This window comes from Cupressus sempervirens, chromosome 1 (assembly GCF_028749045.1).
Source record: "Cupressus sempervirens isolate cs-2001-9-10 chromosome 1, ASM2874904v1, whole genome shotgun sequence".
NCBI classification, from domain to species: Eukaryota; Viridiplantae; Streptophyta; class Pinopsida; order Cupressales; family Cupressaceae; genus Cupressus; species Cupressus sempervirens.
Window position 1 is genome coordinate 260941730 of NC_143118.1, and position 72089 is coordinate 261013818.

The 72089-nt window shown below is 34.1% G+C and overlaps 1 pseudogene; it reads right to left on the bottom strand.

Moving 5' to 3' along the window:
- Nucleotides 1–22185: 22185 nt before the first annotated feature.
- Nucleotides 22186–31925, bottom strand: LOC149577125 (alpha pinene synthase, chloroplastic-like; annotated as a pseudogene).
- Between the last annotated feature and the right edge of the window lie 40164 nt (nucleotides 31926–72089).

Here is a 72089-nt window from a genome sequence, read left to right on the forward strand (position 1 = left end):
GATGCGGTCGAGATTCTTGAAATGATTTAGGAAGGGGAAGTGGGTAGCAACATAAAGTTGGGTTGCAATTCTGTTGAAGTCAATTCCACAGAATGAGACCTTTAAGAAATGGGTACCCAATTTGTTCAAAATTGGGTACCCAAATTTAAAAATGTAGTTCAGGCACCTGATCTATACTCAACAAATTGGATACCCAATTTTTTTAATATGGATCAAGTGCCCAAACCATGTTTTTAAAATTGGGTACTCGATATTGAACAAATTGGGTATCTGATATTTTAAAAATCAGGTACTCGATTTTAAAAATTGGGTACCCAATTTCAAAAAACTTCAAAATCCAAATTTTGGGGTTTCTTTGTTCATTTTTACTATTTGCAAATTGTGAGCCCAATTTTAGCAAGATACAAGAGCCTGCTTTCAGAATTCTACTAACCCTCTATTGCTCTTTTTCAGTGTACCAAGTATTTTACTTTGTTTTCTACTATTTTATTTCGTTATTTTCAGTTTTATGCTTTATAATTCTGTGAATTTATTAATTTTTTTTCACTTTTAATATGTAAAATTGTAAATTTCTATTGTTGATAGTATTATCTTTAGATTATTATATCTATTCATTTAAATAGTTTCATATAATTTTAATTTTTTAAATTTGAAGATGTTCATTTAAAAATTATTATTTTATATGTTTCAATGTGTTTAATAAAAATTACAATGTTGAATGATTAGATAGATGTAAATTAGATTGTTTAAACATGTAATTACATTCAATATTTTATATATATTTTAGCTGAATATTAATTAATTATAAATTAGTTTGTAAACCATATAAAAAAGAAATTAAAAGTAACTATATTGTAAAGTCTAACCTCAACCTAACCATAAATGCACAATAATTTAATCTAAACCCTAAACATAAAAGTAAGTATTTAATGTGTAACAACCCGCCAAGGGATCCAAACACAAAACTAAGTATTTAATGGTTTTACTTATTGTATTGTATGCTTTTTCATGGATCAGAAAGGGATGATGTAATCTATTTTATAAATGTATATTCTTTCAGCCTTTCATACCCTATGACATGTACAATGGATGATTGTGCATTTCGAATTAATGCCAAGTGGCATTCAGAACAAATGTATATTATTTAAATGGATTGAACTTGTATTTATTCTTTCATCTAGATGTGTTATTTATTTTACTTCTAGTATAATTATTTAAAAATTAAATGTGAGTCAACGTCTTGGGATCCTTAAGGAATGTAATCTCTTATGTTTTCTTATGTATTATTGTATGTTATTGCTTGCTTAGTAAAACTTTAGCTTAGTTCTTTGGATCCTTTGGCTAGGCATTACATAATGTGCTCCCTTACCTTAAAACCATATCTTTTTTAATAAAACTATAGACTAACCATAAAAATAGTATTAATCTTGATGTAAAATCTCACTCTTGGCATAATTCTAAACCTAACCCTAACACTGATTAAAAATTTAACCAAATTATATAATTAAAATTGATAAACTTAATTCTAAGTCTAACCCTAATCATGTTAAACCCTAATTCTAATTGTAACTTCAAATCTTAAACCTAACACTTGATCCCTAGCAAGGTAACCATAATAGTAGGTGCATAATTGAAAGTAATCTTAATCTTAGGTGTGAAAACTTTATTTCATGATTTTAAATTGGGTTGAAGAAATATTGAAATCTTAAATGATAAACTATAAAATAATACTTCAAGAAAAACCTATTTTATACACTTATAATCTAATTATATTAATTTTTTAATATTTCTCTTGATAATGATATTTAAATATGATGTAAATATTCTTTTAATTTCTCCACACAATATGTAGGACTTAACTTTTCACCATAATTTATGTAGATAATACATTTCAATCAATATGGATTTTATCTTTAGATATGTGTTTGGTTATTTTAGCATGAGGTTTGTTCACATTGGACATAGCTAGAGTGTCATAAATTTGACAAAGAATCCAATCTTCCATATGAAAGAAAAACACATGGACACCCAATAATATCTTCCAACTAAGATCTTATTATCACCCTAACTATTACTATGACATTTACACAAAACATGATTGTGATCTAGTAATTAAACATGAAGTTGCCTATAAGTAAACACCATTTTTTGATACACATTCTTGGTATCGTCCAAAATTTTCTCCTTAGGAAATGCAATGATTGAAGCTCGATATAAATTTAAAATTCTTCTTATCTCCTCCTTGTTTGATTGAATATTTAAGCAAGCAAATTTCCCATCTTATCGTTGAACTATGACAACATATATGATATGACATCAAGTTAAACACAACTCCATCCTTTGTTAATATAAATTGTAATATAGTTAATATTGATATTTGGTACTTTGAGATTTCAACTATAATAATTAATAAAATTGGAAGGAAAATTATACTTTATAAATAATTATATAAATCTTTCAATTTGAAAATACAAAAAAAAAATCACAATTTTACATTTATAATTTAATTATAAGAGTGCCTACTCTATTTTAAAACTATACTCTACCAAACATTTGAAACCAAATTTGATCATTTAAAAATAAATTATTTATTTATTCTATGAATTCGTGTGAACATTCTATTAATTGGAAGTATAAGTACACCTATTGGACGAGAAAAATATTGGTAGATACATGATCATAGCCTTTTATTATTAAGTCCAAAATAATTCATAAATTATAAAAGGTCATTAAGTCACAAGATAAAAACCCACACAAACAATTGTTTTATGATTCAACAAATTTGTGAATATCACCTGAAGCAACAACATATCTGTGGAGACAAAGAATTCGAAAACACAAGGCTGTGGTGTTAAGATATGTGGAAGGACTTTCTCTACCACACCCAATACCATTGATATCATTCCTTGATACCTACTATTCAAACCACATTTCATTTTTATTATTCATTTCTAGCCTCCACACCTCCCCTTTTCTTGGATGGAGGATTTTATAAAATGTAGAAGTGTACCTATCAAATATGAGAGCATGAGCCATAAGTAAAACCTCTTTGACTAAGAGCTAATGACAAAGGGGTGTTCCCTTTGTCAAATTTGCATCAAGCATGATTCAAACCTCATCTCTTATGATGTTGACACATTGTACTCAAAATGACTTGATCCCTACTAACTTTGCCAAATGTCTTTGAACCCATTGACAACCTCTCTTTCCATCATTAGGAAGAGAGAGTACAAGAATAGAAAAATAAGAAAGGAGTGATGCTAAAAACACAAAATAAAATCCAAAAATATGCTCACATTTACTACTAAGTTGTGGAAATCTGACAATGTTAATATTTTATATTCAAACCTATTTATATATTCAATCCTAATTGTTTTAATATTGATCCGTAATCATACAAATTTTCTAAGGCATAATCATAAACATGTTTATATATGATATTTTTAGAATTAAAATTTAAGTTCATTTATTAATATAGTTTTTTGGAGTATTATTTTATGATTAGGCTTCATTTGGTATACTGTTCAATTAGCCTTAACATTAAAGTTTACTTAAATGTTTAACTTTATTTATTTAATTGATATGGTTTTAAAGATCTATGCATTTATATTTAATTGATACTTTAGATTTATTTTATTAAATAATAATTTTGTGATTTTTTTATGTTGTTTAAACATATATGCAAATTATATTTGATGGTCGACCCCCCCCACCACCTCACCCTCCCTCACCCCTACCTCTACCCCCTCCATCTCCACCTCCACCTCCACCCCCACCTCCATGAACATGTAGTCCTCTTGGATCACCCACCACAGAGGATTTTTAGGAGAGCATGAGGCATAATCTTAGTGAACTCATGCAAGATATTGAGACTATCAGGCACGAGGCCCACTACCCTCCTCACCTACTATGCCTTGTGGATAGCATGCAAGGTGTTGGTAACTTTATACAACATTTGGATTTTGATATTGATAGCTTTAGATTATGGAGGCAAAACATGCGTGCCTTTTATTCTGATGGCCTATTGTATAGAGAGGTACATAACCTCAAAATAGTTAAACAACATTTTAAAATATATTTTGTAAACCCTAAGATGGGTGAGGAGATTAAGGAGAAGAAGCATCACATTTCTATTATATGGTGCACACATCCACGTATATTTGCACACTTTTGGGAGTGGTGGTGGATGGTATTTGACCATCCACCACATAGTAATCATGAGGTGCCCATGTACTTCCTTACGAAACTATGGGCTAAGTTTGAATTGGGTTTGAAACCCAATTATTTGATATTAGATGATTTCAAGGGGTTGGTGGAGGGATGCCTTAGGATAGGCTTGGGGCAAAGCTAAGCGATAGAACAAGAAATCACATATGGCCTCAACCTCTTGTACCTCTTCCCACACTAGTTGTCCCAGTGTCACACCATCATCGAGCAATGTCATCTACTCTTACCTCATTGAGTGCCCTTTCAAGAAATTTAGTAGAGCAGTGGACATAGGCAAGAGATATTCATCCACTTGGACACATTTGTACTAGTTGTGGAGATATATGTAGAGGCCCCTAGAGCAATGTTGATGTGGGACATGATGACCATTATGATTTTGATGATGATGTATATGCTGCCCATGGTGATGGTGGTGATGATATTGATGTGTCATCATTTGTTGACCTCATGCAGGAAGAACCCGAAGATAGTCAGGAGCAATAGGTAAAATTTTAATTAAAATTTAAATATAAAGTACATAATTATTTACTTTCTACATACATGTGTAATTGTATTAACCATATTAATGTATATTGATTTTGAAATAATAGAGGATGGATGATGTACTATTCCTCCTAAGAGGCAGTATAGTCTTTTTCAAGACCTATAGATGTTGGCATCCCTCATATGATATGCACTTTGAATTACACTATAAAAATGTACATTTGAACTCGAATTTAACAACATGTTCTCATATGTTCTTTTTATCTGATTTTGTAGGGATTGTTGGCCACTACATAGTTTTATGTCAGTACAAGTCCTGATCCATTGAACACTGAGGCACAGCGTCAAATACCTACGGTATGAACTTTTTACTCAAGGAAAATAATTTGTACTATTTTTATGTATGTACATTGTTATTAACTTATAATCTGAACATCTGATTCATGTGTATAATTTTATGTGTTTTGATTTTACGAATAGAGATGGATCATACTTATTCATATAGGCCTTGGTATAGTTTATTTTCAACTCCATCTTTTGACCACGTGAGACATGCTGATGATGATCATGCTAGCATATCTTTAGATACATCTGTAACAGTGGCTACTACTCAGGTATGATACATATACATGTTTTTATAGTGTATAAAAAATGTAGTGTACAAATTATGTACTTTTTAGTTTATGTACTTTGTAATTCATGTATATATAATTTTGACTCAACATTTATGCATCCATAATTTTAGGACTATGTCGCCATGAGTGTTGCTGAGAGTATGGGACTAAGCGAGATGGAGGTACCTACATCATCCTTTGAGGTCAGTATTGTGATTTATGTACATACATAATTCATTGTCCTCTTTATCAAATTTTAAAAATGTATGTATTGTAAATTACAAGACCTCATGACTACTACATTTGGTAGCTTTCATAGTGCATCTCTTCCCATTACAGAGGGACACCCATCTCATGTGGTATTATTTTTATTATGTAGTGAATATTTAATTTATTTGCAAGTTAGATTTTGAAACCCATTTCAATTAAGCATGTACATGATGAGACACCTCATGTTACACAAGATGATCCATCTGCCTCATGGGGTATCCCACATGATGGGACAACTAATGTTACACAGGATGATCCATCTGAGTCCTCTTTGTGTGGACTAAAGAGAACTGTAGATAAGATAGATTAGGTCTTTTTGGCACCTTTAGATTGTGTTTTTATGACACATTGTTTATTTTGATACACTTTGTATTAGGATAGTTAACTATATTATATGTATTTTTTGACTTCATAGATCATGTTATGACATGTTAGACCATTTACTATTTTCTTACGACTTCTTATCATGCTAGTGTATATAGTATATATTATTATGTTAGATCATGTTGTAAGTATTCAAACCGTTTTCTTTATTGTGACATATTTTATTCATGTTATGACACATTTTGTAAGTATATGGTACATGAACAATAATTTTAACTATTTATATATACAAACATTAATTTAAATATTTTTGAATGTAAAAAAAAAAATTTTAAAATAGGAGGTCATTACTTGAATTGACAATTAATTTATAATATCAAATGCACAACTTTAACTTTCAAATAGAAGTAAACTCATATTTTTAAATGTTTACAACATGTTTCACATTATATGTAAGACAATGTCAATAACATATCTATAGGAGTGAACTCAAAATATAAAATTGGTTCAACACATTTCTTCAAATGAGGTCCTGTAAAATAAAATTGTAAGACAAAAACACATGTTAATAAAAGCATAAATTAATATGAGCTATCTGAACTATGTAAATATGTGTAATTTGTATGTAGTCACTATGTGTAATTACACAAGATGTTGATGTTTGATCCACCTTAACATTTAAATTTGCATAAATTGTAATTGAGATCTGAATAAGATGTATATAGCAGTTCTCTAATTTGCTATTGACAATGCATACATACATGTAATTAAATTATATAAGTACATATACAAAAAATAGCACAATAAAGAAAAAAAACTTACATGTGTTTGATTTAAATGTAGTCATCCCACTATACCATCTACATCCTCTCTCTTTTGCAATCCATCTATGATTGCCTCGTGCTTGTCCATTGAAATTGTCCCTAATACCTTATTAGCAGGTCTCGCTTTGTATCTTTCTAATTTGATATTCATTGCCACAACAAAATGATAATAGTGTAAAATCTTCTTTTTCAGATTGCTAGTCTTCAAATGTTGGTAAACCATTTCTTCTTTTTAGGTATCTACATAGCCAAGTGCCAGTTACAATGACAGACCCAATTGGATACTCAAAACCATCATCGTTTACTTGATGAAATATCATTTTTTTCTTAGGTTCCACACATCTAGCTAGCCAATACTCGGTCTGTTCATTGTTATCATTAGGTGAAATAACATCATAAACATGTCCTAAGTACATAAACACTTTAATCATATGTGTACATATATAAATAATATAGATTAAAGACATGTACACTTGAATTATATTAATGACATGTACATAAATAAATAATATAAATTGAAGCATGATCACAACAAAATCTAATTAAACTGTGCATACTAGGTTGTATGAGGTTTGAAATATGATCATAGTCTTCTAATCCAAAAGTAACATTCTGGCCTTCATTCAATATATCATCTTGAAAATGTGTGTCAGTAGGTGCTAATTATTTTTTTTGTCAATCTTCAACCCATTCTATATTCTCACATTCTTCCCATTCACTTGCAAGACAAAACTGACAAAAACAACCAAGCTCCCTAGTCCATATAGTCCAAGTGCTATAATCTGAACTCCTAAATGAATGCCATCTAGCTAACCCACTAATTATATCATAGACATATCTTGAAAGGATATTCTTCTCTTCAACTAGGTAAAAGAAACATTTGATTGTAGTGTTCTCACTTGATCCTGTGTATAAATATTTGTTACACCATTCAAAAATCTCATGTGCATTTTTGAATTTGATTTTTTCCTCAAATTTTAATTGCTCTATATTAAGGGCTCTCTTCACACATGCACCAGAACCATCATGTTCTCCTTTACCATGTCCAACCTCAAAGAAACTCTACACATGTTGTATATTAGTTTGTCTATGTGTCCTACTCAACCAATAGAACATTCTAGCATTATTGAATTGTCCTGTACAATTATTTGACCATATCCAATGTTGTGTCATTTGAATTTGTCTCTCTTTTAAATTATCATCAAAGACCTTGAAACAATATTGGACAAACTCAGATGAATGAAGTTTATTATCACTCAAATAAAAATAGTACTCTCTCAATAGTTTTTAATCCTCCTCTGTACTATCAGGTGCATGCCTAAAAACTATATAAACACAAATTGTTACTTGCATTGAATTGTAATATTATGGTTGTACCTCATCTTGCAGTGCAAGTGTGTAGTTCTTTGCAAAGTCAACAACTAAAATTATAGTACCAATTGAAAATGTATTCTTACATATGCAAAATTATTCATCAAGCCATCTAGTATATTGAGAGTGTTTAACATATTTTGATATGGTCACACTCTTAAACTCATTGAAAAATGCATGACAACTAACTTTATCTATAACTAGATCACACTTTCTTCCAATCTTCCCATCCTTCAATGGATACTCAATAGTTTTGAATCTTTTTACATCAACTAATTGTTGTCCAAAAGTAGTCAAAGCAAGTTCATGCAAACATTCATCTAAAAGAAAAGATTGCCACACATATTACATGTACCAGAAAGACATGCATTGAAAAGAAAGTATTGATCATTAGGTGGCTTATAAAACAAAATTGATATGAAATCCTTTATAGTTTGAGGTGGGATTTTTATACCACATTCCTGTAACAATTCTTTACTATGCATGGTACCATGTATAGATCAAAATACATCATAATGTTAATGAAATTGAATATGAGTTTTGCAGAAACATGTGATTCTTTCCTTGTTAATCCTTACATACCACGGTTTACACTTTTCAAAAGTCCTTTGACTAATGGTAATAGTTAACATCTTTCCATCTACAAATTTTCTAAACAATTCAGTTTGAGTAATGTCTAAAAGGTGTTTAGAATGTGGATCATGTATTTTTGACCCAACTCTCAATTTAAGAACATCTTTTCAATTTGGTGATACTCTTGTATTATCATGCCAAAAAATTTTAACCAAACTTTTGACTTCAATAGTAAGTTTCATATCACATCTCAGGAGTCTGCCACTAGAAATCAACAAAATATTTTCTGAATCACATTCAAAGTTAACCCTTCTCTTTACAACTCTTTCTAAAGTCTTACGATTCACATTAAGATATCCACTTATGTTGCTAATCAATCCTTTCTTAATTGGTGATTTGTTAACTAAAGTTTTTTTTATTGCTTGTCTTGTTGCATTCTTATCTTTAGAGAAACTTTTCTTTTTGATAACATTAAAGGCACTAGCAAAAGTGGACACAATTTGTTTTAAAGACTCATTTTTATTCTTAAGTTTTGCATACATTCCTAACCTTTTCATTACTCTTTGCATTTTAGACATTTTAATTAGTTGCAACATCAATTGACATTGAAACCCAAATTTATTATTATAAAGAAAAAGTCTATATAATCTATTAGCATGTGTCCTAATTTTCCAATCCTCCAAGATTATCTAGCACATCATTAGGAAAATGAAAATTATGTTCAGGCACTTTAGCATCATTCTGACTTGTTTGTTTAGTAATTGGTGTTTCTATGTCTACATTCATACAATTTTTATTTTCAATTGGCATTTCATTTTCACTATTATTTGGGATTTAAATTTCATTTTCAATTTTTCTTGGTATTTCTTTTAAGGCATGCATTTCCATTGGAATTTGTTGTGCATGATCCTTTGAAAATCTATTATCATGAAGAAAATCTAAATCATAACCTGCTTCTAAAAAATCACCAATTTCATCATGAGAAATCTTTTTAGTGTTTGTAGACACACTTGTATTGAATGTTTCATTAGAATGTGCACCTGAATCTCCTTGTAATGGGTTCTCTTCTTTAGCCTTTTCATCTATTGTTGTATCCTCAATGTCTTTCTCCTTTGAAACATTACTCAATTCTCTAATTCTTTGTCTTCTCTCCCATTGACATTGTGCTTCATGTTCTTTATTTTTTGCAATCTCCTCATTTGTCAGAACTTTTAGTTTCCTCTTTCTTCATTTTTTTGATCCCATGTTTGTACCAGTTTTGAATTTGAATCAATGAATTGCAAATTGTAGAAGAAGACAAGAAAATAGAATAACTATGATATAATTCACCATTGTAGATCAAAACTGTTATTCAATCATTACAATCATTAAAAAGTGGTCTATGGGGCATCTTTTGGGGCCCAACAGGTAGATCAGAATTGGGTACCCAATTGTTTAAAAATTGGCTACCCGATTTTTAAACAATTGGGTATCTGATTTTTAAACAATCAAGTGCCCGTTTCTGTCAATGGCTAAAACTAAATCAGGATCCCGATTTTTGAATTACAAATTGGGTGCCTAATTCTAGTTCACATAGGTGGGAATTTGGAATGGCCATGGATTTTCTTTGGGTTTTGCCTTAGGGAAAGGCATGGCCCCACCAAGCCATGCCTTCATGAACCATTTTTTTCTAAGGAATTTAATCAACAATTTCAGGGATTGTTGTAATTTTTATATGGTCATTCCCATTGAATTTTCTGACGAAACAAAATCCCATTACAGGTCTTACTATTCTGATTTCAAAAATGTAAATTTTATAGTGTTATGAGTTCATTTTCTATTTTTACATTATTTATTAATCAAAAGTATCTCTTAAATGTCAAATAGTGACATTCACTAAAATTTTAATAACTTTTTAAATATTTAATAGTTTGTAAATTAATTTACATGTCATCAATCCTCACAAAATTCTTTTAAAGTTAAAAAATAAATTTAAAAAAATTAAATTTTGATTAAATTATGGCATCTATACATGAGATGTTTTAGATATTAGCTTAATCATTAATTAAAAATTAATTAAAAATATTCATTTAGTTGTGTCAAATAATGGTGATCGTATATAAGTGTGGTATGGTCTTAAAATGGGCATTTTCAAAAAGTGGTTTTTAAAGATCCATACCAAAAAAAAAATCTATCATATGGGTATACAAATAAATTACATTTTCAAAAAGAAGATCCCAAGCACTATAATTTTTATTTCTCAAGTTTTTATATATTTAATCTCTAAAAGCCCCAAATTTTTGCATCAATTGAAAAAATATTTCAAAAATAGGAAAAATACTTCCACTTTTTTGCCAAAAGTGAGACCCAACTTCTTGTATTGACCCAAGTGGTAGTAGTATAGTACTTGGAAATGGTCCCCCAAGGTGATGTACTACATGATGGCATAGAAGATGATGTCCTAGGGTTTAGGAAGGGAAACCTAAAAAAAACTCCACACATTCTCTTTGGTTCCTCCTTGCCTTCGAAGAATTTTTGTAGGCTAGCTTCCTCGTTGACCTTTGCTTGCCTCCGCCAGTTCTTTCCTTCCATCAAAAATTTTCAAGGCCTCACAATGGTTTCTTCTAAAATATCGAAGCTCATGCCATTGATATTCACCTTCCTATCCTTCTAAGTCTTGAAGAACTACATTGATATAACCTCATCATGCTTCACCATACCTTCCATATATTACAAAAGGCTACCTTCCTACAAGTACACCATTGTCACCTCGCTACTAAAAATGCTCTCCTCCACACCCACCAGTTCAATTCGATCACTATTTCCCATACTATTACCCAAATTAACCACTAATTATTAAGATAACATAGCCTTATTGTAGGTTCTGATATTATTGGATTTAAATTGAAGTTCCTCAATAAATAAAATGAAAAAGCATTGCATGACCATCATAAGTTTATAATGTTTCCCAAGAAACAAAAAACCACTCTTCTCAACAAGTATGAGTGTTCTCTTTGCTTTTGTGAATAGCTGTTCTGAGCTATATCTTGTGTGGGAGTTCATTAACCTGTCATTTTGATCATTACTAGATCGATCACTACATCTTTCTAAATCCTCCTTCTACATCCTTTTAAGGCAAAAATTAATGTTCATGGTAGCTGAAAACACAAAGAAAATCAGTAAATAATTGTGCCCAAAAATCCCTTTATGAATCATCCTGTTCATATGCCCATGTGGAAAAAATAAGGCATACCAATTGGTTATATTAATGAATGTGCACTCTCTCTATCACAACTTGAGTTGATGATGGCAACATTCTAACATAATCCCATTCCACAAGGCTTGTGACATTGTGGTCAAATTTAGCCAGTCTATCTACCATGCCATTTCCCTTACGATAATATCTCTATCTAGTTATCTATATATGATCTGTATATATTTCCCTCCACTAACCCTATCTTCTGCAAGAAGATAATTCAATTTCATCACTGACAAGCTCATGTTGTGTGTGTGTGTGTGTGTGTGTGTGTGTGTGTGTGTGTGTGAGAGAGAGAGAGAGAGAGAGAGAGAGAGGGGTTTATTATAATAATTTAATCATATTATATGATTATACTATTTTTAAAACTTCAAATTCATCAAATTTTCATATTTTAATATAAATTATAAGAAAACAAAGATTCATTAATAGAAAGAATTTTATAAATAACTTAAACTTACCTAAATTTTCATTTCTTTATATAAATTATAATAAATAATCTTTTTTATCACCACAAACTCATTCACAATTTATAAATCACATAAAACATCTTCTCAACACAAAAAAAATGTATCCATGGAAAAAATGAATTAGTTATTAATTTTATATTCTTACAATGCCAAATTATTAAATATCCATTAAAACCTATCTCGAATCAAGAGAAATTCTAGTTAAACAAAATAAATGGATAGATTCATTGTTAAAGAAATTTTTTATATGAAAAAAATATATTATTCAAATTTTAAAAAATTAAATGACAGTTTAAAATGTATATATTTTTTAGTGTTTTAACTTTTATTTGTGTGTATTTTAAAGTATTTTGTCATATCCAAAGAAGATGTTCATAAGTTATGATGACTATTCAATATTGATTCTTCTCACTCTGAAAGGCATTCATGTAAACTGAAATCCTACTCATCACAAGTTCAATTCTAAATTCCTACAAACAAAAACCCTATTCATATTATGCATTTATCATAGGGATTCATTCAACATAATTTTTTATAATAGCATATTTACAATTTTCAAGATAGTATATTCAAACTCATGTAGGTTGTCTAAATGTAACATTTATTGATCTTGCTTTTTAATCTTGAAATTATTTAGCCCTTGTTATTATTCATGGGATGTTTGCACTAAAGAAGAAAATTCAAGGTGCTAGCTTGATAAAAAATAATCAGCACTTGTAGCACACACCATGTGAGGGGCAAGAAAACACACCATTATTTGATTTTGAAGCTTGTAAAGGAGAGTTGCATCCATTTGTTGATACTCTTTATTATAGTTTTTTGGGTCACTACTAATGAAGGATGCTTGTAGGGTATTTTTTCAATGAGGCCTTGATGCAAGGAAGCACATTAAACCTTTTCAAGAACTCCCAAATCCACCATAGAGTTCAATTATGAACACAATTTCTTCAACATGATAGAGGCATTAACACATGTGAAATGAACCCTATTCTAGTCATAAAAGTACAGTCATAGAAAATCATTAATAACTATTCAAATATTCATAATCAAGTCAACCCCATTGTTCATATTTTAGAATTGATAATTATATATAATGTCTCCATTTTATAGCAAGATCCAACAATGCAATAAAAAGTTATTAATGTTTTACCAAAAATGGTAATTGTGAATTAGAGTTTTGGGTAGTAACAAATAGTTTTTCACAAAAACTTTGATAACTTCCTCAATAGTGCATGAAATCATCTCAAACCAAATACAATGGAAATCTTATTAAATTTACTAAACTACCATTATAAAAATATACTTGTTTTCTAGATGTAAATGATCATACAAGACCTGAAAACAAGAGGAAAAACTTTGAAGACAACAAAACAATAGATTTAAACAATAAAAATATGATACCAAAATGCTTCCAATGCTTATCCAACTTTACATCCTACCTATGAATTACCATTACAAGGTTTTAATAGCCTTTACAACTTCATGTGGAGGTTATAACTACTACACTTTTTCTTATGACCATCCAACTTCCCATTTTGTGTTTTCACAACTTTTGAAAAGTTGCATTTCACAACTTCTACAATATTTGACTCAAATGACTGTACAACTTTACAAGAACATTCCAAACATATTAGAATGGAATAATAATGTACTTTATCACCATTTACCACTTTATGGTTATTTTACACAAATTTTATCAAATAAACAATTCAAGACCATAATAAGAAAAAAATAAAAACTTTGTTGATGCACCTGCACTAGGTCTGCACTAAGACCATGTAGAATGAGGCCCCTTCTAGTACTTCAATAAAAATTTCACAAAAGTCTTTGCGTGTAATACACCAAACATAAAAGTTGAAAGGATAACCTAGTTTCTTGAGTTAGAAGTAAGCATTTAAATGAAGTAATAAAAGACAATATACCAGTCTCAGAATATGTTAAATAATATAAGAAGAGCCAAGATAATCTCATGAACACTCTTTACACCCCAAGGTCTGTTGAGATAATGGGTGTTGCACACATTGCATAATATTGTTATTTTATTATTTTATTTTATTATGTAATGTTGTACCTAGATGGACGTGCAACATGTAAAGATTCCCATGGAATATTCTTGATGAGTTGTATTGTAACATTGTGATAGTATTTCATGTAATTATTTAATATTGGGGGAAAAGAATTAAATGCCCAATATTAAATGTGGGGTCAGTGGGTTAGGTAGCATATGGTTTTAGCACATGGTTTATGTAATACCACTTAGTGGTTTTGTGGGACTTGCTACTATATAAGCAACCACAAGGGTAGTTTTTGTAGAGAGAGAGAAAAAAAGAGAGTGACAAGGAGAAGACAAAAGGCAAGAGTCGAGCGGGACAAGGCTTGACAGGTTAGCCAAGGGAGCATTTGTGAAGGTTGAAAGCATGGCATGGGATGTGTGGATTCATGCTTGTTCACATAGTTTGCTCAGTTGTGGCTATGGCCATGAAGGTTTCCATGGTTGTATGGCAATGGTATTTTTGCTGAATAATACATGATGATGGATGCTTTTGGAGGCTGGGTTTTTCCCTCAATGAGGGTTTCCTAGGGTATATCTTGTGTCACAATTTTGTGGGTATGTTGTCTATTCTCTTGCATGTGGATTTTAATTCTGTGTTTATTTTAGATTTATTATGGGTTATGTGGAAACGGTTATATTCTTTATTGCCAAGTTTCCTTACAAGTGGTATCAGAGCTATGGTTTTATTATTGTAACCCTAGATTGAGTCCATGGGAATGCATGAGAGGATAAAAGAAAGGGCAAGATATATGAATGATTTATTGTAGATCTAAGGGTTTTGGGTTTGTTGTTATGATGGGATGTTAAAATATTTGGGCATGTGAAATTGTTGGACAAAAGGATTTTTTCGGATGTTTCATTTAAATGAGGGTTTTGGGGGGCAGCTTGCAGAAATGACCTCCTGGATAAAAACAAACCTCACCATTGGATCCGGGTCGACATTTTCATAAATTTTGATATATAATATGTCCTAGTTTGGCCATGTTCAGAGGAAATGAAAGAGTTTTTTAGTTTCAACCCATGATGGCCGTCAAATTTAATCCCCTCAGAATTTTTGTCACTGAAAAAATTAAAAATGAAAAATCGTACTGAAAATGGTAAAAAGACTGTCTTAGTAAAACAGCCATAACTTTCTCTTAGAATATTGGATTTCAGAGTTCTTGTAGGCGTTGGAAAGCTAATTCAGAGCACTACAACATGGTGTAGGTTTGGTTCCATGATTTTAAAAAAAATTTCAAGTTTTCAGAGCCCTAAAGTCAGATGTTATTTATTTTGAGCACGGATTAGGGCATAACTTGGGCATACGGAGTCAGATTTTGGACTTCGAGTAGTCAATGGAAAGTTATTGGAGAGCTCTACACATTGGTTCAGATTTGGTGTAGGTTTGGCATGATTTATTTGTTGATATATTGATCTAAATAGTTTATGGTATATATTTTGACTATGGTAACATTGTGAGTTTATGACATTGGAAATTTAAGTTTTGATGTCATTGTATACTCAGTTCATATTTTAGATTGGTCTCATGATGATATGGTTATCAATGTTTGGTTTGGATATGCATGATGACTTGTTGGGTCTACAAGTTGTGCAGTGTTGTAAGCGGTCTATACTTACAGGTTGCATTTATAGCTTGGTTATGGGTTGTCTTTGCCCATTGATCTTTAATTATTGATGCATATTCAAATTCGAAGCTTGGATTTGGGTTGTCTATGCCCTAAGTCACAAGATTTGTTGATTCTTTCTTCATGTAGAAGGGATGAGATGTTGTTACCAGGTACAATCATGGCAGAGGATTGTGGTTGACTATGCTGACAGGTTGGACATATTGAGAGCCAGATGCTCGGTTCATGGATGTGATCATGGTGTCATGGATTTTGGCATGACATGATTGGTTATACAGGTACATCCTTGATGTTTATTAGCTTGGATTTTCTGATTTGGTTATGGTGGTATATCTTCTTGGTTGAGGATCATGGTTATTTGGTTTCTTTTGAGGAGCTCATGATGTGCAGTTTGAGTTCGTTGATGGTTTGATGCCTTGGTTGATTCTCATGGTTAGAGGATGGATTTTTTTCATCATTATGTCATGGATAGCTTGGATACATGATTTAGTGGGAGCTTGTGACAGTGATGGGGTGACAGTGCAGGATTAGTTCCTGGTTTGGTTTGAATCTTCATGTAGGAGATGGATTTTATGATGCCATAGGTGACTTGGTACCACGATTGAGTGGGAGTTATTGGCATTGATATATTTATTGAGTGTTTGTAGATGTTGGAGGTTTGTCTTAGATCTTGTTGCTGCAGAAGCATCTTTGACATTTGCATGGTGCACTTGTTATCTTCATGGTGTTTGAACATGGTTAGATCTTGAGGACTCATGGAGTTCTTGGTTTTCTTCATGGTGTGTGGAGAGGGTTGCATCATGAGGACTCACAAGGTTCTTGGTAAAGGTGTGGTTTATGCTTCTATTTGGCATGTTATCCTTGGTATGAGGATGGTTTCATTATTATGTCATAGTATACTCTTGATACGCGTTTAGAGTTGTGACATGTTATAGTGTGTTCATATGGAGCATGTTATCTCTTTAGTTGAGATGGTAAGATCATGTTGTCATGTTTATGTTCCTAAGGCCATGGTTGGAACTTTGACATTGATCTTAGTTTAGTTTCTTGGTATTGAGTACACTGATCATAAGCTGGATACTTCATGTTATTTCTATGTTGCATTTGGAGTTGGCATGGATTGATTGGTTACAGGTGCTCATGGATACTTAGAGACGGTGGTGACGCTGATTTCTCTTGGATTAGAGAAATATTTGTTGGGATGGTTGATGGTTTTAGAAGAAAGTCCGAGGGGCAGTCACCTGATATGGACTTGAGAGGAGATTGTTCTTAGATGAGTCTTGGTTGGAGACTTGGGTATCTTGATGAGCATTCTCATTCCCCACTCTTGGTCTACTCGGCGGTTTGCTACTTGAGAGGTATAGCCCATTGTTTCTATCAGTTGCATTATATTTATGCGTGTCTTTCATAGATATGGATCTTGAGCTATGGTACATGAGTTAGTTCTGGAGGGTTCATTTGAGAGATGGTTTAGCATTGGTTATCTCCATGTGCATATGTTGTTATGCTGGTTGAGTTTGGGAGATGGTTTTATATTGGGCATATTCCTTGGATTAGGAATGGTTATTCCTTGGTTTAGGAATGGTTTTATTGAGTTTGATCTTCTTGTGGGAGGCTTACATCCATGATTAGTTATATGGTATGGTTTGGGTGTTGTTGAGGCTTCTTGTTGGGGTTTTATGGAGGAGATCATACTTGCACAGTTTACATCTAGAGGTGTGTGTAGAAGGACATGATACAGGTTATGATTTGCATGGTTTCTCTAGTCTTGGTTATCTTCCTGGATGTTCAATTTTTCTTACATTGGATTTGAGATTGGTTGGAGATTGTGATCACTGATTTGTGCTCATGTATGTCATGTGAGAGATAACATGGTTATTTCTTTATCTCTTTCCTTTGTTGGTTGTGGTGAATTTGGGAGAGCATTGGAGACTTGTTATGAGAGTTGTTCTTGCAAGATATCAGTTTATGTATTGTGGATGTCCTTGATACTACATGGATTCACTTCTTTGAGATGTGTTGAGTGGATTGGTTATAGATTTGACATTATCTTTTGCAGTGGGAGCTTCTTGGTATATATGTGGCAGGTATTACTCTTGAGGCTTGTGATTGTAGGTTGCAGATTGGATATGTCGGTGATATAAGATTCACTTGTTATACCTTTGAAGTATGGATAGTTGGATGGGTTTAGCACTTTTTGTGGGTGCTATTTCAGCTATGGATATTTTGACAACTATGGATACATGCGATTACCTTTGGATCAAGTTTTTGTGCTTAGAATTTCAGTTGGTACAGGATTTTATGATCTTCTAATGCGACAGGTTGGGTGGTTTTCTCTTTGGATGGCTTCTATGTATGTCCAGTGGCAGTGGCATAATAGGAGGTGAGATCATTCATGTTCGAGATACTGGATACTTTGATTTTGTTGTGGGTACCAGGATGGAGCACTTGGTGTTTTTGATCCATGATGGTGGATGTGCTGGGAGGGATTGTTCCCTTGTTCATTTGTGTGGCTACGAATTGACCCTATGCAATGTATACAACAAGTGGGAGATTGTTGAGATAATGGGTGTTGCACACATTGCATAATATTGTTATTTTATTATTTTATTTTATTATGTAATGTTGTACCTAGATGGACGTGCAACATGTAAAGATTTCCATGGAATATTCTTGATGAGTTGTATTGTAACATTGTGATAATATTTCATGTAATTATTTAATATTGGGGGAAAAAAATTAAATGCCCAATATTAAATGTGGGGTCAGTGGGTTAGGTAGCATATGGTTTTAGCACATGGTTTATGTAATACCACTTAGTGGTTTTGTGGGACTTGCTACTATATAAGCAACCACAAGGGTAGTTGTTGTAGAGAGAGAGAAAAAAAGAGAGTGACAAGGAGAAGACAAAAGGCAAGAGTCGAGCAGGACAAGGCTTGACAGGTTAGCCAAGGGAGCATTTGTGAAGGTTGAAAGCATGGCATGGGATGTGTGGATTCATGCTTGTTCACATAGTTTGCTCGGTTGTGGCTATGGCCATGAAGGCTTCCATGGTTGTATGGCAATGGTATTTTTGCTGAATAATACACGATGATGGATGCTTTTGGAGGCTAGGTTTTTCCCTCAATGAGGGTTTCCCAGGGTATATCTTGTGTCACAATTTTGTGGGTATGTTGTCTATTCTCTTGCATGTGGATTTTAATTCCGTGTTTATTTTAGATTTATTATGGGTTATGTGGAAACAGTTATATTCTTTATTGCCAAGTTTCCTTACAAGGTCTTCATCTACTTTAATACCCAATGTAGATTTTACATAAGAAAAAAATTCTAAAAATATATCTTTATTACAACTCCTAAAAACTATTGCAAAGGGTTGGATATAAAGAATTCACACCAATAAAAAAAATAAGCAAAAAGCTAGATACACATGTACCTAGAAAAGTTTTAATTTCTAAGGAATAAAAATAAATCCTAAATATAAATAAGCATATTTAAGAACATTCTTTATTTGTATAAAAACTAAAAAACTAACTGAAATATTCCTAAGAAAATACTTTGTATTTTAACTAGCATCAATTATCAATAAATGTAATATTCTTTTGCGACCCTTTTAAGTTTCATAGTATTTTTGATTCATAGCTAGTCGAGGAAAGACAAGAGAAATTTGATCCTAAGGGGCAGCTTACAATTTTTTTTTCTTTTGAACAACTTATTGGACCTAGGGCTCTTAAGACAGTTGTAACTTGTTGGTCCATACAAAACCATTGGAGACAAAGGACCTAGAGTCTTTGAGAATATTAAATTTATAAATACATAAATATGCAATGGTGTCCCTACTTTGTGAAGATAAGAGTATGAAAAGATGATAATCTTTGGGCTTAATTTGTTCATACTCTTTACCTTCTATAAAAAGATAAGTCTACATAATCTAATGAACACACTTCACACCCCAATGTCTTCATCTAGCATATAATACCAAATTTAGCTTTTACACAACAATTTTGTTTTTGAAAATATATCTTTATAGTAGCTTTCAAATGTAGTTTTTATTCAACTCAACAACTCATAAATATATTTTCCTCTTTACCACCAATCAATGAAAATGGAGATCAAATACATTTTATGCAACCCACAAGGGCTTTAGAAATCATGTTGGGCACCCCATGTTAATGAGTGTGCACAATTTTATAGACCTTGATGATGTATCAATAGTTTAAAAGTTTTGGCACATCTGTGATTAATTTGAAATCCATAAAATAATGCCAATATTTTAAAATATATGCCTAACATACATTTCACTTGTATATATGAAGATTGGCACACTAAAGAGTGCAACCAACTATGCCCTTTAATGGAAAGAAATGAGAAGAGTAATTCATAATCATTCATCAAAATAATGCTAGAGAATTTTGAAAAATATAACCCCGATCCTTAAAGTCCATAGGTCACAAATATTTCCATCTATGTGTATGTATCATCGATATAGAGAAATGTCAATGACAATGTTCCAATACCCTTTCAAATTTACATTTTATGCAACAACTTTCAATATTAGAAGGAAAAAATCTATCTTCTTTAAAACACATAGACAATAACATTGCCAATGTTACCATTTTTTAGTTCTTTCAATTCTATTAAAAAGTATATGCATCGATGACATTGCCTCTTGGTTAGCAGTTTTCATTAAAATATAATAATCTTTACAAATATATATAGTCAAGAATATTTTTTTTCTCATAACTCAAATACATTAGTGGTTCTTAAATTTTGATTCTTCTTTAGAAAATTTATATGTACCCCTCTATATTGGGTAACAAAAAATCTTACCTACTATATCTATATTTTGATATAGAGGTCATGAATTACTTTTATTGCTACCTCTATAACTATTAGCATTTAATTTTCATCCAGGATAAGGACCTTGACAAATTATGTCATACTATAAAAAAGTATTATTGAGAAAAAAATGGAAGAGTTTGTGAAAAGAAATTTTGAAGCCCTACCATGGTGGAAGGAAAAATCCAAATAGATATCCCACCAAAACCAATTCCCTTTCCGTTGCTTGAACTACCAACAATAAGTAATTTTGGTCCTGTAAATTTTAGTCTCATTAAAATGTGGCTAAAGATGGTACAAGTTATTATACAGGGTGGAAATAGCACCATTGTGTGAGCTTCTAGAAGTATGATTATTTTGGCCAAGGGAACGATTTATGAGCTTCAAAGAAGACTTACACAGAAATTGACTCATTACTAAACATAAACTTTACAATTAGCAATGATGTAACCATATATCTACTCCAATGATAGATTGAATAAAAACTATTTTTAAATACCCAATGTTAAGCCTAAAGGTGATTATCTATTCTCATTTTATTAGAAAGAATATATTTGAAAGAGTTTGATAAAAAAAAAAGATCATCTATTCTTGAGTTACTATGTCCCATTCCGCTCCTCTTAACTCACAAATATCTTGATGGCCAAATCAAGGTTACATGTTTATTTTCCTCAATACATTATTTAAAATAACTTAAATATAGCATGATACATATGAATAATAGCCCTATGTAAGATATATGATTAATGGCAACAATGAATATAATAAAACAAAATCTATAATACACAAAAATATGTTCAAAATTGTACTTTTTTTTCTTTCAAATTCTATAAATTTATTGCAAGAGAAATTAGAGGATAAAATCCAAATATATTTCTCTATTTTAAATTATATAATAGAGGCTCTACCTTGATCTTTAATTAAAAGAAAACTTAAAGTACTCTCAATATATTGTAATAACATTAAGACTCCAAAAATATGATATAAATATATGTAAAATGAACACATAACTTAAAATAAATTACATAAACCATATAATAAAACATACACTAAAACTAGAACATAGACACCTAGAACAACTTGAAGCATATTACTAGTTATGCTATAAAAAGCAATGCACTCATATGGCGTAATCTAAACGAGGAACAATAGTAGGGAATATTATTCACTAAAGCAACCTATAGATTTGCTATGGTCTATCACTTGATTAAAGAAAATGTATTTATCTTTTACACTTGAAAGTGTAATCGATAACCATAAAATCCCACACTTTATAAACATTACAATTTTATGGGATCAATGAAATTTTTTTGGACATGATTCCTCATATCTTTAGTAAAAATGCTAAATCCATCTCTCTCTTTGTAGAAAATTTGAAAGCACCTTGACATATCATAGGCAAAATCCATGATGCACATTGGAATCTTATCATTCTTTAAATACTCCAAGTTTAACTCTTTTAGATGTTCATCTAACATAAAATAGATAGAATTTAATGCATCTTCCTCGCTAGATTCTGGATGATCTCTCATATAACATGCTATAGATGAAGCAACTTCTCCTTGAGCTGCCTCAATCTAAGAAAGAAGTTCAAATTTAGTTCTCAGAATGAATATAAGAACTATATTATATAAAAGAATAAATACTTTTGACATTTTTCTATTTATCAAAATATAAAAGTTTGATTAATACATTATTAAACATACCTTGAATGTTCTACTGTCGCCTCTAAATCTAAGTGTTAGTCCCAAAAGATCATTGAACCTTGATGGATAGTTAATTTTTTAAAGGTCATCTCTTGAATTTTTTTCTACTACTAATAGTGCTTGCAATGCAGTTGTACGAGAGGTTGAACTCTGTATTCCATTTTTTAAATATGTTTTTAAATTTGGTATATGCCCTGTAGCAAGCCACTTAGCTTCTTGTAGCATAGAATCTAAATAGTCATCCCACTACAATAACATAAACATTCATTTGAATTCAATCATAAAAATTCCTTTTAATAATTTAAGTTTATTTGCATAACCAATTCTAACTCAAATTTTGAAAGATAATGATTTTTTCAGTCTTTTAAATAAACTTTAAAAAACTTCATAGACATATTCTTTAATCTATTATGAATTATTCAAATTGAAATGTAATGTGAAATGGATCATGAAATATATATAATACATATATAAGAAAAGAGTGTGTCATAAGTAGATGAATGAAATAGATCAAGAATAGAAATGTAAACTTTGAATAAAAATACAATGTTTATTTAAAAATAATATTTAATGTTTAAAATGACTTTACTGAATTGTATGGGAGAAGAGTGGGCGGAGATGGCTGGGCGGATGGGCATCTGTGCGAGGACGTCGAGCTAGGGAAGTCATGCCCTAGCTCTGTTCAAAGCTTTTTGAGCGTGCGCCTGCGGGGGGAAGGGTTGCAGACGGCAGGAGGGCTGGTGTTTGGCCTGTAACACCATTTTGGCCAGGTGATTTCGGCTCTTGGGTTGTTTTGCGGGCAGAGAGGACCGGGGGTTGTGCGGTGCCTAGGTTGGGGTCCTCCACGGTGTCTAATCCAGGCTGGTGGAAGGATGTCGAGGGGTGAGCTGTCTAGGGTTTCACCGGACATCATTTTGCATGATGCAGAGGACATGCATCCGCCAAATCAAGGGGAGAGGGTATTTGATAATGCCCTTTTTGCTTAGAATTCTAGGGTTGCAGCACCGAATACATCCAGCAGTTCTCGGATCACAAAGATTAACGGGTGCCTAGAGAGATGTAAAGAAAGACCTAAATTGGTAATCCCTTACGAGATGATTGCTGAGGATATGGAATACTATTCAAAGCATTCGCTATACTGTAAATTTATGGGTTTAAGAGTATCCCTTCAATTTCTAGAAAATTGGGCTCAGAGAATCTGGGAGCCGGAGGGTGAAATGGAGGTCACGTTGCTTGCGAACAACTTTTTCATGGTTACATTCACTTGCATGTCAGATCGTAATAGGGTATTTGAAGGAGGGCCATATTTTTACAACCAGGTTGGGCTATTTATCAAGCCATGACATGCAGGATTTAACCCTTCTGAGGAGCTTCCGAATCGGGTCACAGTATGGGTTCGGCTACCCAGATTTCCAATAGTGTTGTCGGGAGGATGTTTTCCATATGCTTGCTTCGATGCTGGGGAAACCGGTAGGGTCCTCAACCCAAACCCTTGGGAAGAAGGTCATGACCTTTGCTCGAATCTGTGTGGAGCTTGATTTGAGTAGACCACTGCGAGATGAAGTTGAAATGTGCACAGGGCCATATTCTTGGGTGCAACAACTTGATTATGAGACCCTTCCCTTCTGGTGTCGACTTTGTCATGAATATGGTCACCTGCTGCGTAGGTGCCCGAAGGCAAAGGCAGTCGATCAGCAGCCTCCGCCCCCTCCTCGTCACAATTTTGGGGCTGATAAAGGGAAGAAGTCAAATTTAGGAGAGGAAAAGGATGTTGAGGGCTTTGTACAGGTTAAGGCTCGCAATCGTAATAGAGGTCACAAGAGGACTATGATGGAGAGATAGGAGGAGGATACCTTTAATAGATTTGAAGTCCTAGATGAGCTGGGGCAGCAAGAAGTTATTCCGGGATCTAGTAGCTTGGCCCAATTGGTTGTGGAGCCTGATCATGGGATTGTCTCTTCTGACCCTCCTCCCGTTCCATAGGTTGAACCTGCTATGCCTATGGTCACTGATGGACAGGAAGGGGCTCAGATGCCTTTGGGGTTAAATGTTGATCGAGGTCAAGATGCAGGGGATGTGGTCCTTCCTACAAGGAGTGTAGTTTCGGATACGGATAAACGTGGTATGTCTTCTCCTCTCTTGGGTATTTTTCAGAAGGATGGCAAGAAAGGGGTTTCTGAGAAAAGTGGTCATAAGAAGGACATGGAGAAGATTAAAATGATTGGGGAGAATCTGGTGGAGTCAGGAGCTGTGAAAACCTTGGATTCTAATTTCTTGGCTTCCCAGAAACGATCATTATTTCATGGAATGCAAGGGGCTTGAACAACGGCCCTAGACAAAAAGCTGTTCGAGAATTGGTTAGAATTCACTCTCCTGATGTTCTTTTTCTGCAAGAGACCAAAGTTTCTGTTGAGAGTATGACGAGTATAGCTCCTAAATTGTGGAAGAATGGTCAATGTCAATGCATTGGTGCTCAGGGTTCTTCAGGGGGGGTAGCTTGCCTCTGGAACCCTCGTAAGATTAGGCCTATGTGGTGGATATCTTTCAGATCATCAGTATCCTTGGTCTCTCTATGCTACGAGTCTGGAGAGTCTGTTCTTCTCTCCAACGTCTATGCCCCTGTGGAGCTCCAAGGTAAGATCCTTACATGGAATAATATTCATTTTTTTCGTGGACTATTCCCTTATTTGCCATGGATTATTGCTGGAGATTTTAATTCTATTCTTGATCTCTCTGAAAAATGGGGGGGTATGGCAAGACTTGAGCCCTCCTCTGTGCTTCTTCAGGATAATATTTCGGCACTCAATCTCATGGATATCAAGCCTAGTAATGGCCAGTTGACCTGGAATAATAGAAGGATAGGAGATCACTGCATTGCGGAGCGACTAGATCGTTTCATGATATCCTGGTTTTGGGTGGGTGGATTATGGTCATCTAGGTCTGAGATATTAGATTGGAGACGGCTGGATCATTGGCCCATTAAGTTAGTTATCTCCTCCAACCGAATGCCTCAAAAGCCTCCTTTTGAGTTCCAGCTTATGTGGTTAAGGGACCCAGATTTGTATGGCTATGTAGCTCAGTGGTGGAAGGAGGGTAGACCGGCTTTTGGGACAGCAATGTATATCTTCACTAAAATACTATAATATGTTAAATATTAGCTTAAAAGATGGAACAGATATTGCTTTGGTAATATTTTCCAAGAGAAATATGCAGCCCAGGCTAAGTTGAATGATATTACCGGGATGCTAAGGGAAGAAGGGGTGTCAGATTATTTGTTGTAGGAGGAAGCTAGGGCTTTGGAAACTCTGGAGGAGTGGGAACTGAGAGAGGAAATCTACTGGAAACAAAAAGCTCGTGTGGAATGGCTTCAAGAAGGTGATAAGAATACTGCTTTCTTCTTTAATACAGTTAAGGCAAAACAACATGGTAACTTCATATCTACCTTGGTGAATGATAGGGGAGAGATGCTCTCTTCCTCTCAGGATATTTTTAGTGAAGCTGTGTAGTATTTTGAGTCTTTATTTAAGGAGGTTTCATAGGGGGACTCGATTGAAGAGGCCCAGGTCCTTTCTTGTATTCCTTCTTTAGTTTCTTTGGAAATGAATGAGCATCTTATGAGCGCCATCTCTTTGAAGGAATTAGAAGGGACTGTTTTCCAAATGAAAAAAGGAAAAGCTCCAGGTCCAGATGGCTTTCCGATTGAGTTCTTCCAGGAATTTTGGGACATTATCAAGATAGACTTACTAGCAGTTGTTCAAGAATCCTAGAGGAACAAGCAAATGCTTCGGGCTCTAAATTCTACTTTCCTTGCTCTCATCCCCAAGGGGGGAGGGGCTGATCGGATTAGTCAATTCTGCCCTATCTCTCTATGCAATGTTATTTATAAAATTATATCTAAGCTGATAGCTAACAGGTTAAAAAAGTGGCTTCCAAGGTTAATTTCTGAAGAACAGAGTGGATTTGTGATGGGGCGCCAGATCTTGGATGGGGTGGTTGTGGCAACTGAGACTATTCATTCTATGGCCAATTCCAAAGACAAGGCTATGTTCATTAAGTTGGACATGGCTAAGGCATATGATAGAGTCCGTTGGTCTTTTCTCCAAAGGGTGTTGGGTGCCTTTGGTTTTGAGGAGGAATCGATTTAGTGGGTTATGAGTTGTGTGAATTCAACTTCTTTCTCAGTCTTGATTAATGGGGAACATTCTAACCTTTTTGGTGCTTCTCGGGGATTACGACAGGGCGATCACCTATCTCCTTATTTGTTTCTTCTTTTGGAAGAAGGTCTGGGGTGGTTGATAAAAAAGAATGTTGAAGGGGGCTTTATTCAGGGCTGGCAATGGGGAGGAGGGCTTCTTATGCAATATCACCTTCAGTTTGTGGATGATACTGCCATGATGGGTTTGGCTACCATCCGAGAAGCTTCTAATATTCGCAAAGTGTTGGATGTTTATCTTGCTGCTTCAGGTCAGATGATTAACGAGGAAAAATCTTCCATTTATTTCTTTAATACTCCCCTTTCTATTCAGAGGAGAATCGTTCAGATACTCAGATTCCAAATTGGAAGTCTTCCAATGTCCTACCTCGGCACTCCTATCTCTGGTGGTAGGCATTCTAAGGAGTCATGGCAGACCATTCTTGATAAGTTCCGGGCCAAAGTTACTCATTGGACCCACTGCTGGCTATCCTTTGCTGGATGGGTCCAACTGATTCAATCTGTGGTTCAAGCTCTTCCTCTCTATAGGAGTATGGTTAAGGTGGCACCGTTGAGCTTTGTTAGGGAATTGGATTCCTTAGCAAGACAATTTTTATGGGCTGGTAATCTATCGGCAACCAAGTGGGGTCTTGTCAAATGGGAGGTTGTTTGTAGCCCAAAATGGTTTGGTGGTCTTGGTCTACGACAATCAGTGCTAACTAGTATTGCTCTGGCTGCTAAATTTTATTGGCGTTGGTGTGTGGAAAAGGAACAGGCCTGGGCTATAATTTTGTCTCTGAAGTACTTTCCAAGGATCCCCCATATTGATATTCCTCGATATGGTTTGTGTGGGAAAGGCTCTGTGATTTGGAGTACTCTCAAGAAAGGAGCGGCGCTCATTAAGGGTGGCTTACATTGGATTTGCAAAAGTGGCTTAGAGGCTTAGTTTTGGAATGACGCTTGGGATGGGTATCCTCCCTTGGTTGTTCAGTACCCTCATTTGCACAAGTTGGCTCAGAGTTTTTGTAATGTTGGATGGTCAAGAGTATGCAACTTTAAATCCTTTTCCCCTCAGGGCCAGCTGGTGGAGGCAAGGTGGAAGACTCCGAGGGAGTGGCCTACTTTTGGTTCAGAAGCAGAGCGGGCTGAGCTCTTGCTCATTCTTTCGGGGCAGGACTGTAATGCCCTTAGGGGTGAAGATGTTCTGGCCTAGTCCCCTAATCCCAAGGGCGTTTATATTGTCTCCTCTGGTTATCAGGAGTTTCTCTCCCAGCAACTGGTAGGAGGGGAGGTTCAATGGTGGAAGAAAGTTTGGAGTCAGTTTTCTTGGCCAAAATGTAATTGCTTTATTTGGACCTTGGCTTGGAACAGGTGCCTGACTTGGGACAATATTCGGAAGAGGGGTTTTTCTGGTCCGTCGAGATGTATCCTTTGTTATAGGGAGGAAGAAGACTCTGTGCATTTATTCTTCCAATGCTCTTTCACTCTACAGTTATGGCATCTCTGGTGGGAGGTTTGGAAGTGCTCGTGCTTTCATGCCTCCTCTTTGACAGATTTTTGGTTGAGACTGGGGAGGCCCCCGTCCCTGGCTCCCTTCTTACAGGATGTTTGGTATTTTGGTCCTACCTTCTTACTATGGCAAGTTTGGCTAGAACGTAATCAGAGAATTTTTTGGGGGGAAGCTTTGGGGATTTAGCAGGTCTGGACTAGAATTTTGGGTATGATCCAGGACACAGTCTTAGATAAAAGTGAGGTGGTGATGCCTCTTGAGAGGAATGATGCTGTATTGGTGGATAGGTTTGGAATTCAAGGAATTTCTCCAGATTTTGCCTGTGTTAGGAGAGGCAGGAGTGCGAAACATAAAGTCCAGAGGATAGGGAAGTGGAAGGCCCCTCCGGCTGGCATTTTAAAAGTTAATACTGATGGTTCCTCTAGAGGTAATCCAGGGCTGGTTGGTATAGGTGGGATTGGTAGGAACTCTTCTGGTAGGGTGGTTTTTATATTCTCTGTCAATAAAGGGATGCAAACTGTTAATCGAATGGAAGGAATGGCTATTCTTTATGCTTTGTAGAGGGCACATGCTCTGGGGTGGCGCAAGGTGATTTGTGAATCTGACTCTCAGGTTCTTGTGAATCTTCTTCTTGAGAGGAAGTATTCGGATGTTATTTGGGAGTTGTCTTTGATAGTGCAACAGATTTTACAGGTTAGTTCTATGATGGATTCAGTTTCTTATATCCATATTCCAAGGGAGTGGAATAGGGCAGCTGATAGTTTGGCAAAGTGCGCATCTGGAAATGAAGATGGTTGGCAGATTGATGAGTGGGAGCAGCTGACAGGTGAGTTACATCAAGACTTGGAGAGAACGTTGACAGAGGATGTAAATGGAATCAGGGAAAGTTGAGTTTGCCTCTTCGATTTTTCTGTGGTTTCTAGTGGTTCCTGGGGTTTAGGCCCTGGGCTATTTTGTACTGCTTTGTTCTTTTCTGCAATAAAGTTTTTACCCCTACTTTTTCCAAAAAAAAAAAAAAATATTTAATGTTTAAAATAATATAAGAATTCTATAAAATGTATGCAAACAAATTATGCTAATTTTAATGAAAATGAAATTAAAATATAAATCTTTGAGTCATACATAATTATATTTAAATAAATTTTGAAATGAATTCATGACAAACATCTAATATATTAGATTTGATGTATTATTAATTAGTAAACTATTTAAATCTACAATTTATAATTTTTGATATGAAGGATATTTATTTATACCACATTTTGGGCATGGTGGATAGTGTCTCTACCTTGTATCTTCTCTCCCTCTCGTACACTTCATTAATTGCATCATAAAGTGCATGGTAAGCAATTTTCATGTATTCTGAAAGGTGATCTATAGGAGGGGAATCCCACCTAAACCATAATTCAACACTATGCATATTAATAATATATTATTAAAAAAGATTTAACTTAAAGAGCTCATAAATGAATTCTTACCTCTTAACAGCATCAGTGAAAATTTCAAGTTCATCAAGGGTACCGTAGGTATCATAAAAATCATCGATAATCATTGCAAGAGTAGAAAATTTTGCCAAGGCAATTCTAAAAGCTGAATGTTTAGGTTCTCTAGTAATTGCACATCCTGAAAATATATATTCCACCGGTCTATGATGACAAGACTCCAACTGACATAATTTTGTATCCTTCCACCATCTAAACATGACAAACACAATTAATTTTTTCATATAAAATATAAAGAAAGTATATTACATCAATTTCATTGAAAGATAAAGGTTAAAATTGTAATATCTCAAAATATTAGAAAAATAATTAATTTTACAATTTCATAGTCATTATTTTATAGATAGAATTTATTTCTATATTAAAATACTCAAAATCAAGAGGAAAGATTCAAAGAACATTACATTACTAAAATGATTAAGTACTTCAAATTTTAAAAATATTTAAAATATCTTTCAATCAACTCACCCATAGATCATTTGATCTTCTAGTCGATATAAGGATTGCATAATATTGAAATCCAATTTAGCTAAGTACAAAATCTTCTGATTATCCATGCTCCTGATAATTGGTCAAAGGAAAAACCTCTAAGAATTTTAATCATTAAAATTTACCTAATGAAACAAATATAATTCAAAATAAAAATATTTTAATTACTTGAACCATAAACTGTTTTCTCCATATATGTTCATATAATTCCTTGCTTCCAATCTTGGCAAATTGCTGACCCAACCATATTCTAAATTGTGTGATATCTGCACAAGATAGATTTTGTATTGATGTGTAAGAAAAATTATTTTGCTATATTTCTTACAATCTAAACGGACATAAAAATACCAGAAAACATATAAGATTATTTTTGTAAACATACTAACATGATTACTACCTCTTGTAAAAGATTGACACTAGAAGTGGGAGCCTCTTGCAAGATTTGATTCAAATACAGTGTAGAAAAGGCTTTAGCTTCATCCATTATTGTCTCCTTGGGAAAGGCAATAAATAAAACTTGAAACAAATTCAATATACTTTTGATCTCCTCCTCGGATTGAGTGGTGCAATACAAAAACTTTCAATCTTTTTCTTTGAACTTTTCTAACACATCTGCCAAATTTGCATCATCCAAGATGGTATATGTACTTAGAATAATAATAAGATCAAAAGTAAAGGTAAACAGTAAAGTCGTATTCTGGTGTGGAAATAAAGTCGTATAGTTTCAATCACAAACACAAATAGTTTCATATAAAGAAGCCTATAGAATAATAATAAAACGCATTATAGTTTCATATAATAAAGTATAATGAAGCCTATCAGACCTGCAAAAACAGGATATCTGTGGAGTCAAAGGATTCGGAGTCCCAAAGCTCCAGTATTCAAATTTTTACTCATGTCATTCCAAAACCTACAACTCAATTAACTTTCACTCACATTTCATACAAATAAACTTTGCTATCAAAAGGAAAATTTTAATTTATTAAATGTTCATTGTTTTAGTTTAAGAATCAAGCTTTAGTATGTAATGTTAAAAATATTCAAGTGTAATATTTACACAATACCTGTAAACATAATCAAGTGCTTCTGCTATTTCTGTTCAGAAATGGCGCCCGATACCAAGACGTTCAACTTTATCCACCATTTCAAGGCGTTTCAAGATATTTTGTGAAGAAGAATCAGCAGCACACAGTGCATTGAACATGTTTTTGACCTCCCCAACAAGTCTATCAGCACGCTCACGATACTGAGGAGCCTGAAAAATTACATACAAAACAAATACAAATAGATAATTACATTGTAATTCATATTATCATCTTAGAAAAAAGAATGGAATAACAAAGCAGAGGATAATGGGATGACAGAAGGTTACATCATAAGGCAGTTTTGGGAGAGATTGTATGAAATCATCATCCCACAAGTTGCCATGATGATTTCCTATCCTCGTAGTGACACTTTCAACACTAGTGGTAGCCATGGCTTTATTCATTATCTTTTCACTCCACATCATACATTTTCTACCTGATGTTGGGAATGACTTGGGAGAAAGCTTAAAGAGATGGGTTGGCTTAGATTTCAAACACAAGCTAAAACCAGAGGAAGAGACAGACATGAGAGCCATTGCTAAGGGGTATATTTTTGCAGAGTATTTCTTAGCCTTTTATAGACAAAAATGTATGATGAATTTTACTTTTTGTGAGAGGTGAATAAGAGCGAATGACATTTACAACGTTCACAACATGTTTATGCTAAAATATGGAATAATGAAGTGGCTACGACAAGGTTTCAATATATTTAAGTAGAGTTTTGAGAATTAAAATGAAAGAAAAGTCTCAATAATTTACCTCCAACAGAGAGCTCGTTCAAAACACTGTTACACGCCAGACACTCAAAAACGTGAAAAAGCAGTCGGCCACAAGAAGCCAATTTTTATGCGCATTGATTTGACTTGACAAGACTTGTAGGGAATTCAGTCTACTTTGATTAGACACAATTTTCACTCATCAACTTCTTTGAAATATTTTAGTAATCAATCACTGGTAACGTCTATACAGCCATGAAAATGCATGGCTCAATCACATGGTAGAGGTGTGGGAGTTCTCATGGAAGTTCTAGGTATCTTGGTTGCAGTGGAACAGTATTGTTTACGTGGCTGGAAAAGAATCATCTGTGAGACTGAGTCGCAGGTGGTTGTGAACTTATTGCATAATAGGAACCTTGTGCATGTGGATTGGCATTTGGCTCTGGTTATTCAGCAGATCATTCAGTTATGTAATTCTTTGGATTTTGTGTCTTTTATGCATATCCCTCGTGAGTGGAACGGTGTGGCTAATTGTTTGGCTAAATGGGCCTCTGAGCAGGGGCTGGCTTGGAACATTCTTGATCCTAAGTTGCTTCCCCTTGATTTCTCTCAAATGCTAAATCAACTTCTGGACGAGGATAAAGCTATGTAGTTCTCTTTGTTTCTTGTGTTGTTTAGCTCTCTTTGATATTCAATAAAAATTTTACCCCTCTTTTAGTTAAAAAAAAAGAAAAAAAGAGGTGTGGCGGCCCAATAATTGAACACAATTTTGTCATATGAATTGCAATTCCATATATATAATCAGTGAGGTGGCCGAAATTCCAATACTATGGGTAATTTTTTTATGGAAAATTATATATATATATATATGGTTTAGTTTGTTGGATAGCCACAAAGGGCTTTACTATAGATGGTTTTTTTAATTTAATAATTAAATTAGAAATTATAATTTAGTATTAATTTAATTATTAAATGTTAGAAATTATGTTTTAATTTTATATTTAATTATTAAATCCAAAAAATTGTCTTCTCAAGTTGTTCTTTTGATGTTTATATATATATTTCTCTTAGGTCACCCTTAAGATTCTAAGTGAATAACCACATGGTAATGATGGCATAAAAAATACAATGGGGGGGCTATGAAAATCAACACATGACTTGCTAGCATGCATGCTTACTAATGGTGTCAAGTGTTTTTATGAGGGGATAAGAGGGAGGATCCTATAATAGACAAACATCGACTAGGGTGCAACATATTTGCAACGACTAGATGTCATGTCCACACACATTGGCATGGCCATTGCTATGTGTGGTATCTATAAAATCACATTCATACACCCTACTACTTTAGTAAAAATAATTAATTTGTACTGCACAAAATGGAAGACGTATTATTTTGGGGATTAACATAATTTAAATTTAACATGTTCTTTTCCCTTATTTAAATAAATTCATAATATTTTTGTATGTAATTTTTGAACATTTAATGACAATTAGTAACTTTTTTTTGAATTAAAAGTTGCCAAAACTAGGGGGTTGGCCCTTAAACAATCAAATTGGTCTACAACCAACAGATAACCATCAACCAAAACTACCCCCTACCACTTAATAAAACCAAAACAAGGTTCAGGACCATAATTAAAAGAGTATCAGCAGGCCTAGCATACATATTGCCTGTATTAAAACTAGTGAAGCTATAGAAATATATAAACAAAGGTATGATAGCCTTAAACCCCTTCAAGTTCAACAACCAACAAATTAACAACATTTAAAAAAAAAAAGGAGAACCATTAAGGCTTCCTACCCTCCTTTCTCCCTAGGAGGATGCTTGCCCAATCTTTTGGAAGGAAGTCAAACATCATTCTTGTATCCTCCTTTGGCAGGTTTCCCTCTAAGTCCTTAAGCAGGTTCAGTGTGGTGGCAGTTGCGTGTGTCACTTTGATAGTGAATTTTGTCAGTAGGTGCATTCTATCATCCAATCCATGAATTCTTTTTGACACCTTACTACCATCCTTCTTTGTGATCTCCATGTTGACCTGCTGCATGTCACTAGGAAAACCATCTGCTTGCATCATAGTAACTTCCTACACAATTTGGGGGTTAGCATTATCCTTGGAAAAATCCTTAATAGGGGAGAAAATTGTTATGGGGGAGGGCACTCTATCCACCATATCAAGGAACTAGTCCCTCATTAAGTCCACACACCCGAACCCAATGGTTGCCAAAACATGTGACACCTCCTTTCTCTCCTTCAACCCCTCACTCGAGCCAGACTAAGAAGAATCTGAGACATACTCTTCCTCCTCCTCCATTCTCCCGTCCCAAAAATTTGATGCCTTCTCTTTCATCCTCTGCTTGAGATGGCCTGTGTCTTCAGAATCTATCTCCTCCTCTTGCAAGGCCTCCTCCTTCCAGTTTCCTCTTAGCATTTGACTTATCAAACCTTCCCAACCTCCTCCTACACCCTCTCCACTCCTCCTTTGACTCCAAGACTTCCTTCTCTTTCCCTTTGTCCTATCTTCCTTTTTTCCCAAAAGGGGTGGGCTTTAAATCCATAAGGGACTCACTAGGCGAAGGTTATGGGTTGGGGCTCTGGGACCCATGATTCTAAGGGGAACCAGTTAGGGTCAGGGGTTCGGATGAGTCGAAATACCAACCTCCACAATCCTAAGGGGGACCAAGGAAAGGTGGAACTAGCATAGTCGAAACATTAACCCTTGATGTAAAATGGTAAAATTAACACCCTTTCTCATTTTTTCTTTTACATTAGTAACCCTGTGCTCTAAATCATGCAATAGAAAGAATATAATGGAAATTAAATCATGACGGTGAAAATGATTTAGGAGAGGAAAGTGGTAGTAATAACAGACACCATACCTTCCTTTTAGAGTTAGATACTTCATCAACATCAAAAAGACCTCATTCCATGGCTCAGGGAGCTTCTCTTGCATAAAACCACCTCTGTGTTGAATAGGTTCCTCCCCATCGAACAAGAAGTGTTGCAAACTTGCTTCATCGGCCACCCTTGTCACCTTCTGCCACTTCCTACCCTTCATGGCCAAACCCATCACCATAGCAATGACTTTCTTAGAGATATGGAATGAAATGCTAGTTATCGTAACTCTACGGTCCTCCTAGGAATTAATAAATTGCATGGAACAATTTTCATCATGCCCATTAAGCACCTCCATAAATTAACACAACTATCTTCCTTCAGTATATACCACACCAATGTCTTCCTCGTGTTCTCCTCAATCATGGATGACTCAATGCACATAAGGTCACCACCCATCTCTGCAAATTTCTCAAAACCTCTCTTCTTCTTCAAAACCTAGAAACACTTACTAAGAATGACTTCAAACTTAAGCCGAACATCCCTTAGATGACAATAATGGCCATTATTATTAGTAATTATAGAAGTGTCCCTAGTAAAAATTTGTTAGAATCTGAAAATATTAATAACCCAGAAAACTAGTGCAAAGAGTAAATATCTAAACTATGAATGCAAATGATACAAAATCAAAATAACATCATAGAGTTAGTCTCCAAGAGAGTAATGCAAATGTTGGAAGCAAAATAGCATTAAGAGGATGCAAAAACAAGAGATGTAAATACAAGCCAGGTAGCATGCTTATATAGGCTAGGAAGAGAGAGGAGGTGGCAACACCAACCAATGAGGAGCAACCATCTATCGGACTAAAGATAGCAAAGTATCTTCCCAAGATAGCTAATGGATGCTCACATGTAAGAAGGTGACACCTCACAACTATTCACCTAATAAGACATGCTATATTAACCTAAGTGAGATTATTAAAAGTGTAGGAAAAACCTAGCAAAATAGGAAAAATAAAAAGCTACACTAACACCCCCCCATAAGCGAAGCTTAGGTGGATGCAGAAATGGGTCCTGACAATGAGGCCATGTTAGGTACCCAAGTACAATGCAAGAAGATGCAACCTCTGAAAGTGGGGAAAGAGAGAAAATCACATGGGAAAAACCCTCCACTAAAAAGAGGTAAGAACCTAGTGAAGAACTGAAGAAGTCTCCCGCTAGGTAAATTGTCCCCTAAAACAAGAACAAGGAATGATCATGAAGAAGCAGCATCACTGAAGCATGAAGAATCAAAAAATTCTATCAAAATGCTGATCTGTAGAACCTCCATGGAAATAGAAGGCACGAACCATCAACCAAAGAAGCATAGAACAACAATATAACCTCCCCTTAAGGTAGGTGAGGTGACAAGCAGCTGAAAAGATGGGCCAAAAGTCTCCTACAATACAGGAGCCAAACTCATCGAGAGTGAGGTACAAACACAAATAAAGGCATGTGTCATCGACACTGCATGAGGAATTAGAGAAAGAGGGCCTATAAGCGGAAAACAACTATCCCCCCCATGGCACTCTATATAATAGTGCAAGTACAATGAATCACAATGATGAAAAGGATCCCGAAACACAAGAGTGGCACTTTATCTCAGTGTGTTGCATAAAGATGCTTACAATGAAAAAATATAAGGCTGAAACAACAGAAGGTAAAGCCCAAAACAAAGCAACTGAAGCAACAAAATTGATCTCCGGACCTGAAACAAATATAATATCCACCAAAATGCTAAAATGCAAAAGATTGAATAGAATGTGTTTGGAATAAAATTTGGAACAACAACCAGCATCACTGGAAAAAAGCATAGAAAGAGCTTTCCAACGATATAAAGAAGTCCAAAAACGGAGATCGGAAGCCCAAGATACGCCTCCCGGAGTGTAAAATAGAACATCTGGCTTTGACTGCCATAACAGGAAACCAAACTGCATCAAAACTCAAAAACACTTATACCAATATCTCCGTCTCAGAACCATCTTTCCGGTGCTTCTTTCGGATCAAAAAAACACCTCCGTATGCAAAAGTTATGGCCAAAAAACCGAAGGTAGGTCCAAAATGACCCTAGGGAGGTGCAAGAAGGTGTTGATGCAGGATGACATCATGCTGACATCAGAAAAGCAAGAGATTAAAATTGACGGTCTCTAGCTTGTCGCAGCAAAAAAAGAGGCCACGTGGTAGCCACGTGGACGCCACGTGGCAGCCACGTGGACGCCACGTGGCGGGCAGATGACGTGCAATGGGTGACATGGCAAGGTACCACGTGGCACCCAGGCCACGTGTCCCCCCCGCAGTGGCTGTAATGGCTGACGGTGACTGCATAGCTAGTAGGCGGAGGGAGGTGAGCGAAGGCGGTCGCAAGGCGGCGGAAGGAGGTTGAGCCGCCGGTGGAGGTGGCAGTCGGGCGGCGGCTGAGGCCAAGCGGATCCCGGGCAGCGCTGCCTACTATGGCTGCTGCGGGCTACGCATGGGTGGTGCGGCGGCGGCACCCAAAACTTTAAAAAAATTTCATTCCTGCATCTGTACGACCGTACGACAGCGACCCTGGAGGCTTAAAAAAATCTTCAAAATTGTCCTGTGTCCAAAAACAACAAGCTTTATATGAATCTTGACTGCAAACGGCGTTTCGGATCCAATGGTGATGTCCGTTTGGGCTGAAAGTGCTCCAAAAATTTTCTGATCCCCTGATTTGAAGAAAAATTGCATTCAAATCTACGACTGCCAACGGAGAGGGGTATGGCTGTAGCTTTGCATGCTCGATTTTGAAAAATATACAGCTTGCGTGCAAAATCTAAAAGATACCTAGATGGTTTTTCGAGGATGCGAACAAAACCCAGAAAGCATTTTTCTTGCTGATGAACAAAAGATGTTGCTGTAGTGTAAATCAGACACCTTTAATAGTAAAAAACGGCTCCAAAATTCAGAAAATGACCCCAGCAACCAAAATATGACATGCAAATGTTGGATAAGATTCTTAAATCCATCAATGACATGTTGGAACCAGCAAAACTGATTGAAGACTCCAAATATGCAAGTTGGTTGTTAGATTTGAGATTGAAACCTCAGAGAAAAATTGTTTTTGTCAAAAATTTTCTGATTCTCAGGATCATCCAAAGATGCAAGAGAAGAGCATACTTCATTTTTCAAAAAACTACAATAAAGTTTATTTGCCCTCCCCGAATCTCTCAAATAAGGAAACTAAAATCTACTCTTGCACATAGAAAAACTCTGATACCATGTTAGAATCTGAAAAGATTAATAACCCAGAAAACTAGTGCAAAGAATAAATATCTAAACTATGAATGCAAATGATACAAAATCAAAATAGCATCATAGAGTTAGTCTCCAAGAGAGTAATGCAAATGCTGGAAGCAAAATAGCATTAAGAGGATGCAAAAACAAGAGATGTAAATACAAGCCAAGTAGCATGATTATATAGGCTAGGAAGAGAGCGGAGGTGGCAACACCAACCAATGAGGAGCAACCATCTACCGGACTAAAGATAGAAAAGTATCTTCCCAAGATAGCTAATGGATGCTCACATGTAGGAAGGTGACACCTCATAACTATTCACCTAATAAGAGATGCTTTATTAACCTAAGCAAGATTATTAAAAGTGTAGGAAAAACCTAGCAAAATAGGAAAAATAAAAAGCTACACTAACAAAATTAATGTTGTTAATATCAACATAGATTATTTTGGAAATTATAATTCTAATAATTTAATATTATATTTTGGTTATTTAAATATCTTTAAAACATCTTTGCTATATATTTTTTTAAAATTTTAATGTGATAACCTTGATATTATCTAAAGTTGTAAATTAAATAATTAAAAAATAAAATAAATAAATGTGAACTAAATTTTATATAAGTACTTTAATAGAATAATATAGAATTATTATGATATAGAATTATATTTTTATTTTACATATTAAAATCAAATAAATTTATAAATTTTGATTAGTTTTGCAATACTTATTGCCTTCAAAGAGAATGAATTACACCTTATAAAGGAAAATAGTTTTTTTTTTCTTCGAAATATTGTTTTAGAAAAATGTCAACAAGTTAGAGTCATCTATGTTGAAGAGAATATGATTTCAACTATGAAAGCATTCCCATGTGAATGAAGGCTTAGACTAAAACATGTTGATCAGATTGAAAATTAATTCATTTGCGCTTTCTATCCATTTCCTTAAGCATGTTAGTGGAAAATTAAAATGATAAAAATCATTTACATAGGGGCTACTTTACCAAGCAATTATTTGTAATTGACTGAAAAGAAAAGGTGCCTAAATTTCGGTGGCTATGTTGGCCAAGAATTCATTTTTCTATTTCATGGAGGTAGAGTAGTCATGGATATCATGTCTGCCTAGTCTAATACTTAGTCATCAGTGGCAATAATTCTCTTCATCCTTTCAATCGGGGATAGATGAATTTTATGGTTTACAATCTTTCATGAAAACATATAAAATATTGATACAAATATTACAATCTTCACACACATGCACTTCCTATTTAAAAAATATTTGTGATATACATTTTCTATATGATAGTCATCATCCAACTTTCAAAAATAATGGTCAATTTTTCAAAAAAAGAAATAGAAGGTGATAGTGATAGAATTAGATTTTTTTGCTTTAGTGTAGAAAATCAACAATTACTACACTTTACAATTAGTTTTACTTGGAATGCTTAAATTCTCTTCAATTTAAAGGAAAGCTTCTAATAATAAATTAAATTTAAATCAATGCTCAGTAAATTTCCTAATAATAAAGAATGTTGTCTTTAATTAGTATATTTGACACATAATGAAACATATCATGAAATGAGTGCAAAAAAGGAGAAGCATGTAGTAATGAAGTAGAGGAAAAATGATAAGTATATGTCATTGTTAAACGACTTCTTAACATATATCATATGTATTTAAAACTAAGCATCCAATAGAACTATGTTTTGTTAAAAAGAATGGTAATTTTATGTTTTTCTGAAATCATTGTAATTGGGCTTAAAAAAGATAATTATTATTGTTTATTTTATTTTACTTAGATAAAGGTAAAGAAAACCTTTTAAAATAAGAATTCTTTTAATGAAAGTGAGTTTAAATTTTGTAACCACAAACTAAAACTTCAAATTAGATGTCAAATAATAAAATTTTGAACAAGATATCGCACATTGTAAATAAGTGCCACATAGTGGCTTAGTACTTGCCTTTAGCTTTCATACTAAAAGAGGGTTAAATTTTTTATTAAATACCAAAGAAAAAAAACAACAAAAGAAATAAAGAGCTCTAAAGAACTTTATCCTGGTCCACAAGTTGAACCAGCTTCTAAGATAAATCGGGGGGGAGCATCTTATAATCAATAATGTTCTAATCTGACACATGCTCAGAGGCCTATTTAGCTAAGCAATCAGCCACACCATTCCACTCATGGGGTATATGCATAAAAGACATAGAATCCAAAGAATTGCATAACTAAGTGATTTGTTGAATAAACAAAGCCAAATGCCAATCCACATCTACAAGGTTCTATCTATTCAATAAATTTACAACCACCTGTGAGTTAGTCTTACAAGTAATTCTTCTTCTGTCATGTTGACAACACTATTCCATTGCAACCAAGATAGCAAGGGCTTCCATGAGTTTATTTTTATGGTAACCCTTATAGATAGAAAACATAAACTGAACTCAACCAAAGTTATCACACCCAACTCCTCCAATACCAACTAGTCTAGGATTTGCCTAAGAAGAGCCATTAGTGTTGATTTTAAGAACTCTGACCTAAGCCATTTCTTCCTCTCCCCCTTCCTCTTGGATTTGACTGAGCCTTGAATGCTTGCTCTTGGGAAGAAGAAGATGTAGATCTATTGATCTTGTGCTCATGGGTTTGAAGATTACCCATCAACTCATCCATTGTCAAAATAGTGAGGTCTTTTGCCTCTTCTATGGTCATGACCAAATTGTCATATTTATGAGGTAAACTCCTCAATATCTTTTCCAGTATCCTCTACTTTTTATAGTCTTCTCCATTTGACTTCAATTGATTAATCACATTGGAGGTCCTTGAACTGAAACCTGCAACTGATTCATTTTCCTTCATCTAAAGGTTCTCAAACTCCCTCCTTATATTCTGTAGCTTTACTGTGTGGACTTTATTAGTCCCCTTGAAGTTTTTCTCAAGGATATCCCAAGATTCCTTTGCATATTTTTCTGCTACAATCTTGGGGAATATTGTCTCTGTCATTGCTGCTTCAATCAAACTTAATGCCTTTGCATCTTTCCTCCTTGACTCTTTTAAATGAGTCTTCTGTGCATTTGTGAGAGCAGCATACTAAGTTGGGTCTGTTATATCATTGAACCCATTAACAACAAACTCTCACAAATCATTTGCAACCACTATGGTTTTCATCTTCTTTGCCCATATATCATAATTTTGTCCATTGAAGGATGGTAGCTATTGCCATATCTTTCCTATATATGCTGCCATGTCAAATATCCCAAGAAAAAAAATGCCCTAACTCACTATGGATGTGGGGCCTCAAAGCTCTGATACCATCTGAGAAATATAAATTAAAATAAATTCTCACAACCCCAAACCCAAGAAATTACTTGGCACTAAAAATTTTTGAGTGCTAGTTTTGCTCGGCACATGAAGGTATCGAGTGGCAATTTGCTCGGCAACAACTATTGCCAAGTGACAGGCAGTAGGTGCCGAGTGAGCTCGGCTCCAACTAAAATTTATAACTTAGAAAATATTAACAATAGATGAGGATGTCAAGTGTTCTATTTCAAACTAAAAATATTATAACTTAGGAAATTCCAACATGAATGATTTCACCATTAAAACCAGAGAGCCAAAGCTTTAACCTTTTAAACAAATTACTCAAATGCAACATACAAGGGAAGAGCAATGGATTCAAGTATGCCTGCTTGCCTTCTATTCAATCTTTGATATAAACTATTGCAAAATTTGGGAGCATTCGGCTTCAACCAGAAAACCCTAAAATAACCCTAAACTTGAAATACTTCAAACAAATTTAATACTTCAAAAAATTTAAACCTACAACTCTAAGGGAATAGCAATGGATTAGAGTATGCCTACTTGCCTTCTAGTCAATCTTTGATATAAACTATTACAAAATTTTGGAGCATTCAGCTTCAACCAGAAAATCGTAAAATAACCCTAAACTTGTAAAACTTCAAACAACTTTAATACTTCAAAAAATTTAAACCCACAACTCTAATGGATGCATACAAAGGTGCCTAGAGCAATCACTACTTCAATAGGACAAAACCAAACAACAAAAAACTCACAAAGTGAACAGGGGAAGTACGTGCAACTGCAGTCACAAACTTGTTTCCTTCTTCCTTCTCTGCTCTGCTCTGCAACTATTGATCTGCTGAATAATCTGACTCAATAAAATGAATGTAGAAACATTATCTTTTCCCCCTCATTTTTTATTTCAAAAATCTCACCCACCATATTTATGTTTCTATTTTTTTTGGATGTCAGAGGTGGTAGTTGAGCATTTGGCTCTACGAGAAAATAACTATATGCAATTAATATTCCAACACACCCATCCCAAACTACAATACCATAAAACTTCTTTGCAACAAAACAAAGGATCTTACTCATATCATACAAAAAAAAGACAAGATCCAAAAGATTTGAGATGGGGTACCTCTTTCTCTAGAGATTGTTTGCTCTAAATTGGAATATAATGCAGATAAATGTGATGAAATTCTAGATGCTTTGGATAGAGAAAAGTCAACTCAAGGACAATATTTGAACAAATGCATGGTGGACTTTATTTTAGACGAGCTTGAAAAATCTACCAAAGAAGCACTTCTGCACATATGTTGCTTCTTCAATGACCAACATAGGTAGGCGGTCATTCTTGATCTCCTTGTTGCTCAATTCTTTGACCTTTTTAGGGGGACCTGAGGCCTAGCCAAGGGGCTCAAACTAGAGACCAAGATATCCCACATCAGTGACAGTGAGCTTCTTTTTGGGGAAAATGGGGTCAGTATATACAAATCCAAGCTTGATTATGTCTTCCCTTAGCCGCTCCTCTTCCCACCCAAGAAATATCATTTCCACTATGAAGAGAGTGGTCTTATTAGTTAAGTACTCTTGCTCGCTCATAGTGTTCCAAAAGAGCATGTTAGGATCCCCAACTTTGTCAAAATTTCCAAGATGAAGATCCCCTCTACTCCTAGCATTGCCCATTTGTAGTGCACCATCTCTGATTGCACATTCCATTTCAACACCTCTGGATTCGATCCTAAATTATCAATTCAAAAATTTGTAACATTAAGCACAGAGATGAATCAACTTCAAATATACCAAAAAGAGTTCATATTCAACACCCTCTTAAAATAAAAGTATTTATCTATGATGTAGATACCTTTAGCAGAAAATTCTATTTTTTGGCCATTTTAACCACAAAAAAAAAGATTTTAAACCCTACAAACTCAAAGACTAACTATCTAGACCTGTTACAATGATTTTACTCAAAGGAAAGAGAATATAATAGAATTGCTACAATTACACATAGAAAATAACTTTCATATTTCCATTGACCTGGGCACAGATGTAATGTATTAGTTAGAAATTGCTACAAAATTATAGTTGTCCACATGTTAATTTCCATTATAAATTTTTTTATCTAAAACTAAACCTAAGGTTACACCAATATGTAACTTTGTTAAAGAAACTACAACATTGGAAAGGAATAAATCTTATTGAGAATCAATGCCTAGTGATTAGCTTCCCTTGATTTGCTATGTTCTCTGTACCAGTGATAAAATCCATCCATTAATGACATGTTGTTTGATAGTGCTCTTTTATCCTCCTCCACACATTCTCATTCATTCAAAATTTGGTACTAATGTTTTAGACTTGCAAGGTCCAATTGTGCCTAACCACAAAGAACCAACTCTGCTATTGCCAAACTACTTGAATCTGAACCCCCAATGGAAACATTTAGAAAAGAGAAATTTTCTAGAATAGTCCCTCCTCCTATTATCACAATATTTTGAGGGCTCCCCCTACTGCAAAAGCCATTCATTAGTTTGACATTAGATTTATGCCGAACTCCTGCATGAGATGGAAGCCCCCAACACTTGTGGAACTGTACATAAAAATTTGTTTAACATGCACAATTCATTTGAACTCTCCAATAGATAAATGTCATTCCCTACAATCCTTTTTCTCATTCTAATTTTTGAGTGAGCTTATGTAATATAGTACCGAGAAAAATCATCAACACCAATTGGAAAAGAGAAATTCAATTTCAAAATTTCATTTTAATAAAAATTATTTTAACAACCTTAGGATAAATGGATTGTTTTGCTAATATTGCAATTTCCAAATAAATGACTAATACAAATTAGATGATGGAAAACTATAGTCTCTGCCTATTTATAGGTGGGACTAACAAGTGACATATCAGGGCTTAGTACTTGTCATTAGTATTATTAGTATTAGTATAAAATTAATTTTATTTAATAAATTTTAAAATGATATAAATCACATTATTAAAAATATAATTCTTAAACACTATAATGTTTTACAATCCATAAAATCTGACACATATAAAGATTAAAATGATCCATCCAATCAAATCATAGTAAAATATTTTATAGAAATTATTAAGTTTAAAATCTTGCATCTAACTATGCACAATGTATTGATTTTAAAAATAGTAAATTTAAACTACTTGAAATAGAAAACATTAATTAATGAGTTAATAGATGAAATGCAAAAGATATCACTATAGTACTTAGCCTACGAATAATAATAAGCATACTATTTTTAATTTTTTTTTAACACTTATCTTTCGAATATTTCACTCACTTCACCACATTAAATTATTTTCTTTAGATTTGTAATTATCACGATTTAGCTAGTCTTTTCTAATATTTTTAGTTACAATTTGGTGAATTAGATTACTTAATTTTTTATAAATTTAATATTCTTTTTTAAGTGTAATTTTAAAGATAACATATCTATTCATACACATATACATGTATTTATAAATATAGTTTTACATCTTTATATAGATTTTTTAATCTTCTGTAATGTAATAATTATATAGAAAATACAAATTCATAAAAGTGCAAATAGGGAAAATTACTTCAAAGATAATTATTATAAATTTACATATTATTATGAGTAATTATAAATATACCTAATTTTTTTTTAATATAATGTGTTGATTTTACATTATTAAAAAATGTTTATATATTTCTATTTCTATGATTGGTTATATATAAGCATTCTTTCAAACAAGTCGTGTGTGTGTGTGACTGACATGTTTGAAATAATGCTTAGATCTTATTTTAATTTTTAAGACCAACTTCAATTAATTACACCAATAAACGTGAATCAAGAATAATAAAGTATTTATGTATATACTTTCAAATTATTTGGTTTAAAATTTACATGAAAACATAATTAAAAAAACTAAAGATTCATTTTCACTAAAATAGTAAAAATAATAATCTAAATCTTTCTATTATTTAAAATATAATGAAAGAAAAAAAATTGTTTAAAAAAATTTACTTACAACTTTATAAAAACAATTCACATAACTAAATAATAATAACAAATTCACAAAAAGAAAAGAAAAGAACACATTACATTTAAATTATTAATCCCTGACACAATCTATGCCACCCTTTTAGTAAACTACATGTTTATAATGGGGTTAAGGAGTTCTTTGGCTGTAGGAAAATACTCAAAGAGCTAAATGGTACCTTCCTTACTTTGATTCCAAAAAAGTCGAGTGCTGATAGCATGGACCAGTTTTGACCAATCACTCTTTTTAATTCTTTTTATAAAGTTATATCTAAAGTGCTAACTCTCAAAATTTTGTCTCTTCTCCCTAATTTGATTTTTAGCTAGCAGAATGGTTTTGGTCTTGGTAGGTAGATCTTAAATTCTATCATCTTGGTGCATGAGAATATTCAATCCCTTACCTTATCCAAGAAAGAGGATTTCCTCCTTAAACTTTATCTATCTAAAGCTTATGACAGGGTGGATTGGGCTTTTTTACAAAGAGGGCTAGAAGCTTTTGGTGTTAATAAGAGATTTAGGGAGCTAGTCCTTATGTTGGTTTCTTCTACCACTTTCTTGGTATTGGTGAATGGATCTCGTATTCCTTTTTTCTGGACTTCTCATGGTTTGAGGCAAGGGGATCTACTTTCTCTTATCCTCTTCATTCTAATGGTTGAATGCTTGGGAAGATTTGTGGAAAAAATGGTGTTAGTTGGGGATTTTGTTGGTCTCAAACCCTTGACTAAAGAGCTGATTTGTTCTCCTCAGTAGTTTGTGGATGATTCTATAGTGATGGGAGAAGCTTCAATTAGAAATGCTAGAAATATAAAGAATGCTTTGGAGGATTATGGGCAAGCTTCTGGTCAAATTATTAACTAGAACAAAAGTGTGATCTATTTCATCACTATTAATGATAATAGGTAGAATACAATTAAAAGAATTATTGGTTGTGAGATTGGCACCTTACCAAGTTCTTATCTAGGATTACCCCCTTATATGGACCCACCTAAGATTTTTTGGAGTTCGCTGATTGATAAAATTCATTCAAAGTTAACAAGGTGGAAAGGATCCCTCGTTAGCTAGGCTAATAAGATTATTGTTCTCAAATCCATATTACAGAATGTTTCACTATATGCCTTGAGTATTTTTAAGATACCTAGAAAGTTTTCCTTAGCAATTGAACAAATTTAGAAGCTTTTTTGATGGATGAATATGGAAAAAAAGAAAAGATTGGCCTTGATTGCATTGGAGAAAGTTTGCATGTCTTCCAATAAAGGTGGCCTTTGCCTTAGAAGAATTGAACTATGAATGATTCTTTCCTTGCCAAGTTGTTATGGAGATGGCACAAAGAGGAAGGACAATGGTGAGATATTTGGAATGATAAGTACAATAGGGAGAATCAAGATCTTAAACACTTTCTTAACAATGAGACCTTTCAAGAGGGTTTAATGATTTGGAAACATGCTCAAAAAAAAAAATAGATTATTAAGTAAGGGGTCAGATGGAAGGTGGGAAATGAGAGGATTGTTCTTTTCTAGGATGATATTTGGATTCTTGATCACCCCCTCAATACTGATCAAAGGTGTAATAGTTTTATATTGTAGTGTAAGAATCTCTTCAAGATTTTTGGAGAAGAATATTGGGAGGAGAATAATTGGTTGGACCCCAATAGAGTGGATAGAAAGCTTAATGGTCTCAACAAGATTTTGAATCCTATCTTTTCAAGCCATGAAGAGGATGCTCTAATATTGAAATATAATGCTAACGGATTATTTTCTGTGTCCTTGGTGTATGCTAATTCTTTTGAAGAGCATCATGAACCTTGTTGGGCTAAAGCTTGGTTTAAAGGTATGACTCCCAAAGTTAACATATTTTTTTGGATTCTTCTGCAGGATAAAATTTTGACAACATATAACTTATTGAAGAGAGGGTTGAACATCATTAATAGATGTCATCTTTGTAATAATTCTAATGAATCGATTAATCATTTGACTATTCATTGTTCTTAAACTAGAAGATTATGGGAAAAGGTTTGTGGCTTGCTAAATATTACTTGGGTTTTCCTTGCTATTGTTCATGATTTTTTCAATGCTTGGAAGTCACCCTCTACTAGCACCTTGGTTATGAGATTGTGGGATTTTATTCTCTCATTCCTTTGCTAGGGTGTATGGAAGGAACATAATGATAGGGTGTTTAGGAGCATAAAATCTAATCCAAGTTAGTTAGTAATATTAAGAATATGGTGACTAAGAATATCAGATCCTATGGAAAAGGACACCAATCTTGAAATGATTGGGAAGAATTAGTGTTTCAAAATTGGAATTTGAATGGTCTTAGTTTGGTGCAAAATGGTCCTAACCTTAGGGATCTAGCTAGATGGGATTGTCCTTTGATGGACTAGTATAAGATAAATTTTGATGGGGCCTTGAAGGGAAACCTAGGAATTGCTAGTTGTGGTATCATCATTAGGAATATGAATGGGGATAGAGTGGGTGGAATTGTCATTCCTATTAGAGTTAAAACTAACCATGTGGAAAAAGAAAATGCAGCCCTCTATTTTCTTAGCCATGCAAAAAGCTTGAATTTGAATAAGATATGGCTTGAGGTGGACTCCCTTAATATAATTAATTGCCTTAATAAAGTTACTAATCTTTTTTGGACTATTAATAATATTATAGGTAAGGCCATATATCTTATTAGTTCCTTTGAAATTTATGTTGTCACTCAAAGCTATAGAGAAATGAACCAAGTTGGTGACTAAGTAGCTAATGTGGCATGCAAGAGTGATGAAAAGTTAATTTGGAATCACAATGATATCATCCCTATTGACTAGAAAAAAGAAAACATATTTCATTAATGATGAATATGCCAGTAAGGAGTAATTATTATATGGGAAGAATTGGGAAGCAACAGGTTATTTTGAGAAGGACAGTGTATTACCATTCAATACCACATAGATTTTGGGTCTTTTTTCTCACAAATTTCCTTGGCTATGATTTTGACTACAATTTTTTGTTGTAGAGGGTTCTTTGAGAAGAGATAATCTTCATTTTAGAGACAAGAAGATGGGAGGAAGGATAAAATGAATTGAACTAGAAAGTTGCAAAGAGTGGAGGAAGAAGAGTGAGATTTGGGACATATTGGAGCAAGGGAATTTTATCAGTTATATACAAAAATTGAAAGGAAGAAACCCTATGATTTTCTGACATTTTATCAAAACATGGAAAGATTGGAGTATTTTGGTGGAGCAAGGCAGAAAGCTCTTAGATCAGGCAGTTGATGAGTTTGTAGACTTAGCTAAGGAAAACAATAGACTAGTAAAAATAGGCAATTCCTACTTTAGTCCTAGTTCCATTTTGTGACCTTGGAAATTTGTTATGTTTGTGGTTATTGAGTAACTCACCTTATATGGTCACTTCACTAAGATATACGATGATCATTTCATGTTGGTTAACCATTTTAGGCATAAGGTTAGGATAAATTTTCATTTTGACTTAGATAATCTTTGGGTAATTCTATTCTTTCCTTTCAAAATGATCCTAAAGGAGATCACACCTGCCATGAGGGGTTAATGGTTTTAATAATGAACCTTCTAAAGTAAAAAAAGGTGGATAGGGCTAGGCAGAGTAAGAAATCACTTGATTATGAGATTGAGGGTAATGATTTTGAGGAAGATTTTGATGAGGAAATAGAGGATGAGGTGGGTGCGGTTGATTTAAAGAAGAGAAAGAAAGGTGATCTTGGAAGCTGTTCCAAGAAGAAAAGGAAGGAAAAGGAGAGTGATTCAGAACAAGATAGTGATTATGAGGAGGAGGAGAGAAAGGGTTTTGAGAAGAGAGGAACTTTGGGATAGTTTTTGGGAAACAAAGGAAATAATGCTAAAATAGATTCTATCCCCTTTGATGATGAACTCTTAATTTAATGATACAGGAAGGCTAGGAGTAACTAAAGCCAAATGGCATACTCAGCTACCCAAACCACCATGTGAGATTTAACACAATGGAAGCAAACAAAAAAGAGAACAACAACATAGAGAGAAAGAGAACATTATTCTCTATTGATTCATGAAAATATCATCATACATGCTTAAATGTAAGGCCTTTTAGCTTATGACTAGATACAAATAAATTCATGATCTAAGATACATCTTCAAATTCACACTTTCCAGTTCTTCTCTCCAATCATCTCTAAAAATTGCTCTATCTCTAAACATAAACACTCTATTTATACTAGCCAAAATGGCTTATAGATCATTCTAGAACATAGAGAAGCCACAAGTTGGCTCTATACTAATATTAAATACCCATTATGAAAATAAACCTAACATTAAATACTTGAAGAGTCACAAGTCAGCTTGCATCAGTAATTAAATGTCCAGAAATTGATGTCCTAGAAAAATTATGATATCGCATAACACTAATTGAATTAGAACTGATGCTTAAAATTAAGGTATTATTTTAGGTCCTATAAAACCAATTAAGTGTGCAAAGGATGATTCATCAAGGATAAGTGCACATCCATCCCAAAATTCAAGCACAAAAAATTGTCATGTAGAACTGTTGGAAATTGATACTCTTGGAAAATTGCCATATCTCCCAACTTATGAGGAATTAAATCTGGAGCCTTTTATAAAAGGAATGAATCTAGGGACTCTTCAATTCCTAAGAGCCACATCCTCTCATTCATTTTAAAAAGTTAGTTATGCAATCTACAACAAGAACCCAGAAACTAGAAAACACAGTTTCAGCAGCAAGGTAAAAATTGAAAACATGCAGGATAGCAATGCAACCCAAGATGCTCTTGCATCAGAAAACTAGGGTTGGAAGAAATTATTCTCTTGAATCATTGAGATGTCACAACTTGAGCTAAATCCAACTCAGATTGAGAAATCCATGAAGAATCTTCCATAGGTTTGTTCTTCCACATCACCTGATATTCATAATAATCTTCTCCCCTTGTGCTCTTACCAACACTCTAATACAATATCTGTTCAACTTCTTCAATCTACTTCTTAGGATAGTCCTTTGATACAATAACTACATCATCTAACTCATGATACTTGTATAAATTAGCAACATTGAATATAGGATATATATCCATGTCATCAGGTAACTCAATTTCATAAGCATTTCCACTATCAAACTTCTTCTTTTTTAGCTTACTATGTGTTCCAATTAGAAATCTTCCTTTCTTTAGATAAACCATCACCTCATCATCAACTTGAAAATCATGATGTCTTCTAGACTGATCAGCATTCTCCTTATACTTATGATTACTTTGTTCTATCCTCAACTTCACTTCCCTATGTAAAGATTTCATAAAATCAGAAAATTCTTCTCATGTAGCACTTTGCTTTTCTTTGCTAGCAATATCTATCAAATCTAATACTCCTCTAGGCTTCATTCTAGTAACCATCTTAAAATGTTTCTTCCCTATACTCCTATTCACAAAATTATTATATGTAAATTTATCTTACACCAATACCATCTCCCAATTACTTGGCTTATTCCCAACTAAACATCTTAGTAAAATACCCAAGCTTCTATTCACAACATCTATCTATCCATCTATCTACAGATAGAATGTAGAATTAAAATTAAAATCAGTACCCATATTCTTCCACAGAGACTTCCAAAAATAACCAACAAACTTATTGTCTCTATCAGAAATAATGCTTCTTGGTAATCCATGCAATCTCACAATCTCTTTAAAGAAAAGTTCAGTGATATGTCCAACATCTAAAGTCTTCTTACATGTTATGAAATGAGCCATCTTAGAAAATCTATCCACTACAAAAAATATGGAATCATACCCATTCACTATCTTAGGTAATCCAAGAACAAAATCCATACTGATGTTACTCCAAGGTTTCTCAAGAATAGTAATAGGTGTATACAAACCATTATTTTGACTCACTCCTTTTACAACTTGACAAAGTCCACAACTCTTTAAAAATTTCTAAACATCCTTATAAATTTGTGGCCAATAATACTTCTCTTTCAGTAGACTCAATGTCTTATCAATTCTAAAATGTCCAGCCAATCCATCACTATGCTTTTCCTTAATCAGATTCAACCTCATAGAACTTCTAGGAATACACAACTGAATACTTTTGAACAACATACCTTCTTAAATGAAATACTCATCATACTTACTTATGTGATTTGTTAAAATTGGTTCTTTTCACTCTCTCCATGCCTAAGAAAAATTAGGATTAGCATCATACAACTCTTTCATTTCATCAAAACCAAGAACTTCAACCTTCATTTCAGTCAACAAAGAATGTCTTCTACTCAATGCATCAACAAGTTTGTTAGTAACTCCACTCTTGTGCTTGATTATAAATGTAAAATTATTAAAATACTCAACCCACTTCATACGTGTCTAATTCAATTTATGTTGGCTTTCCAAGTATTGTAAAGCTTTATGATCAGTATACAACAGAAACTCCTTAGGAATCAAATAATGTCTCCACTTCTTAAATGCTTGAACAATAGCATAAAATTCTTGATCATACGTAAATACTTCATTTTAGCATCATTCAACTTCTCACTAGAGAAAGAAAAAGGTTTAACTTCTTGACTTAATACAACTCCTATTGCATTACCACTTGCATCACATTCAACTTGAAATACTTTGTTGAAATCAGGTAAAGCCAATACAGGTAACTCAACAACCTTTTGTTTCAAAGTCTCAAAACTCTTATCAGCTTCATGTGTCCACTTGAATTCATTTTTATCTCCCCTCATTATCTTAGTCATAGCATTACAGAAAGAACTAAAATTCTTTATAAACTTTATGTAATAACTAGCCAAACCATGAAATAATCTCACCTCACCCACATTCTTAGGTGTAGGCCACTCCAAAATTGCTTTAAATTGCTTAGGATCCATCTTCAATTCATAAGCTGAAATCAAAAATCCCAACTACACAATCTCCTCTTGAATAAAAGAACACTTTTCAAAATTAATTGGCAACTTTTCCTCTTTCAACCTTTGCAATACATGCCTAATATGCTCAAGATGTTCTTTCTTAGTATTATCGAATATTAGAATATCATCCAAATAAACAATCACAAACTTACCAAAGAATCTTTTTAGAACTTCATTCATCAACCTCATGAAAGTCCTAGGTGCATTAGTCAATCCAAAAGGCATAACCAACCATTTATATAAATCATCTTTTGTCTTGAAAGAAGTCTTCCATTCATCACCTTCTCTGATTCTGACCTAATGATAGGAAATTTTCAAATCATTCTTGGTAAAATACTTTGCTCCACTAAAAAATCCATTATGTCATCCATCCTTGGTATAGGAAACCTATATTTCACTATGATTTTGTTAATAGCTCTAGAATTAGTGCATATTCTCCATTCTCCATTCTTTTTAGGTGCTAATACAATAGGTATTTCACATGGACTCAAACTTTCTTTGATCAAACCTTGTTGCAACAAATTATGCATTTGTTTATTAAGTTCTTCATTATTTATAGGTGTCAATCTATATGGTGCCTTTTTTTGAAAACTACCTGTTCGAATTAGATCCATACAATGACTTATACTTCTAACTGGAGGTAAACCATTAGGAATATCATTAGCAACAATATCCTTATAATCATTCAACAATTCAGAAATTTCTTCTGGTACTAGACTACCACTATCTATTGTCACTCTATCATTACCAACTTCTACTGCTTGATCATTACCACCAACACTTGGTCCTCTAGCAACTATAGTGAAACATACTTGATTCCTCTTTAGTTCCTTTTCAAAGTGCTTTCCATTAACCATGCAAAATTTTGTTGCAGTACAATTGACCTCATCTGGACTTTCAATCAAAGGCAACGATATTTGTTTCTTCCCATTTATCCAAATAATATATTGATTCAATCTTCCATCATGCACAACATATCTATCATATTTCCAAGGTCTACCTAACAAAATATGACAACAATCCATGGGCATAGTATCACATAGAACTTCATCAAAGTAATGTCCAATTTTGAACTTCACAATACATTGCTCACTTACCAATATGTTATGCTCATATTTGATCCATGAAACATGATCGGGTATGGGATGTTTCAACCTTTGTAACCAGCTCTTCTGATGCCATATTGGTTGAACTTCCACTATTAATGATTACATTGCAGCATTTTTCATCCATCTTACATGTGGTCTTGAAAAGACTTATTCTAAGGATAGGTTCCTCATCATTTTCCTTATTACATAAGGTTCTTCTCACTATCAGATTTTCTCCAGCCTTAGGTCCACTTGGTGAACTCTCAATGTCTCGTTGAATCAAAACATTTCTATTATTCTAGCCACTTTCAGAAGATCTACATTCAAAGGATCTATGTCCTTCTTTACCAAATCTGAAACAATTACCACATAAACCACCTCTAGGATAAGAATTACCTCTTCCTTGGTAAGATCCAATACCTCCTTGGTATGAAATACCACCTTTCCACTCGGTCTTTTCTTTGTCATCATTCTTCCATTCTGATTTTCCTTTCTCATGCACAAAACTATCAGATCTACCACTTTCTCCATAAGATCTACTTGTGCCTCTCTGGAATCTACCACCTCTACCTCTTTGTCTTTGTTCTTTCTTCTTTGTCAAGATCTCCTTTTCTTTCAAGGCATATTGATATCTTTCTTCCACACTTTCTAACTTCACAAAACTTATTTCATCTTGAATTTTAGATTGCAATCCATATATCTATCTTGCAATTTTCTCTACATCATCATCCACATGTCTAGATCTAATGTCCAATCTATAGAATTCCTTAGTATACTCTTTCATATTCATGTATTTTTGCTTCAAATTTTGCATCTTTCTCAACAAGCTAACTTGGTAATCAAGAGGAAGGAATTTTTTCTTTACCTTGTTCACCATCTTTAGCCAAGTTCTGATCTTCTCCTTTCCTCTCCTTTGTCTTTCCATTTACAAATTCTCCCACCATAGTGAAGCATGACCTTTCAACCTAGTGATTGAAATCTTCAACTTCTTATTATCAGGAATGTTTTCATAATCAGAGAACTTCTCCATATTTGAGACCCAATCTAACATAGCATTAGTATCTAATTTTTCATCGAAAGTGTTGTTGTAAATAAGTATTTACTTATTACACTTACTTAAGTTTTACTTAGGTTAATGCATTAGTTAATTATTTTGCATTATTTTATTATTATTTTAGGTGAGACACTTAGGAGTTTGTGTACTCTCATTGAGTTATGCAATTCTAATTATGCACATGGTGTCTACAACACATGAGTATGCATCATTCACTGAGTTGTCATGTTGACAAAATATTTATTCACACTCCTCATTTAGTACATGTTGTCTACATCACTAATTTACGTGCTACACCATTGTAGGCTTATCCTCACATCATTACACTTAATCCCATGCTCAATGGAGGATAACTCATATCTAGTGGACATGTGCCTAGTTGTATGACATATCATGATGCTGACTTCTATGCATTCTAGAAGCTCTCCTGAGGCCTTTATATTCAAGCACTCTTAGTGTACTCTCAAGCAGTTATTGAATGAATATCATCATTCTGATCATACTCTATCTATTTTGGGCTACTGTGTGCTTGTGTTGAGTTCTTTAGTTCTTGGTTGAATTCTAGCCTAAGCCAAATTCTTACATGGTACGAGAGCTGAGCAATATTCTCATCACGTAACTGTTAGAGACTATTCATACTTCAGCACCTCAACACGAATCTAGAGGATCTGTAGAAATTGGGAGAATCTAGAGCCAGATCTGACCTCATCGTTGCATCTAGAGCTTTGATTTAGTGAATATTGACTATAAATTTGAATATATTTGGTGAAAGTTGATCCTGAGGCCATTTTCTTTTGCAAATCAGAACCCAGAGGCGTCGATTTGCCGTCCAAGTATGGTTAATTAATTGATCTGATTAGTTATTTTTCAGATCTAAATGTTTGCAATTTATTTGTATTTTTAAAATTATTTTTGGATCTAAATCTCTGCAATTTATTTGTATTTTTAGAATTATTTTCATATTAATTACATACCAGAGAAATTTTTTTTTGCCAAACTAGGTAGTGACACCCCAGCTCAGCTCTATTATTTTTGGCGGATATATTTATTTATTTGTAGGGTTTGAAATAGTAATCAATGGGCCTCTGCACACATTAGTAGGTTGTACATTCTAATTAAACCTAGGTGCACAGACATCACAACCTAGCATCGACAACCTTCTATTCCAGTGTGACTTGCCTGGCTGTGCCTTCACTTCCCAATGCCCTTGCCTTTGCGCTAAAAGGGAGGCATGGTTGTTTTTAAACAACTTAAGACTAGGCCCACCCACGCATGTGGGATCTTTCATAAACCTTCAACAGTGACAAACAAAAATTTGGTAGCGTTTGGTGATTTTGGAAACACTAGAACCCTCCACCCACACCATGTGGTGCATACTCATTTGATATTTTGAGGGCCCATATACTATCACACCTGCCACCACATTGTCATCCTAGTCAGCCCACTTAGACACAGGTGAAGTGTGACATATTTTCAATCACCCAGCTATCTAAATAGTTAGCATTTGAGTATGCCAACTCTATTGCTTATGTCAACAGCCACGAACCTTGCCCAATTGGATTTTTTGTACCTTTTTTATGACCGTACTAGTGACACATTAGCAAGTGGTACTACCACGTCAGCACATGGTTTGATTTGTGCTGACATCATCCTATCTACATGCTTAAAATTGACACCCATTCTGACATCATTCTAGGCCAAATTTGCATTGCTCTGATATCCATATGATCGTCAATTTTAACACCATAGTTTGCTGATGCAACCCCTCTCCAAATTGATTTTGGGTTTTGTAGTCCGACTTCAAGAGGCCATAACTTGCACATCTGGACTCCAAATCAGGTACAATTTTTTTGAAATTGGGTAAAAAAATTTAAATGTTTTAGTGGTTCAGCTATTTTCTAGTTTTGATGCATGATTGTTCAAAATTTGCATTGTTTGGTGATTGTACCTAGATAATCCTACATTTTGCAACTTCAAATGCTCTGTACAGGCACATCTAGAGTAAAAAATGGTTTCATTTTTTTGAAAGTGCATTATTTTTTGTCTACTTTCCAGATCTTGTATTAGATTATAGGCTTGTGTGGACAAAAGTGTCACTTTCAACAATATGGCCTTTCTTTGCTTTGTAATGCTTCAGAATTGTAGCACTTTGTAAAGTTTCAGTTTTGTACTCCATTAAGAAGTTGTAACAAGTAAAATCAGAAGTCCACAAAGGCCAAAATTAGCAAGTGGCCCATTGTAATTGCACTACTGATAAAGTGCCCAAAGCATCTATTTTGCAGGGGGTTTCTTAATTTAGTGAAAAGGGGGGGTGTTCTTGGTGTTCTGTTCTCTATTTTCTACACTTTTCTTTCATTTTCTACATTATGGTAAACTTTAAGTTTCCTAAACTAACTCCTCATAACTATGCTTCATGGTCAATCAAAATGTTGTATCACTTAATGCATAATGGAGTTTCACAATATGAAGTTGGTACTCTTCCTACACCAACAAGTGATAATGTTTTTGCAAGTGATATTTCAGCTTGGGTAGCAATGGATAGAAAAGCCCTAGGTGATATATGTTTGGGGGTAGATGATAAGATCATGTATCAAATTAGGAAATGTACTACATCCAAGGAAGCTTGGAATACCCTCAAAAGCCTTTGTGGGAAAGTGTTTGAAGACGATGTGTTCAAGATTGAAGATGATCTTGTATCCTTAGATCCCAAGTCGTATGACTCAATATAGGACTTAGTCATTAAGGTGAATGAATTAAGGACAAAGCTTACTGATTGTGGGAGTTCTATCAAAGATGACAAACTAATCTATCTCATCCATAACAAGCTACCATCAGAATATTCCACATTTGTATCTTCTTTTAACACATCTAAGACTGCCTTAGGGTTTTCCTACAAGAAAGTCACTTTTGATGAATATGCAAAACTATTGGATGATGAAGAAAAGAAGTTGAAATCAATGGGGATTCTCAAATCACCTCAGTCCAAAGCATTAGTGGCCAATGAGGGTTCTCAATATTTAGCTAGACAATCTTCAAATAAAGGAAAGGGTAAGAAGAAATGGAAGAAGGACAAATCTGAGAATGTAGAAAAGACAACACCACAATCCAATCAACAAGGCAAGTCCTTGAATTCCAACAAGAAGGGGGGAAAGAACAATAAGGAGAAAAATAAGTGTTCTTATTGCAAGAAAATGGGTCATGAAGAGCATGAGTGTTATCTTAAAAAGATTGATGAGTTGACTCACATCATGAAGAAACATAATGTTCCATTGCCTAATGCTTACAAGGATAAAGGGTCTTCTTCAAATTCAAAGGGCAAAGGGAAAGAACTCATGGCTAATTCAAACTCTTCAAAAGAATGGATATTTGACTCAAGTGCCTCATATCACATGGGTTCTTCAAAGGAGGATTTTTCTTCAATGAAGCAGTCTAAGGTACTACACATCTTCATGGGGAATGATAGAAAAATGGAAGTTGAAGGGAAAGGAAATGTGAAGATGGAAAATGGAGAGTTTCAAGAGGTTCTCTATTTTCCAAACCTAAGTTCAAATCTCCTTTTGATCTACCAAATCACTCACCTCGAAGATGGACATAGAGTCAAGTTCCTTCCAGACTCAGTTCAGGTGCACAGTCTTCAAGATGATTCCTTGGTTGCAGTTGGGAAAGTGGATCATAATAAAAGGTTGTACTCTTTCTCTCATTTTGTACCCAAGTATCCTTCAAAGGCCTTGTTATCACAATCCAATTCACACATGCAAATAAGGCATGAGCGGTATGGTCATCTTGATTATCACTATCTTTAGCAACTTTGCACATACCGAATGGTGAAAGGTCTACCTCAAATCAACTTTTCTAAGGGTCAATGTTCAATAGATTTAGTGAATATGCATCCAGAGGGGAAGTTACAAAGAGGGAATTCTTTAAGAGCAATAGGTGTTTTATAGATGGTTCACATGGTATTAGTAGGTTCTTTTGCATTTAGCCAAGGTCACTACATACTCACTTTTGTTGATGACTTTTCAAGGTTCACTTTGTTCTACTTTTTGCATAACAAGAATGAATTGTTGGACAATTTTATAGACTTCAAGGCTCATGTTGAATGGAAATATAGGAAGGCCATCAAAGTACTTCAAATGGACAATGGAAACATGGATATGAACAAAAGACTTAAGGAATTTTGCAGACATGAGGGCATTGATCTTCAAACTCCTTCAACATTCAATCCGCATAAGACAGATGTTGCAACTTTGAGGATCTGCACTCTTAAGTCTATGGAAAGTTGCATGATTCATGCCAAGTCTATAAATCCATCATTATAATTCAAAGCAATATCAAGTGCCACTCACATTCTTAATCATTCTCCTCATCCAGCCTTAGATGGCAAAACTCCTTTTGAGGCATGGTGCGGTAGAAAACCTATTGTGACACAGTTTAGAGTCTTTGGTTGTCCTACATGGGCAAAGAGATCTTCAAGGAGATGCAAGGCAAAATCATCTTGGCCTTGTACTTTCATTGGTTATGAAGATGGTGTGAAGGCATATAGACTTCTAGATCTTGAGACACATTAGATATTTGTGGAGAAGGATGTACACTTTGAGGAAAAATCTCCCAACTTTTCCCCTTCTCCTCTTCGCACATCATACAGTGTGGAAATTGATAGTGATTTCAGCAGTAGTGCTTCAATATATTCATACACATGGGGTTCTATCGATAGATATAGTGAGAGGTCACTTCATTAGTTTAGTCCGCATGCATAAATAGCCACAATGATAGGTCCAGAACAACATGGTACATTCAGTCTTCCAGATATAGGTTTAGTGACAGATTTGGGGGATAGTTTTGATGGTCTACCTCTTCTTCTTAATGCAGAATTAACTTCTTCAATTTTCATGAGGGCTCCAACTGACTCTCTTGTTCATTCTCTACATGATCAATTGTTACAAGTTGAAGTGATTTTGGATACTTGTGATCAATAGTTACAACAAGGTTCTTCATCAGTTGTAGAGATAGACAGTTCTTTGGGACAGGTTCTTTAGCTAGTTGAGCAAGTTTCAGAGACATCACTTATCCATGGGATTCTTTCCACACACATTGGAAGCATCTCATTTGTACCCTTAGCATTGTTTCTTCCTAAGGGGAGGAACACCATTCTATAGTCTTGGATCAGCTTCTTCATCAAAGTAGTCACTGTTCAACATTCTTCTTTAGGGGGGGGAGAGCCTATCCTATCTCTCTTCCTCTTTTCATCATTCTCTTATGTATATACTGGATGTATGTCATAATGGGGGGGTCTTGATTACTCTATCCATCCATGCATCCCATTTATCTCTCTTTTTGGGGGAGGGTTTTTCCCATGAGGTTTTCCCTCTTTCCTCACTTTATGGGAGATTGCATATCATTATGTACATGGGTACTTAACATGGCCTAGTAGCCAGGACCCATATTGCATTTCATCCTAGATTGCGTAAGCTTAAGGGCATTCCCCTAAGTTGCACTTAAGGGGGGGTGTTGGTGTAAATAAGTATTTACTTATTACACTTAGTTAAGTTTTACTTAGGTTAATGCATTATTTAATTATTTTGTATTATTTAATTATTATTTTAGGTGAGACACTTAGGAGTTTGTGTACTCTCATTGAGCTACACAACTCTAATTATGCACATGGTGTATACAACATAGGAGTATGCATCATTCACCAAGTTTTCATGTTGACAACATAGTTATTCATACTCCTCATTTAGCACATGTTGTCTACATCACTGATTTGCATGCTACACCATTGTAGGCTTATCCTCACATCATCGCACTTAATCCCATGCTCAATGGAGGATAACCCATATCTGGTGGACATGTGCCTGGTTGTATGACATATCATGATGCTAACTTCTATGCATTCTAGAAGCTCTCCTGAGGCCTTTATATTCAAGCACTCCTAGTGTACTCTCAAGTAGTTATCAAATGAATATCATCATTCTTATCATACTCTGTCTATTTTGGTCTACTGTGTGCTTGTGTTGAGTTCTTTAGTTCTTGGGTGAATTCTAGCAAGTCATTCTAGAGCATTGAGAAGCCACAAGTCATTTCCAAAAAAATATTAAATACCCATCATAAAAATAAATCTAACATTAAATACTTAAAGAGTCACAAGTCGGCTTGTATCAACAATTAAATGTCCAAAAATTGATATCTGAGAAAAATCATGATATCTCCTAGCTTTGATTGAATTAGAGCTTGTGCTTTGAAATGAGGGTATTATTTTAGGTCCTATACAACCCATTAAGTTTTCAAAGGCTGATTCATCAAGGATAAGTGCACATCCATCCCAAAAGTTAAGCACAAAAAATTGTTGTGCAGAACTGCCAGAAATTGATACTCCGGGAGAACTGCCATATCTCCCAACTTATGATTAATTAGTACTTTCACCTTTGATACAATGAATTATTCTAGGACCTATTTAATCCTTGAAAATAAAATCCTATTATTCATTGTAAAAATTAGTTACATGGTCTGCAACAGGCACCTAGAAACAAAAAAATATAGCTTAAGCAAAACAAAGTTTCAGCGGTAACTTAAAAATTGAATACACGCAAGATAGAAGTGCAACCCAAGATGCTTCTACATCAATTAAGAGGGTGGAAAAGAAAATAAAAAAGGAGCTTTCTCAAGATGTAAGTGATGAAAATGATATCAAGGAGGTGGACCTGGATAGAAACAAACAGGGGGGCATGAGGACTACTTTGAGCATAGTAGGGATGAGGATGACTGGGGGTTTCTAAAGGGAATAATGGGCAACCTAGGGATAATGATGAAGGATATTGGTACCCTAAAATATAAAATATAGGATATATCAAGGGAATTTGATAAACTCAGATAGATGGCAAGGGGGGAGAGAACACTGGGTCAACACATTAATAGACTCTGTAAAGTTATTGGCAATGTGGAAGAGGTAAAAAAATTGATGAAGCATGTGCCAACAATTGAATCCAAAAATAGAAACTTAGACTGATTAGGCTAAGCTCTTCAAAAAAATATGGATGGTCCAGATTCTAGAGTGAGTAACATGGAGAAAAGGTTAAGAAAATGGTAGATCAAAATTGCATTATTTTGAAGACTATGGCTGACAACTTCAACACCATGCTAAACAAGATGGAACAGAGTAAAGGCAAAGACTTCCCTATTAGGAATGAGAACCAGGGCCTAAGAAAGCATACAAGGGATAATTCCAAGAAGAATGAGGTAGTGGATGCAAAAAAGTTGGATGACATGAAAGATTTTGCAAAAAATATGAGTTCATCTTGGTAGACCAAGGTGTGAACCTATTGAAGACTTTGTAGCTATCTAGGGGCTATCTGTTTGCTTTTCTTTTGTTGTCTTTTAGTGCATAGTTTTATTCTAGCCTCCTTTTCTTTGGCTTTTTTGTATTTGTTATCTTTCAACTTTGAGGCCTTTTGTTTTCTAAACTTTTATATTCTTGTTTCTCTGATACTTTGTTAAAGGTTTCAAGCCCTTTAAAACCCATTTTTACTTAATCAAAACTGAACATACTAATTTGGTTAGAAAAATATAATACATAATGATTTATATGGTTCAATACATCTAGTTGGTGCAAATATGTTACACCATAGTTGGCACTTAACATATTAGCTTAATTTCATGAATTGCAAGACCTATCTTAGATATTTCAAATCACTCTAGATTGTGTACTTGTCAAAAATCCTACCTAAAATATTGGTTACAAGTCAACATTCTCAAATATGATGTCACCTAATATGTGGTTAACACTTAAAAGATCCTTAAAATGGGGTATCACTGGAATATGAGGAATGGAAATTCTATTAACTTCTGGGAAGATCAATGGATTCATGATAATCCTCTCATGCATACTAAGTTCTTACCCTTACATGAGATGTGTACTAGATTGTATGGCCCTCAAACATAAAACATTATCACCCCTAATAGATTAATGGATTACTTTCTACAACCTTGAGCCAATAGAGTTGGGGATTTGTCAGGAGCTACATGACCTTCTCTATACCTATAGGATCCCCCTCATCCCAGTTGAGGACTCCTTAGTGTGGAAACTCACACTGAGGGGAATTCACAATTAAGTCTTCTTAGCTCTATTGTATGGGGGGAGGTTTCCCAAGCTAATTGGAGAAAATCCTTGCACCCTTGGATCATACTAAAGATAAGCTTCTTTCGGTGGATGACTTTGAATGGGTCTATCCTCACTATTGATAACCTCCAACATAAAGGGTTTCAACTCACTCACTACTTATTTTTATGCCTCCAAGATTTGGAATCTATCCCACACCTTCTTATACATTGCCCCCTCACCACAAATGATTGGAGGGAATTCCTTGCCTTATGGGAGGTCCAGTGGTGTATGGGGAGTGAGTTGAAGTAATTTATTCATTGGGATGGTCTGACTGATCACCCATACCTCATAAAATTATGTTTGCTTATCCCCCCATATGTTTAATAGGATCTTCAGAGAACAAGCCACTACTAGTTTGGGGGTGGCCCAATAGATTATTAGGCTCCTAAAAGAAAGTAGCCAGATCTAGTGTTGGAAGCCTCCCTCACTCCCGCTCACTCCCCAGGTGGACTAGATATGAAATGAGCATTGATTTGGAATGTTGACTTAAGTGCGGCACAATTTGACAATTCTAAAGTCTTAGCTAGAAAGAAGATGGTGTGGCACCCACCCCCTAAGTCTTGGTTCAAAATAAAATTTGATGGTTCGGCCATGATGGGCAACACTACAATGGGAGGTGTCCTTCGTAATAGTATGGGAAATGTGGTGGTTTCCTATACTAGAAACTATGGAGGAGGCTCTAACAATAAAGTTGAAGCACTATCACTCTTGTGGGGGTTGAGAATTGTGAGAGCTTGGGGAGTCAATAAGCTTTCCATTGAGTGAGACTCTATACTAATCATCAAGGCTGCTAAGGGTGAGGGTTGGTGCAACTAGTCAATTAAATTCATAATCGATGAAATCCAAAGGTTGATGAAAGATTACCATGAGATCCATGTGGCTCACATATATCAGGAAAGGAATGGCATGGTGGATGAGTTGGAAAAATTTGGCCATGGTGTCATGAGATTAGTTGAATTGGAGGATGTCAAGTTGTTGCCATCATCAATACAAGTTATGATGGAAAGGGAGCATATTTTAAATAATTCCATATGAATACTCAAAACAAGTGACAAGCTTTCATTTGTCCACATGGGCATGAGTAAAATACACTCTATAAAGGGATTATTTGGAAAGATTTTATGATGTTGTGCATTAATGTTTTGATTGGTGCAAGTATTGACTACTATTGAAAAATGATACATAGGGTGGATTTAGCAAGATATAAAGAATGGTCTTCTAATGATAAAAATAACAAGTTGTTGAATTCTCTAACAAACTATAGCTAGCGATGACCATTTATGGATGGAAGGAGATCGTTCACATGTATCGTAGAGGGTGGATTTTTTTAATTTGAGAAACCTTGAAAAATTATGATGGTTATGCATTTCCTTTTCATCTTGATCATTGAGGCTTTTCATTTCATATTTATTAATTGGTAAACCTTTAGCAAGGAAATGTCGTCTGAAGAATTGGTAGTTGAACTTGGAGAAGGCATGGGCACTAGTGATCGCATTGAACTAGTGGGTGTGGACAAATGTATCTGTAGCAGTGAGGTGGCAATGATTCACTTGTAGGAGAGTGACCTATTACCATATATGGAAGGTATGGTGAAACATGATGTGAATTTTTTGATGCAGTTCTTATTGACTTGGAAGGATAGAAAGGTGACTGTCAGTGGAATGGGATCTGAAATCTTAGATGAAACCATTGTGAAGGTTGGAGAATCTACTATGGAAGGAAAGAATTAGCAAAGGCAAGCCAAAGTTATTGAGGAAGCTAGTTTGTAGAAATTTTTCAAATTCAAGGAGGAACTGATGTGAATGTCCAGAGGTTTTTCACACAAATCCCTTCCTAAAATGTAGGATGCTAGCTACTATGAAATTATGTAGTATATCACCTTGGAGGAGCACTTTTAGGTAATCCATTATTACCATTGCACTATTTTGAATCACTTCAGGAATCTAGATTGCATTTCCTTCTTTTTCCTATTATTGCATTCACTAGAAGATTGTATTTATAACATAGGAGGAAACATGAGGAGGGTAAAAAATTCTACCATATTCATCAGGGGCTTATGAACAAACTATATCTCTAGCATCTAGCCCAAAACTCCTAGCTCTTGGTTAACCCTCTAGCCTCTATCACCCCCAAGTCTCGTCGGATCCTAGTCTTGGCCTAGCCACAAAAAATTGAATTAAACCCTTGGCTCTGATGTAAAAAATTAGCCTCGTAGAGTCAGATTCAGATACTAGGAAGGGTGCATAGAGTGCTAGGAGAAATAGTAAATGTCTCTAGTTGGAAAAATATAAGTTCCCCCCCCCCTCCCCCCCCCCCCCCCCAAGCATGATTCCACATCTAATTCTTCTAAAAGTGATTTCAAACCTAGGAGAAACAAGAGACTACCGTAGGACACTAAGCCTACCACTTGCCCTCTTAACGCTTTCCATATGTCTGACACTCTAGAGGCTACCCCAACTAGAAGTAGGGGGGAAGATATCACATCCCAAAGGAAAGAAACCACCAAAAATTTTGGGAAGAAAGGCAAGAATAGCCATAGTAAGGTGAAAGTAGAAAGGTTTGTATAGTCTATGAGGGACTTGGCAAACAATCAAACTTTTATCTACTAGAGATTCAAAACTTTGGTTGAATTTTCCACCGAGGTCGTGCACTCTGTAGCCACAACCCTCTACTTTTTGTAGGTGAATAAAGAGGAGAAGGACCCTAGAAAAGCTACCAAGATAAACCAATCCATCTATGGATTTTTGGTGGAGGATTGACTAAAGATCATCCTAGAAAAACTAGTTATGGTGGAGGCGGAGGATGCATATAAAGACATGCCTAAAGAAAAGAAGAAGGACGAGAATGGGCAAGAAGAGGGCAACTAACCCTAGTTCTCTTGTTTATTTTTGTTGTTTTATGCTCATAACTATGAACATGGTACCCCATGGGGTCTTCTTTTTATACTTATTTTAATTAATGGGACTAATAGTAGGGATTTGTTTAGGTGTTGCTAGTCTATTTTATAGCATTTTTTACATATTAGTTTAAGGACTGATTAGTTGGCAATAACAACATCACATAAAAATATCATAAAAACATGGATACTTCCCAAGCCTCTAGTAAACCATCACAAGATAAAACACAAAACCTCAACATGTATTTGAAATAAGTGTAGTTAATAAACCATTTTAGTTTTCATTATAATTTCATAAGAATCTATTTGCAATAAAGTTTCAAGTTTTGATTTTCAAAGTTTTTCTAGTTCGTAGCTATCCTAAGTTTTGCTGATCAAAATATCAGTGTATGATCATAGTCTAAGAATTTTTTTTCTAAGAATCAACCATATATTAATATCACCTCATGCAAAAAGATGAGCCAAAAGAAACTTACAAAAATTCAAATTTCATTTGATTAAATCAAGGACTTTGCTATTTGAAGTCCAATTTGAACATTACATATATATATACTCTCTCACACATGCTAAATCTATATATGTATCACAAAAGAATTAATTATTTTTTTAATAATAAATAAATTAAATTCTTTTATTGATTTATTTTTTTATTTTTAATTTTTCAGGCAAAAGTGGCAAGCCACTATATTATATTAATAAATCTGGTTCAAAAAAGGTCAACTAGGAAAGAACTAGTAAGAAAACCTAGCATCGTCCCTTATATTTACATCGATCATAGTTTCCAAATTTACAATTTTGACTCCAAAATAGGAGTACAAGTTTTTACAAAGTGGAGAATATATCGTCTCCCTTGAAAAAGTATCCCATAAATGAATTTGAATTTGGTAAGCATATACCAATTTTAGCAACATTTCAAAATAACGATTGAAAATATTATTTATTTTATAATTATATAAAAATATTTAATTATAAATTAATAAATATATAATATTTCTAATAAATTTAATATTAATTAATAAATAGAACAAAAAATATCTAAATTAACTATTAACTAAAATGATAGAAAATGAATATGATAAAACAAATCAAATTTAAAATAGATTAACTGTTAAGCACCCCAAATAAAGCACATCAACAAAACTTCAAGATTAAAAAAAAACAACATATTTAATTAACATCATCAGATTCCACAATCCATTTGAAAATAAGAAGTTTTTTGGATTTGATTGTGTGTGTTTTTTTACCATCAACATTTCAGATTATACTACACGATCCATCATCAGGATGAGAAAGAGTAGGATAGTAGAGATTAAAAAACACACAATTGAATCCAAAAAATTTCTTATTAACATATTTAATTGTTCAGTGGGGGAAGAGTAAAGTCTTGTGCCCTCCAAATAATACAAAAAAAAGATTAACATAAAAATAATTGTGTTTGTTGGGGGACCTTGTTATCTTTTGACTTATATATTAAATAGATGATGCATGCACTAAGTAAGTGTTTTCTACGATACTGCCATTTTTATTTTGTTAATTATATTTTTTAAATGTTTTTTCTTAATTAATTAATTAATTAATTAATTATATATATATATATATATATATATATATATGTAACTATATAAATAACTAATTTATTTTATGTTTTGCTTTAATTTATTGACTGTATTATTTTAAGTGTAGTTTTCTTTATTATTATTTCTTTTGCACAAAGTTGTATGGTGAATATATGCTAACAAGCATTTTAGTGCGTTAATATGATCCATGTTAGACCCAACTACAAGTATATCATCAACATATAAACATAAAATAATGTAGCTGTCATCATCCAACCTCTTAAAATAAAAACAATGATCGGAATGACACCTACTATATCCATGCTCATGCATAAACCTTTCAAATTTCAGATACCATTTCTAAGGTGTTTGTTACAAGCCATATAAAATTTTCTTCAACATGCACACTAAGTTCTCCTTACCTTTGACCTCAAATCCCTATAGTTGTGCCATATATATCTCTTCATCCAAATCACCATGAAGGAATACTATTTTAACATCAAGCTACTCTAAATGGAAATCTTCAATAGCCACAATACTTAAAATAGTGTGAATGGAAGTCAATTTAACAATAGAAGAGAATATTTCATCAAAATCAATTCCTTTATTGCCATGCAAATCCTTTTACAACTAGCCTATCTTTAAATCGTTCTTACCTCCATCCTCTTCTTTTAACCTCTAAACCCATTTATTTTGCAAATCCTTTTTGCTCATAGGCAACTTGCATAAATCCAATGTCTTATTTTTCAACAAAGAGTCCATTTCTTCTTTCATTGTAGACTCCCACTGAATATTTGTATCTAGCTTCATCATAACATTGAGGTTCACCAGCATCAGTAAGTAAAATAGAGTACAAGGAAGAAGAAAATCTTTCTGAAGGTATGCTTATCCTTGTTGACCATCTAACATTCACTAGGGTGTGTGGTATTTTTTATTGGAGTTGTCACATATCATGAGGAACTGTTGGAACATAAACTTTTGGAGTATCATCCAGCACTACATAATCATTTTCTTTCTTATCATGTTGCTACAATAGATGTTTGTACAACACTTTCTCATTAAATATGACATCCCTGATTCTTACAATTTTACAATTTTTAAAATCCCAAAGAAAATAACCAAATTCATTAATGCCATATTTAATAGATACACATTTCTTTGACTTAGCTTCTAGCTTTGTTTTATTTTCAGAATCCATATGAGCAAATGGTTCAGACTCAAAGGTTTTGAGAAAAGAATAACTCACCTTCTTACTAGTCCATGCTTCCTTTGGAATACCACATCCCAAAGGAGTAGAGGGACCTCTATTAATCAAATATACAGCAGTATTCATAGTCTCTACCCACATTTTTAAGGGAAACTAGCATGCAACCTCATGCTTCTTGCACACTCCATTATAGTCCTATTCATGCATTCAACCAATCCATTCTCTTGTGGAGTTCTTGGAATAATTTTTTGTCTATGAATACCATTAGAAAAGAAATAATCTTCAAATTCATGACTGTAATACTCACCAACATTATTAGATCTAAGATATTTTGATTTCTTTCTAGTCACATTTTGAACCAAGCATTTTTATTTCTTAAAAGTTTGAAATACATCAAATTTTTGTCTAAGAAAGTAAACCCATAATTTTTTAGTTGTGTCATCAATAAATGTAACATAATAATGAGAGCCACCAAGGAAAGATACTTCAGTTGGTCCCCATACATCTATATGCACAAGCTCTAATCTCTCACTTTTATTTTCCTTCCTAGTCTTCACAAAACTCACTCTCTCTTTTTTTCCATACACACAACTTTCATAGAAATTCATATTAACACATTTTAGACTTGATGAAATTTTCTTTCAATGAAGTAATTTCATACCTTTCTCACTCACATTCCCAAGTCTATTGTGCCACAATGTTGTATTAGAATCTACAACTATTTGTTCTCCCTACTCAACTGTAGCAACAATTCCTGAACATTCATTTTTCTCTGAAACAATTAAAGTAGAAGGAATAATATAGCCTGTGCAAATATATAAGATGCCTACTTTGACACCTTTTTCTACTACAAGGGAACCTTTTTAAACCTTCCAATTTTTATTATTAAAAGTAACTACACAACCCTCATTATCGAGTTTCCCTACTAAAATTAAATTCCTACTTAGCCTTGGAATATGTCTTACCTCATCTAGTAGCCAATGATTTGCATTCTCAAACTTAATCTTAACTTTTTCTTTTTTAACAATCTGATAAGATTCATTATCCCCCGAGTAAAACCCATGAATTATCAACACTTTCTAAAGATAGAAGCAAAGAATCCTTGTTGGATTTGTTACTTACCACATTTGCCTCACTGTTCCCTTATGGTTTATCTCCTTCATTTTTCTTTTGAGTCCAACAATCTTTCTTCTTATGTCATGTTTTACCATATTACCAACAATCTCTCGATCCTTTCAATTGAGAGCTCTTCCCCTTTAACTTTCCTCTTGATTTCCTACAATTTTTGGAATAATTTCCTCTCTTAGTCATTCTACCTCTGCTTTGTGCATTCAAAGTAATTTTTGATGTAGATCCACCTGAGGATTTCCTGCTAGTTTCCTCACTCAAAATAACACCAATCACATCATCAAATTTTAAGGTATTAGATCCAAAAATAAAATTACTCATAGCCATTACCAAGCCATTCTAGCTTTTAGGAAAAGAACACAAAATCAAGAGAGCCCTAATTTATTCATCAGAATTAATACCTACAAAAGATAACTAACTAGTAACAGTATTAAACTCATTTAAATAATCTGTAATAGATCCACCTTCTTCCATTTTCATATTAAATAAATACTTCATGAGAAATAACTTATTTGAAGTAGAGGGATTTTCATACAATTTTGCTAGGGTTTCCATCAACTCTTCTATTGTCTTTGCTTTTGTAATGTTAAATATCACTGATGGTGCCAAGAATAACTGAATGCTTCCAAGTGTCTTTCTATCTAAAATCTCCCAGTCCTCATCTAACATAGTTCCTTCTTTCTTGGATTCTTCTTCCAATGACTTTCATAAGTCTTTCTAATAAAGATAGTCTTCCATTTGCATCTTCCATAACTGAAAGTTCTTCCCACTTAACTTCTCTACCTTTATCTTACCCTCATCTTCCATAGCTCCCACTCAACTATGAGACCTTCCTATAGAGAATCGCTAAAAAAAGAAAAATGATGACCGTCTAGCTCTGATACCAATTCTTAGGATTAACCTCAGATTGAAATAAGAGGGTAAGTGCACCAATTTGTGGTGCCAAAAGGGGGTATAAGTGGAAATCTTTTTTCTAAAATCAATAATTTGTGAACTTCAACAAGAATTTGAAGATAGTTATGCTCAAAATTTTAAGATATGACAAAAAAAAAAGTAGTAGTCCTTTGAATCTAGTTTCTAAACTAATATTTTTTAATTTTTTTAAATGGTTTAGTTTTAGGTTCTCAAAAAAGGGGGCCATAGAAAATGGCACTACTTATTCAGAAAAAATATAACATAGTACAAAGTGTGGCCTCGCATAAAATTTTAAGTTTTTTTTTTTTGAAATTCTTTAATCACTTTGGTCAAAAGTTACTTAACACTATGTAGTTTATCCCAGATTTTTTGGGTAATTTTATAATGTGTAATTTTTAAATAAATTTTTTAATTGGACACATCCCAAAAATGTGAAATATCTATGTGCTCCCCCTAGAAATGATTGAAAACTAATCTAAAAACAAAACTTCTTTTTTTCAAAGTGTGTAGAATGGAGCCTAGTTTCTTAAAAACTAAGTTGTTGTGAAATTTAATGAATGAGCTAAAATCTATATCCCAATTAGTACATGTTGGTTTTTGACAAAAAGTGGATATACATTCAAAAGAAATTATAGTTGAAAGGCTTGAAATCGTTCAAATAAAAAATAAATTATATGGTTAAATAACTAACACAGAGGCCTACAATGTCATGTTACCTAATTTTATCAATGCTCAACCATGAGGAAACTTGAAGGAGAGCACACAAGAAAAATGAATCATTTTTTATATGTTTGTAGCAAAACACATCTCAGACCAGTTTAGAGACTCCAAACCTTTGGGTTGGAGCCCCGAGGAAAAACCAAGCCTTAGGCTTGGTAGAATGAAAAGCTTTAAATAGTTCATTCACACTATAGCACACACACAATATTTAAAGCTTTTTAAAGTTTGGATCTTAATAATGCATGTGCACTTTAGTGTGTATGCGCTTGAGTGTGAACACACTATTAAGACCTAAATTTCAACACAAAGGGAAGGAGAGAGGTAGAGTGAGAGTGAGAGAGAGAAAGAGAGAGGAGAGGGGGGATGGGAGTGTGTGTGTATGTGTGAGAGAAAGTAGGGGATGTGAGAGAGGAGAGAGAATAGGGGATGGGAGAGGGAGGAAGTGTGAGAGAGAGTAGGGGTGGAAGAGATAGAATAGGGGATGGGAGAGAAAGAGGGTGAGAGTAGGGGATGGGAGAGAGAGTAGAGAGGGAAAGAGAGAGTAGGTAGTGGGAGAGGGAGTGGGAGAGGGAGAGATAGAGTGGGGGGATGGGAGTGCATGAGAGAGAGAGAGTAGGGGATGGGAGAGGAGAGAGAGGGAGATGGGAGTGTGTGTGAAAGAGAGAGAGTAGGGTATGGGAGATGGGAGAGAGAGTAGCTTGAGAGAGAGAGAGTAGGGGATGGGAGAGAGAGAGAGTAGGAGGTGGGAGAGGGAGTGGGAGAAGGAGAGAGGGGGGATGGGAGTGTGTGTAAGAAAGAGAGAGTATGGGATGGGAGAGACTATGCGAGTGTGAGAGAGAGTAGGGGGTGGCAGAGAGATAGTACAAGATGGGAGATAGAGTAGAGAGAGAATGAG